Here is a 65,102-nt window from a genome sequence, read left to right as displayed (position 1 = left end):
CTAAACGACCGTAGGTGACACGACGCTTAAATCCTGAGTGTTTTGGGAACTCCTGCTTTTGAGAGTGGTCCTTGATTAGTATGGGTGAGAATGGACCAGATTGCCATCGGACATGCCCTACTTTCTTTTTGGGACTTGTCTGATCTAGGAGCTGGTAACTCAATCCAACAAGATGGAAATTCACTCTTTCCTTGGAGCAGAGATAAATATAGAGATTGCTCCCATTAAGGGTTGATTATGAGGTTTGATACCATATAGGGCAACAACTTCTCTGGAAGAGAAGACTCAATCAAGTTGAAAGAAATCAAATCCGAGATTTTGAGCAACGAATTAAGATCATTCCAAAATCACAATCTGAATTGAACATTACATTTATAGTTTGACTTCAAACAAAACGGTAAACAATATTGTACATAATAAGTACAATTATTACAGCATGAATAACTACATAATTTGACCACAAAGAGAAAAACTCTACGAACATTTTTGAAGATGCGTCTCCCTCACTTCCTTGCGCAACGAACCGAACAAACAGCAACCTCGAACGCGTCGATTCCTACACGACCGCACAACAATAGCAGAAACTCTCATGCTCGTCCTCAACGATCGCTTCGGCCATGAACTCCTCAGCAACAGTACGAACGACCATCCACAACACCTCGATGGGCGTCGAGTTGAGTAATTGTTGGGGTTGATGCCCTAAAGTCTCATGTGCCTGTAGTTTGTAAACAGTATATTACGAACACCTTGATTGTTATATATGATATTAACTTCACATCTTGTTGTTTTGCTCGGTTATTTGTTTTATTTGCTTTACCACAAACCCAATAACATCAAAAATCCATGGTTATCTGTATGTGACTCAAGCATGTATGGGTGACATAATAAGTGGATCATGTCTTGAGTGGATAACCAAAATGGTCTGTAGTAAATGGATAAAGGAGGGAAACCTTATCCTGGTAATGCTACAGACGTGACCAGCTTTGTGGAATGGTCACAAGTGTTGCGGACTTGTCATAGATGGTCTGATCCTAATCATCGTGTTGGGAACATGCGAGCAGGGGCGTCCTATACAAAGAGTTTGTATAAGACCTGACCACGAAGTGTTAATGTCTCGTTATATAGCACCGTTAATGACAGAGACTTCACTTCACTAGGATGACCATAGGTAACATGACCTCAATCCTGAGTGAGTTGGAAACTCCCTGCCATTTGAGGGCGGTCCTTTGATTTGTATATGTGCGAGTGGCCAAATCGCCAGATTCAAACCTACCATTTTTGGGATCCGTCTGATTTGGGATCTGAGAACTCAGCTACACAAGATGGAATTCACTTCTTTCCTCGAAGCAGGGTAAGTAGATGGATGGCTTCTTTTAAGGGCTGATTTTCAGGGCTTGAAACGATTGGCACAACACACCTTCTCTTGGCCCGAGAGGTGTTCACCACTAGTTAGACTATGTTGTATTGTTCATTAGAGGAATCAGTGTACTTAAGGAGTGAGATGTAACTATAGGGGCAAACAGTAAATTGGCTAGTGTACTTACATCTCTCTCGTGAGATGTAATTCTCTAGTATCAACAGTGTTATATACAGAGTCTAGTCATCTCGTGGTCCATTCTTATACAAACTCTTTGTATAGGATACCCTGCTCGCACGTCTTCACATGAATGGTCAAGATCGACCATCTGCAGTAGTTTACAACACTTACAAATCTCTACAAAGTGGGTTGTATCCATAGTGTCACCAGATTAAGTATCCCACCTTAATCCTTATACTACAGACCTATTAAGGTTATCACTTAAGGCACGATCCACTTGTATATCACATATACATGCTTAAGTTCACATAAGATAATCAAGAAGCTTTGTTTATTGGATATGAGTAAATGCTAGAATTAAATAGCACTTATTTTATTCATTAAACAATGTGTATCTTTAAAAAACAACGGGACTCCAGAAGAATTAGGACACCAATCCCAACAATAACCATGGTTAGCGACTAGCTAATGCCGTCTAAAAATGACAGCAGACGCAACATAGAAATCTCACGGTCCAAACTAATGGAAGAGACTGTAGGACACGTTGACACATATCCTTCACCCACTTACTATGAATTACTTCCCCTATTTACCTTGCTATTAACTCATACAAATACTTTCTGAATGGAGGTCACTCCCAGGGTGACACGAAGCCAAGCATGAGTCTTACGGTGTGAAATCTTAGGGACGTGAGAGCTAAGATCAATATATCGTATATATTTAATCATACTATGAATTACTTCCCCTATTCGCCTTACTATTGACTCATACAAACACTTTCCGAATAGAGGTTACTCCTAGGGTGACACGAAGCCAAGCATGAATTTCATGGTGTGAACTTTTAGGGATGTGAGAGTTAAGAGCAACATATTGTATATGTTATTAATCTCCTACTGAAGTGTTCTAACAACATATCATATATGTCATTCATCTCCTGCAAAAGTGTTCTACTTGTATGGGTATACTTTTACTTAGGTTTATTCCGGCTAAACAAACAACTTAAGTCTATATGGTTTATCAAAGTATAACATTTATAATTGGATTTAACCTATGATGTCTAGGTGATAAACCACTTTTAAAACTTCACACCGCTCACACATGCTCATAAAATCGGTTAACCTATAATGTCTAGGTGTTCTATGGATCGTCAATTTAAGTATCCTAAGCCTTAGACGTGATTATACTGGTTGAGTTTGTAACCGTAGTTTTATAAGATAACGACCTATTTTAACTATTAAAACAAGTGGTTAGCCTACATGAGCATGCAACTTATCTTTGTTATGGATTTTAATGTCTAATCCAATTTTATACCAGCTTATAAAATAATAGACATGTTTTGCATCCATTACATTTATCAAAGGCATTCAATCTTCAATATAACACTTATATTAAACATTTAGAAACCCTAGACATGCATACTATATATTATAACTCTTTATAATATATTTTAAATCTACATGGTATACGTTATGCACATACATGTTTCAATTTAAATATAACATACATCATATGCATAAATATTTAAACACCACTAATATGGTTCAACTTTGGCATCCTAAGCAAGCAAGAATAACTAATTATTACAAAATAATTCAAAATCAGCTTCAAAATGAATATGGACCGCTCGACCCGATTTGAACTACCTGAACCCACTCTCCAAGGCTTCATATGAGGCTGAATCGAACCAGAAACCAACAAAAATCGATCGAACCAGCTTCACCCGCGTGAACCGACTCATGGACGCGTGCCTTTCTGGGTTGGGATGAACAACGTCACGATGCTGCATCACAGCGTTACAAGGTCTCAAACTCTAAGACAAATAGCATCATGATGCTCTATGAACAACATCGTGACACTATACGAACAGCGTCGCGACGCTACGAGGGCAGTAGCTCTTTTCAAGTTTACGTAGCTGACTATGCTTGTTACGATCTTCGATTACAACCTAATTTCAATTCTATTAACTCCGATAAAAAATACAAACTCTAGAGCACACATATAACCTCATCAATCAAGAGCCAATTACAAATTAAACTTCATAACCAAAGAGAAATCTAATGCCAAAGTTGAATTTCAACCATATCAGTCAACCAAACATGCATCCATAGAAATTCACCTACCAAACTCAAATTAACGTTAATTGAATGCTTAAATCATGCTCTGATATCATATGTTCCTTCAACTTGTGGTACTAAGAGGATCTAGGGAAAAAAAAAAAAAAAAAAAGAAGGAGAAGACTCCCGCTGCTGGGAAAGGCAAGGGCAAGGCTAAGGTTGAAAAGGGTAAATGCTTCCATTGTAATATGGATGGTTATTGGAAAAGCAATTGCCCCAAATATTTTACTGAGAAGAAGGAAGGTAAATATGATTTACTAGTCCTGGAAACTTGTATAGTGAAAAATGACCATAATGCCTGGATACTTGATTCATAAGCCACTAATCACATTTGTTCTTTTTTTTTTATAGGACATTAGTTCCTTCCAATAGCTAGAAAAGGGTGAAGTGATGCTCAAGATTGGAACGAGAGACGCCATTTAAGCTCGTGCAGTGGGAGTTGCTAAGTTGTTTTTTGGAAATAATTTTTTTCTTTTTAGAAAACTTATACATTGTTCCCAAGATGAAGAGGAACCTTGTTTTTATTTCTTGTTTAATTGAACAATCATACTCAGTTTCTTTTAATTCAAATGAAGCGTTCATTATGAAAAATGGTGTAACCATTTGTTCAGTTAAACTAGAAGATAACTTATATATGTTAAGACCAACTAAATCAAAAGCACTTTTAAATCATGAGATATTTAAAACTACTAATACTCAAACTAAAAGACGAAGAATTTCTCCAAGTAACAATGATATGTACCTTTGGTATTTGAGATTAGGTCATATAAATCTTGATAGGATCGGGAGATTGATAAAGAATGGACTTCTAAGCAAGTTAGAAGATAATTCATTACCTCCATGTGAATCATGTCTCAAAGGAAAAATGACTAAAAAATCTTTTAGTGGAAAATGTTATAGAGCCAAAGAGTCCTTAGAGCTCATACATTCAGATCTTTGTGGTCTGATGAATGTAAAGGCTAGAAGAGGGTACAAATACTTCATCTCTTTCATAGATGTATTCGAGTTATAATTACTTATACCTAATGGAACATAAGAATAAAGCCTTCGAAAAGTTCAAAGAGTATAAGGCTGAAGTTGAAAAATTATTAGGTAAAACAATTAAAACACTTCGATCTGATTGGGGTGAAGAGTACATGGATTTAAAATTCCAGGACTATTTGATAGAATATGAAATTCAATTCCAACTCTCAGCACCTGGTACACCTCAGTAGAATGGTGTATCAGAAAGGAGAAATAAAACCTTATTAGATATGGTTTGTTCTATGATGAGTTATGCTCAATTGCCTAACTGTTTTAAGAGCATGTAGTAGAGTCTGCAGTTCACATCTTGAACAATATTTCCTCAAATAGTGTTTCTGAAACACCTTTCAAGTTATGGAAGGGGCATAAACCAAGTTTACATTACTTCAGAATTTGGGGTTGTCCTGCACTTGTGTTAGTGACAAATCCTAAGAAGTTGGAAACTTGTTTAAGATTGTGCCAATTTGTTGGTTATCCTAAGGAAACGAGAGGTGGTCTATTCTATGATCTTCAAGAAAATAAAATATTTGTAATTACTTTTTAGAGGAAGACCACATGAGAGATCATAAACTACAAAGCAAAGTAGTATTAAGTGAAGCTACTGAAGAATCAACAAGGGTTGTTAATGAAGTTGGTTCTTCATCAAGATTTAATGAAAGAGCTAGCACTTTAAGTCAGTCTCGTCCTTCTCAATCGTTGAGAGTGCTAGAACCTGCCCGTTACTTGGATTTAACTGAAACTCAAGTTGTCATACCAAATGATGGCGTTGAGGATCCATGGTCCTATAAACAGGCAATGAATGAAATAGATAAGGACTAATGGATCAAAGTCATGGACCTTGAAATCGAGTCCATGTACTCCAATTTAGTATGAGAGCTTGTAAACTTACCTGAAGGGGTCAAACCCATAGGGTGTAAATGGATTTACAAAAGAAAGAGAGATGTAGTTGGAAAGGTACAAACCTTCAAAGCTAGACTTGTAGTAAAGGGTCATACCCAAAGGGAAGGCGAACCATGAGGAAACTTTATTCGTTGTTGCTATGCTTAAGTCTATTAGAATTCTCTTGTCCATAGCCACATATTATAACTATGAGATATGACAAGTGGATGTCAAGATTGATTTTCTGAATGGTAATCTTGAGAAGAATATCTTTATGTTTTAGCCTAAGGGGTTCATAACCCAAGGTTAGGAGCAAAAGTTTTGCAAGCTGTATCAATCCATTTATGGGCTGAAACAGGCATCCAGATCTTGAAACATTAGATTGATACAACGATCAATTTTTTTGGTTTTGATCAAAATGTTAATGAATTTTATATCTACAAGAAAATCATCAACGATAAAGTAGCTTTTCTAATACTTTATGTGGACGATATCCTACTAATTGAGAAAGATGTTGGGTACCTTACTGACATTAAGGAATGACTTGCAGCCCAATTCCAAATGCAAGATTTGGGAGAGGCGCAATATGTACTTAGGATCTAAATCATTAGGGATCGCAAGAACAAAACGCTAGCTCTATTTCAAGCAACTTATATCGATAAAATGTTGACTCGATATTTGATGCAGAACTCTAAGAAGGGTTTGTTACCTTTCAAGCACGGGGTTCACTTATCTAAGGAATAGTGTCCTAAGACACCTCAAGAAGTTGAGGATATGAGACGCATTCCCTATGCCTCAGTTGTGGGCAGCTTATGTATGTTATGCCCTACACAAGGCTAGACATTTGTTATATAGTGGGAATTGTCAGTAGGTACCAGTCAAATTCGAGATTAGACCACTTAACAATGGTTAAGAACATCCTCAAGTATCTTAGGAGAATAAGGGACTACAAACTTGTAATGGAGCTAAGGATTTGATCCTGACATGATACACTGGCTCTTATTTTCAAACTAATAAGGATCTAGGAAATCCACGTCAAGATTAATGTTTACCTAGAACAGGGGAGCTGTAGTGTGGTGTAGCATCAAGCAAGGATGCAGAAGCTGAGTATGTAACTGCTTGTGAAGCAGCAAAGGAAGCAGTTTGGCTTAGGAAGTTCCTAAGTGATTTGGAAATGGTTCCAAGTATGGACTTGTCTACCACCTTATATTGTGACAACGATGGGACAATAGTCAACTCTAAAAAATCTTACAGTAAAAAATGAGGAAAGTATATTGAGAGGCAGTGTCACCTGATACGAGAGATTATGTAAAGGGGAGAAGTGATTGTCACAAAGATTTCCTTAGAGCACAACTTTGGGAATCCATTTACAAAGACTAAGTGTTCGCAGGTCATCTAGAGAATCTAGGTCTACGGGACATGTACATTGCATAATCTAGGGAAATTGGGAGATGTGTAATGGGTATATGGATGCCCTAGTTTATTGTATTTAATATTATCTTACCTTTTGGATTGTGTACAACTCACTAACTAAAGTTTTAGTTCAAGTGAGAGTTTGTTGTGTTTTATGCCATAAAACTCGTAGATAATAAATGTTATTAATTGTCTGTCATCAATAAATAGTTATGGATGCTAATTCAATAAATATTATTGTTTGTATTATTATCTATTTTGTCTTAATAACCCTAAATCCAATAAACTAACATCCAAGGTTGTTTTATAAGTCCTAAATTGTATGTGGAGACATATAGAGATCAATGTTTAAGATACAGCCTAAAGGGTCTATAGGGATAAGGCTGGGTACCTTATCCTAGTAACATTATGGATACAACCCACTTTGTATTTAATATAAACGCAATGATCTAATGTGTTTGGTAGGTGACACGTGAGTGAGGGTATCCTATGCAATGAGTTTGCATAAGACTGGACTGCGAAATAGTAACACTGGATGTAACATCGTTGACTAGTTAGGTTTCTATTTCAATAGGATGACCTATGCGACTTAGTCTTAATTCTGAGTATATGATGAACTTCTGTTCATGAGGGATTGTCCTTTGATTTGTATGGGTGATGGTGGCCGGTTCGCCGACCCAATATGCTTACCATTTTGGGGACAAGACCGAATGAGGAGCTGGGAACATAATAATTTAAGATGAAATTCACTCTTTCCAGTATTAAGGGTAAGTAGATGAGTGTTCCCTTAAGTAGTGTCTTCAGGACTTGAAAAAAGGGCCCTATCCTCTCATTGGCCTGAGAAGGGTTTCTGTTTATTGGTTGGTGATAACTTGTAGAAATACAAGTTATTTATGTTGTCTTATTTAGATATTGCGGCCAAAAGAGAGAAAATATGCATCGATTGTATGAAAATTAACTAAGAAATACAATAATTATAAATTATCGCAAATACACCCACTAACATTATTAAAATGGTAGAAGAGGATATTTCTACTTTGTTTTGCAGGAAACCAAGTCACCGCTTGCAATCAAGGCTCAGAGAGAAAACTGAACAATGCATCTCGGTCACATTGTGCCCGTCAATCAACAATGAAGAGACGATTAACACAATGACGGCACAATGCGACAGTCGATCTCGAGCTGAATTTCAACCGCATGCGGTAATAAAAACAACACTGCATTGCGAACACCCGATCGAAAGATGCAGCTGAGCAACGCAAACGCGGAGGATTGTGATACGTGTACAACTAACCGTTGTACAGATTTGACGGTCTGATTGCATAATAGAAGGAATATTTATTCCTCCATCTTCGGAATTTCCATAACAATAAGTGGGATCCACAAGTCAAGAGTCAAAGTTTTTCACCTATAAATACCCTCATAGAATTCAGAGAAGATATACTTGATTCAAGGGCTAATTGATGCTAGATTATTGAGAGAGAGGTTGAGCTAAGTACTGATCGAAAGAAATCCGGGAAGAGAAGAGACAAGGCCGAGAGGTAAGTCTTAGTGCAATTCTGCCAAATCCCCACCGTGAAGCTCTATGCTTAAATCCCTGCTACCAGTTGAGCAAGCCTGAGAGGGAAGCTCATCCTTCTGCACGATCCATCCACACCGGCAAGCAAATCCTGTCTCTTATACACATCTAGATGTGTATAAGAGACAAGCTAAGTACTGATCGGAAGAAATCCGGGAAGAGAAGAGACAAGGCCGAGAGGTGAGTCTCAGTGCAATTCTGCCAAATCCCCACCGTGAAGCTCTATGCTTAAATCCCTGCTACCAGTTGAGCAAGCCTGAGAGGGAAGCTCATCCTTCTGCACGATCCATCCATGCCGGTGAACAAATCTCCATCCAGATCGACGCCAAGACGTTGACGCTTATTTATATTTGTTTCTAACTCTATTTCATTAATTGTATTTCATTCTCTTAATCTCTTCATTCACAAATCATGTATCAGACGTTAAATAGTTTTATTGAATGTCTCGATCATTTCCATTTCTACTTCTCTATCTATTTCTGTTCCTTCATTAATCGTTTTCTCCATGAAGTTTTCTTAATCCCTTGATAATTAATATGAATTAAACGAGTAACTTAATCTGTGATAAAGAGATAAATGTGTTTAGCGAAGGAATGCTAGATGACATCTTCACCTGTGAGAGCAGAAGTGAAAATGCCATTCTGATCCGTCGAGAGAAGGTTAGAAGAATGCGTTAACTAAAGCGAGTAGTACTTTTCAGAGATGGAAGCAACCTTACGTTCATTACGTTCGTCCCTGTTTCACCACAGAGATGTGGGAACGCGACCGATCACTGAGAGGTGTATGCCAAGGGAAAAGCGAAACCGTACTTGTATCTTTAACGCAATTAAAGAACTTGTGCTGTTTGTATTAATTATCTTTTCTATTTCTGCTTCGCACATAAGACTTGCCACCACATAACACGATCTTTGTATAATCTTCACAGTCAGCCTCAACCTTGGTATCTTGTATCATGAAACCTGTATCTTGTATCATCTTAGCTTAAGTTTACTTTATCACAATTCATTTTTATTATCGCATCTTTACCGCTTTACTTTACTTTATCGCATGTTTAAATACTTGTACACAACTCTTTTCTAAATTGAAAAAACCCTTGGTCGCATGTATCACAAACATAACGTAATAACCTTAAATAGTCCCTGTGTTTGACCTCGGATCACGCTGAGAAACTTGCGGTGGAATTACACTTGGTTCCAATCCAAGAAAACTTGTGACAACGCACAACATACTGCAAGAACATTCATTATTAACGCATATCTAGAAGTAGTATCGCATGGACTTGAATCTTGCATTGTAATTTTTATATTAAAAATTATGTCAACAGTTGGACCATAAATAGGTTGTTCAATAGAGAAGCACTGGTACTTAAGAAGTCAGAGGTAACCCAAGGGTAAAATAGTAATTTGACCAAGTTGGAGTTATGAACGCTCATGAAGAACTAACTTGTTGGTATTAGTCTATATTTGGACACAAAAATATGTCTAAGAAGAGTGTAGTTGTGGGTTTTTAGTGAAGTGTACCCACAGTTAATGAATGTTAATTAATTTGGTTAATGAGTTTAGCCAATTAATCTCATATCGTTGGAGATTTTGATTTATAGGTCCACCAGGTCCTCTTGTTAACTCACTAGAGGATACTTAAGAGGGATAATTTAAATTATTCAAATTAATTTGAAGAAACTACATATTAATATGATTAATATATAATTAATTATGGATATGATCTATAATTATATTGAAAAATAATATTTGAATAAGATTCAAATTAATTAATTCAAGTGAATTAGATTCACAAAGAATTAATTGATAAAGATGTTTTGCATATATACATGTGATGTTTATGATAATTAAATATATACATTAAATTGGGTTTAATGTATTAATAATTATTTAATTATTATGCAAATTAAAATTAAATAAGTGTTATTTAATTTGGATAATTAATTAAATAAGTATTATTTAAATAAATTGACTAATTAATTAAATAAGTGTTATTTAATTAATTATGGAAAAGGAAAATATTTGAAAAAGGGTTTGACCCTTCTCTGTATAAAGATCTTCCTATGGTCTTTTGAGAGATACACCAAAGCACTTTGACAATACACAACACCCTTGAGTTATTGTGCAGAATTTTCTCTAAGAGAATATTCTCTACTTTCCAAAAACTATCTTCTCCTTTCCCCCTTCCAATAGTTGGATACCACCTATCCCTCTATTGGAATCTCAGAGAATAACGAGGTTACTCTTGTGGTAGTGTTCGAGATTGTTCAAGAAGTTGTTTGCGATCAAGATCGTTGGAGGATCCGTTCATTAGAACTAGGAGAGGATTGTATTGTTCGTGACACTTGAGAATCTACAAAGGTAAGAATTGTTTTAATCTTTTCCCTAAAGCTGCTAATCTACATGTTTATATTCTGTTTTAGTTTAATGATTATGTTTATGTAAAAATCAAATTGTGGTGCAAGACAATCTCACGAAAGAGACACTTCTGTTGTGGGATTCGATCCCTTCAATAAGGGCGGTAAGCCCAAACACAAATCAAAATCAGATATACACTGGACACCTAGAAAATCCCCCATCGCCAAATGATTGGAGATTGGAGCTCTAACAAAATTTTCATTTTTAGTAATGGGTGATTAAAAAATATATATATGATGCTTGATTTTAAAAAAATCACAATTGAAATGAATATCACATTAGAGCTCCGATTGTTTTACGATGGAAGAGACACCCCTAACGATATTGGTCTAAGTGACTTCAGAGATTGGATTATTCGTCAAAAACCTCCTCCTTTGTGCTCTTAATAATTAATAATTAATTTATACTAAATAAATATGTATAAAATGTTTACTTAACTTTAAGCATAAGTAATCAGAAAACAAATTAACTACCGTAAAATTAAAACTGACACGTTAAATTACCACCATTACAAATTTATCCATATTGATATTATCAATAATTAAGAAAAATCAAGCTTATGTAGATATAGCAATTTGATATAGCAAATTTTGAAGAATCTAAATCTACGAGCATATGAAGTTAAATCATGAGAATTACATTCACTTCTTTATTAGTATATGTTTTTATTACTACATGTTTTTATGGAGGTAATTTATCACGAGAGTATGTTCAAATTAATTAACCTTTTAAGGGATTTTGGTGGTCCTATCCTTGAGTGTTTAACTAAAATAACTCAAAGGCATTCAACCTAACCAAGCATGATTGCTTTTTTGCTTTTTTTTTTTTCTTTTTTTTGAAAAATTGTATTATATGGCAAATACATTTTAAAAAATCAAACTCTTGACTTCAAATTTTTTTAATTGTAGGTGTGACAATCACATAACAATCATATAGAAATCAGATAGCAATCAAATTTTCAGGTAGAAGTTTTTTTACATGTTTGCAAAAGAGCAAGACCTAGGGACACACGCTCAATTTTCAATTTTTTTAAAAATTTAAAGTTGCAATTGCTTCCCTCTCCCTTTTTTTCATAATACAAACATATAGATAAAAATTTGAAGTTAAATGTGACTTTAAATTATGTATTTATGTTTAGAATTTGATAAAATGAACTATTGTAAAAAAAAAAATTGAATCTTCAGTCTCTCAGTTATATTGCTACATTCGAAGAGAAATTGAAACAATATTTAAGGAAATTATATCAAAATTGAATTGATGAGAAATACAATATATAAAACATAAACATTCATCTAAATAAATAAAATAAATGTGGAAAAAATATAAAAACGAATCTTAATACTAATCATACCTTAAATATTTTATCCCAAATGATTTAAAACATATTATTTTAAAAAAAAAAAATATTGATGATAAAATTTCAAGAGTTTGAATTAGAAATTTAAAAATTTTTGTAACTTTTTTCATATTAGTGCTAATAATTTATAAATTCGATATTAGATTTGATTCTTACAAAACTCAATCCATTTTCCCCTACATGATTTTTGATCATTATTCTAGTCAAAATTAGTATAGCTCAATTGACGTATTATTTATACTATCAATCTTGATGTTAGAGGTTCGATTATCTAATATAGAGAAGTTTATTGTTGTTTTAGACAAAATCTTGCAATAAGAGGGGATCAAATTGTTGAATTTTTGGACTATACTCATTCTGTACTAAATTATACTCAGTTTGACTTATATTATATTACTTTTATAATATCTACTTAAATTCGTAATTTAATGATTCATGCATTCCAAAATAAAGTTACCAATTTCCCCTACAAATAAACTATAATGAAACTTATATAATTTAAATTTATGTAATACATCTACCATCCACACATGTATAGATTCAACATACACTTTCATCGTTGTCAAAGGAAAAAAAAACATTTTCACTATTACTTAGTTAGAGATCTAACGTTAGACCTAAGAATATGTATTATTATAAAATAATTTGATTTGAAAATTAATTTTTAATTATTTTTAACTATATACTCCATAATATTTTATCTAAATCGTTAATATATGTAAATTAAAATATATAAACATGCAACCACTAGTATATTAAAAAATGAAGATGTTGGAAAAAAAAATTTGGACACTTTTATCACTACTCTACTTTACTTATTTACACAACATCATCATATAATTAATTATAATTAGTAAATTAATTCATTAATTCTTAATTATCAATAATAAGTTATAGAAACTTAAATGTTGAAATGTAAAGAGTCTTTCCAATGATAAGTTATTTTCCCTTCAATTAATAAATTTTAAAAATTTTAGAATTCAAACAATTTTGTAACTATCACCTTCCACTAGGAACTAAGAAAGGGATGTTAAACTCAAACAAAAAAGAACGAAAAAAAAAGAGCACTTGAATTTCCCACCATCTATCCAATTGACCTATATATTCAATTGATTAAACAAACCATGTTACTAAAGAAATCAACCCAATTAATGCATTTTCACGAGTCTTTTGACTAATTAAATCAAGCCATTTCATTTTCCAGATTCGGAAAGGAATACAAATGATTTATGCTTTTGATTATACTGTTTACTTTGATGCTAGAAGAAGAGAGTGATTTTCTACCTCTACGGAGGTACACATTATCTTGCCTATTATTTCTTGCCTTAAAGTGATGCCTCCAAGAGATTAAAGGACCGAGCTAGAGAAAATCCTGTATTTTACATAGGCTGCAAATACTGAACTCTCTTTTCCCTTTTCAGGCACTACACAGTCTCTACCTTAATGGATATCCGATAATTCAACCTCGACTCCTGAATGGTGGCTTAAGGAAGCAAGGAAGCTTACTCAATAGGAAAGGAAGAATGAAAAGAAGAAAATCCTCTTATCTCGTCTGCCTCATTAGTGGACCGATGTCTTAAGATGAACTATTCCTATATCTGCCGCTGGAACACTTTCTCTTGTCTCAAAGGGACATGATGAGGGGTTGGATTCATAATTAGATGAATCTGTTCAAAGAATAAAAAATCCAAGAGCCCCGAGACAATAAAGACTGAGAATATTGACTTAAAAATAAATTTTATTAAGGGCTCTATTATAGAATTAAGACCTAACCATTAATCGAGAGGCGATGGGAATGAGGGAACCCGTGAATACATAATATTCTATAACAAATCCCAATAATTCATTGGATAGGATGGTGGAAGAAATCCAAGACCAGTCCATTTATTATGAGAGATGGCCTTCACATACTCATGTATATAGCTTGTTTGCTTCAAGCTTATCAACATGTCAGACCTACCTGAAACTCGTTCTCAAAATGGATCTAATTGCACTTCACGCTCCGCGTTTTTTACGTCTTTTGGTCCTACTGACCAACCCATCTTTCTCCGAAGAAGTAACCCACTCGCTCAAAATTTATCCCTTCAATTGTGCAATAAGGCATCCACATGATTAAGAGTTTGCTTTCGTCGAGCCCCTCAATTCGAGCTTGAACAATGAAATGAAAGGCTTGACTTTAAAGTTCGATCTGGTTTTCAACATTTTTGCTTAAATAAATATGTGTTCATACATGGGTTTCTCTTGCACGAAATGAGCCAGTTCGAATAGGTTCATTGCTCCGACCTAGAATAGGATTAATCTTGCATGGGCACATAAGCCCCTAGTAGTTTACCAATTAAATTTAGTTGTCGAACATTCCCGGTCGACCAAGTGAAACATGTGGTTTCTTGGTCATGGCCAGCTACCTTCCTTCTATTCTATTTAGGAGCCATTTTGAGTGCTTAAGGCTCGTTCCCCCTTTCTTTCCTAGCACACAACTTTATTGCATGCATTTGGTGCGCTATTAAATAATATTCCTATAAGTGGTCAAACGAGATCCCCATCTCAAGGAAGTCCTCCACTTTGGTTGGCTAGTCGATCTTCCTCTCTCCAAATTGTAATTTTGATCATCCTCGAAAGATCATCTACTTTCTCTCTCTATCGGTCGAGCAATTACTTGGAGCCTCTGACTTTGCTACTTTCGAAACAAATTCGATTCACTCCCCATTCCCTCTTCAATAAAACTAGCCCTCGAGCTTTTAATAGTCAGAGGCGGGTCAGCTAGGTCTTTTCCTGTTGTTTTGTTCCTCTCACGAGAAAGACGCACAAAAGAGGTAGCCCTACTCAATCCTGAGGAAAAAGACTCCTTGAGTGTTAATTGGAAGCTAAACCAAAGCTAAGCTTATCGGCTCGTAGAGAAAGTAATTTTGCATAGGGTTGACAAAAATCCCCGCGTGGTCAGGTCCTCGCATCGAGGCAAAAAATCCCCGATTTGACTGGGGATGGGGGTCAAACTGGGGATAAAAAATGGGTCCCCGACCGGGGACAACCCCAAATCTAAAATATTTTTAATTATTAATTTAAATAAATAAAATAGTANATAATACTATTTTGTTATATTAAATATCTAAAATTAGAATATAAATAATAAAATTTAATTGATTTTAAATAAATAAATAATTAAAAACAAATATAAATGGTGAATTTTTCCCCGTGGGGACGCAATCCCTAGGGATTCCCCGACCCCGACTCTCCAAAATGGGGAATGGGGTGGGGACGAGGATTATAAATCCCCACGAAGATAGGGATGGGGAGTGCATCCCTGACCCTGTCCCGTCCGTTGCCAATCCTTCATAATATTAAATCCAAATTATTGAAAAATGTACATTATATCAATTTTCTTTAAAAAAATTACATGTGCATTGCACGTGAAAAAAAATAATGCCAATTTGATGTGCTCAACCAATCGACTATAGCCACGAATAACAAACATGGCCCACTGCCACAGCCCACTCTCCCCCGATTTTTCTGGTAGCCCTATTTTTCTGGTAAAAAAAAAAAGAAGAGAAAAAAAAAGGAAAAAAAAAAAAGAAAAAAAAGAAAAAAAGAAAAAAAGAAAAAAACTAGGGCTTTCGTTTCCCCTTCTTCTTCTTCACAAATCTCTCCGTTTCTCACCCGATCTGGTTTCTCGCTCTCTCACTCGGAGATTTTCTGCGTTTCTCTGCCCTTCTTCTGTTCGTGCAGTGGCGCTTCTCTCTTCGTTCCGTTCGATTTGCATTTGGGTAAGCTCCTTTTTCACTCCATTTCTCCCACTGTATCAATTTTCTGCATCTTTGATTTCATCTTTGTGTTATTCTGCGACTATAAGTTTCTCTTCCTATTTGGCTTATGGATTGAACATGGCAATGGCTGCCAATGAAACAGAATAATTTTGATTTCCCCGTTGAAATTCGGTCTGAATTTGGTTGAATGAATCCTTTTGATTTCCCTGTTGAAATTCGGTCTGAATTTGGTTGAGTGGATCCTGATTGAATGTTACCGTCCTCTTCGTACAAGTGCTTGTCACATTTCACCGAACCGATCGGTTCAGCCAGTTTAATGTAATATCGAACCGAACCTCAATTGGGCCAAGCGAAAGCTAGTCTCCATGCGAGCCCATCCAACATTGTTGGGCCAAGCAGCCATCTCTGACTCTAACCCATTGATATCACCCTCTCATTTTTCTTCCCCTTAGCTGCAATTTGCCAAGGACCACTACTTCTCCATCGGATCCCTGAGCTTCGACAGGTTATTTGACCCTTCTTAGCACACTCCTGTTTGCTTTGCGCCGATAATCCCATTGGATCACGTTATTAATCCTTTTCTTATCTTCTTCGTTATCTGATTACTCCACGGATCTATGCTTTCTGTTCCTCTTTGTTTTCACTTCTGGGGCTAGGTTTTGTAGCATCTCATGACGTGTTTTAGATTCAGTTTGTAGCCTTCATTTCTGTGATTGTATACACCTTTGTGATTGGATAATTTTGGCAATTCTTCCGTGTAAAGGTATATGTTCCATGACATGGGGGTTTTTATTTGTTTTGAATTTTGATACATATAAAATGGGGTTCTAAGCGTTAGTAGTTTGTCACAGCATGGTTAAGAAAAGTTTGATTCTTCTATCACTGAAATTGATAATCCTTTATATTTTTACAAACATTTTTGGTGGCAGTGATTCTATGATTAGCAGAAAATTTTCATTTGAAGTACATATGTGTTCGCCTTTTCCCTTTGACTTCTTTTTCCTTAAAGAAGTTATCAGTTATGTGACTAATTTATCTTCATTTTTTGTGAATAATTTGTAGAACTCGTAACTGAAATGGCTGGGGGAGGAATGATCCGGCAGTTGCTGAGGAAATTTCCATCTCAATCTTCAGTAAGCACTTTAGCTTGTCACTTTTTGTCTTCAACTATACCAATAAGCCTTTGGTTAAGTTTTCTATTTTTTCCACCACTAAATATATGTTAGATAATTTATAAAAATAGTTATTATAATGCTTGACCTTGGGAACAGTCTTGGTGTCACAAGAATTTACATTGAGTAGGAGGTGAATTATGCCCGTAGTTATGAGAGAACTTTTTCCATATACTTTATCAGTGACATCATTTTATGTCTAGATTAGTTGATAATTAGTTGTGGTTGCTGTACCTTACTTGTGCAGACCCCTCCATTGACCTCATCCCTTATTTCAAAGAATCAGGAAGCTGGCTTTGCTGGGATGAACTCCTTTAGAAGGCTGGCTCTCCTTGGAGCAGGCATTTCAGGGTTTTTCAGTTTTGCAACTTTGGCATCTGCTGATGAGGCAGAACATGGTTTGGAGTGTCCAAACTACCCCTGGCCTCACCAGGGTATTTTGAGCTCATACGATCATGCTTCGTAAGATATGATGATGACTTTTCATTTTTTCCTTGCTTTATAGAATCGTCTGAATTTTTCAGCCTATATTTACTTCACCATCAGTCTCACAACTATCGCCTTAGTGTTTTAAGCCTGGTATTCAATGTTCTTCACATTTTATTAAGGATTTCACAACTATCACCTTAGTGTTTTAAGCCTGGTATTCAATGTTNCCTTAGTGTTTTAAGCCTGGTATTCAATGTTCTTCACATTTTATTAAGGATTTCACAACTATCACCTTAGTGTTTTAAGCCTGGTATTCAATGTTCTTCACATTTTATTAAGGATTTTCTTTTTTATTTAGTTCATTTAGATGGATTATATTACAAGTACAACAATCTATTATAGAAACCCCTGTTTTGACATGAAGATGACTGCTCATTCATGGTAGTCAATAGTCGTTCATTGATGATTGATCTGTGGCAATAGATATATGGCTCGTCTTAGCGAATTGATGACCTTCTTATGTCTTCTGTCTTGAAGAGATGGTTGCCAGTCCTTGTTCATTTAACTATTTAGAAACTTTACATTAGTGGACAGCCGAACCTTAGAGTGTGCATATTGATCATCATCATCTTCATGTTCTCCTTATTCTTATTGATGTGTTATCATCATCATCATCATCATCATCATCATCATATTGAATCATTGATAGTGAAATGGTTAAAAAATTCTTCCAATTTGAATGTATCAAGAAGGAATTGCAATGAGTCAATGGCATAATTGAAAAAGAAAAAAACCTGGAAGGAAAACTGTAAAGGTAGCCATAATTAAACAAGATCCAAGAATCAAGGACCGGGAAGCGTAAATGCTAAATTTTTTCCTTAAGCAAGAAAGCATTACAAAAGGTTATTCTTACTGGAAACAGAAATTGCAAGAAATTGTCCCAAAGCTTGAGGGATTTTAATTATTTTTCCATTTGGTACGACCTTACTTGAACAGGATTTGTTCTATAGGTTGTCAAATTGTAACCTTAAGTTCTAATTATCTAGAAGAAACTGTAATTTCCGAAAAAGATGGGAAGTAAACTCTGAACTCCATAACTTGATTAGATCCCAGATTTCAAAAGTTGGGACGAGAAGCTATAGAAAAGTCTTCCAATTGGCAATGGCATTTAAATATTTAACCCAGATAATGTTTAAGAAGGTGGATATAAGGAATTGTCTATTGAAAGGAGTACAAAAAAGTTCTTTTGTTTGGTTCATATCCAGTAGAAGTTGTAAATTACAAAACAAATTGGAGGAAAAACTCTTTAGAAAGCCCATATTTTAATGAGATCCCAAAGCTCTTCCTTATTCCTACACAAGTTAGCAAATAATCTACGATTACTTTCCAAGTGAACCTAACAAGGCAAAACTCTATATACAATTAAACCTATGAAGGCCACGCTAGCCAAAAGCAACATTCTCCCATAAGATCTTTGCTTGATCAAGGAGTCCCAAAGGCTAAAACATTCCCTAGAAACACTAGGCGAAACTGGAATTGTTCAAAATTCTCTGCCAATATCAAACTGAAAATTCACATTTTCTCCATCAATTTGTTGATGCTCTAAGGCCGATTTTGCTTTTGCAGGATTCGTCGTGGACATCAGGTTTACCAACAAGTTTGTGCATCATGTCATTCCATGTCTTTAATATCATACCGTGATTTGGTTGGTGTTGCATATACTGAAGAGGAAACAAAAGCAATGGCTGCTGAAATTGAGGTAGTTGATGGACCCAATGATGAGGGTGAGATGTTCACTCGTCCGGGTAAACTCAGTGATCGGTTTCCTCAACCATATGCAAATGAACAAGCTGCTAGATTTGCTAACGGTGGAGCATACCCTCCGGATCTGAGCCTTATCACAAAAGTAATTCTTCTTCATCATTCTTATAGTCATAGAAATTAGAAAGTAAGATCATATATATTCAATCATGGATGTTTTTTAACCAAATTTTGTTCATTTGATATGTATTCTTTTCCCCGTTGGAGATACAAAAGGAAATGATATATATGTATGTATATTAGATTGTAGAGTATTTGAGCATAAACTTTGTCCTAAAGCTATTTACCTCTTTCCCTCTCAGGCTCGTCATAATGGTCAGAATTATGTATTTGCCCTTCTTACTGGTTATCGTGATCCACCTGCTGGTGTTTCGGTAAGTTTTAGGCCACTGTACTTTTAATGAATTCCAAAGGATGTTCTTATGTATATCTTGCCACATACAGTTTTCAGACACGTACAATTGTATTGGACTTCTGTGAGCAGAAGATATATGATTATCTTTATTCTGCATTCTGCTACGTTACGTTATTTAACGTGAGCTTAGTTTAGTTAGCTTAGTTGTAGATGTTTTTTATTTCCAATCAATTGTGATCTAATGTGTGGGCACAGTTCACAGGGGACAGATATCTACATATTGCATATCCTCATATTTGTAGGCTCAAATTAACCTAATAGCATACTTGTTTGTTTTTAGTGTGGGTGATGGATGTTCCTTGTGGCTTCAGAAGCTGCAAGTGGAATGTCAAATGCTTATTCAATTGTAGAAAAATTGTAGTAACTCTCCTCGGTCAAATAGTTGGAATTTAGATTCAGGCAGCACATTTTTTGAAGTTGTGCATCTTCATTGTTATTAAATCGTTGGCTCGTGCATATTGATTTTGGTTTTGTTTTGTTGTTTATTTTGGAGTCTGATGGAGCATCTTTTATCCGAATTTGATCTATTTTGCCTTTTATGCTCATTTATGAGTATTCTAATCTTCATTAAATATGAAACGAGCCTTTTACTCTTGAATCTTTGTAAAACATTAGTTCTTAGTGTTGCTGATTGAAATAGGAATTGAGCAGTCATTCAAAACTTAGGATTGGACACAAATCAAATATTTTCAACCAAAAAGCAAACATGGATTATTTTCCATCTTTTGGTAACTCTTCTCAATTCTGAAGAATACTTTGAATGGTTTTGTAGATCCGAGATGGTCTGCACTATAACCCTTATTTCCCTGGGGGAGCAATTGCGATGCCTAAGATGCTTAATGATGGAGCTGTTGAATATGAAGATGGTACCCCTGCTACAGAAGCACAGGTTAGTCTGCAAAATACATAGAGTTTATAAGTTATATCGATAAAAAATACGTATTATGAATGCCCAAATCTGCCTGGGCTGATTGAGCATCTTCTTGCTCAAATATTGATGGATCTTTTGTATCTTGAGTGATGAGTTCTATGTTTGTGTGTAATACAGATGGGGAAAGATGTTGTATCGTTCTTGTCATGGGCTGCTGAGCCAGAAATGGAAGAAAGGAAGCTGGTAACTTGCATACATACTAAAACAGATATTGGCTTTTGTTGGACACTGTTACTAGTTCTCTTTTCTGATGTTTTGTGCCCTTGAATGGCAGATGGGATTCAAATGGATCTTTGTGCTCTCTCTGGCTCTACTTCAGGCTGCATATTACCGCCGATTGAAGTGGTCAGTTTTCAAGTCCCGCAAGCTGGTTCTTGATGTAATCAATTAGCTAGCTGCCTTTGAGTTGCGTCTATTATTTTGCTTCTGGGAAGAAACGAATTGGCAATAATTATGTGTTAGAATGTATGTTTCTTGCGAAGCAATTTCCTTTTTGAATCATAGTTGTGATTTGCAGTGAAATGACCTGCAAGTGTCTGAGTTCCTCCTTTTTGATGGAAATAAACTGCATACGCCGATATTCATTATTTTTGTGGTTAATTGTCACAACTGATCTAACATTTCTATCATGTTGGATATATTTGTTTGAAGCTTTGTCGGTAAGATTCGTAGGATAAGGGTGTGTTTGGTTTAACTTTTAAAGTGTTTAATTTTGAAAATAATTTATTTTAAAAAAATAAAATATTTGACAATCACTTAAAATAATTTTTAAAACATTTTTAAACTTTATTTTAAACTGTTTTTATGAGAAGAGTTTAAATATAAATTACTTTTTTGAAAAATATTTTGTTCTCTAATCAATCTAAACAGAATCTTAAGCAATGAATTCAAAGGAGTGGCAGTCCGTCTTCCTATTTGGAGTTGAGAGTTAATTATCAATTAATTTTTCGTTTATTTAAAATATATTGTGTTTTTTCTAAATTATTCAAAAAACTATTTATGTTAGGAAAATTTGTTAAAAGACACTATTTTAATGGCCATTTTTAATTATTTTCTTTCCTTTATTGTTCAACATTACCATTGAAAACTTGAATGCGTGGACAAAATTAATGAGTATCTTGTCCGCGAGTATGTCTTTTCAACAACCACATTTTTAGTTATGATTAATTATTTTTCTTGTCAGCGTAACCTATTGTCCTATACCAACGAGTTTTCAGTTAAAGGCAGCTTTATTTTTTTGTTGCCGGATAATAAAATTCTATAGACAACTTGCTATTTAGACAACACAAAACAAACAAAAGGTTTGCTAATAAATACTTTTGATTTGAGTTAATGTTGATTTGGTAGAGATTTCAAAATATAAACGCCAGTTTTATAGTTTTCAAAATGATTCTGGATAGTCATTAAATTAATTTTCAACTAACGAAATGTTGACTGGATTACTAATTGTTGACGTTGAGTTGGCAAAATTATTTGACTAGTTGACTAATAATTTGTATTGACGCTTGGATTTTGTTTACATTGGGCTTCATTGTGGATCTCTAGTGGGCTTGAACTTTGACTCTCTCCTTTTTAATCTGGTCTCGAGATACTCCAAGCTGACTTGCATGAGAGATCCTCGCATCGGTGTTGTGTCGAGCCTATTATACTTTGATGTTGAAGTTAGTATAAAGAGTGTTTTATTCAACTACGCACAAAAGAAGTAAGGTCGGATTTCTCCTGGTCTCTCCTTTGAAAATTACTTACTCTCCCCATTGGGGTGGTCAAATAGAGTGTTAATTTATAGGCCCTTCTTTTGACACATGCCTCTGGTTGCATGTAACGCCAACGAGTTAGGGATGTTTCTGGTGTTTGAGGTTACAGGGTGCTAGTCCTTGTCCGGTTTGATTATTTCCTAATTGGTGTATATTCACTAGTTTAGCTGGTCAACCCAAATCTTGTGACGTTGACATTTCTCTTTTGGGACACAGTTTTCCCTATGTCTTCTTCTGGTATCCATGGGCTTGGCCCCGTGGGCTTTGGCCGCCTAAGTCAACCCTCAACCATTTGAGATTTTAATTCTTTAAAAAATAAATTATTAAGGTCACATTTGACAACCATTTTGTTTTTAGTTTTTAGTTTTTGAAAATTAAGTCTATTTTCTCCCTATTTCTTACAATGATTTGCATATTTCTCAAGTACAATGGTTGAATTCAAAACAAGTTTTTAAAAGTTACTTTTTTTTAGTTTTTCAATTTTGACTTGGTTTTTTAAACTATTGGTAAAAAGTCGATAACAAAGAAAAAAATTTAGAGGTAAAAGTAGTATCTATATGCTTAATTTTAAAAAACAAAAATAAAAAATCAAATAATTATCAAAAGGACCTAAGATTGTTTTGTTTGTTTTTTTAAAGAGTTGGCTTCACTAATTGTTTTGCTACCTCATCTTCTTTTAATGATTTTAGAATAGAGGAATGTTACAAAGAGAATACAATCATTCGTCATTGTTTCCTTTCTTCAAAATATTCCCTAAAGAAAGAACCATCTTTTTCTCTATCAGTCCCATTCTCTTTAGCTTTCACCAAATTAATGAATACCAAAATTAGGAGTTACAATGTGAATACAGACATAATTTAAGCCCCGTTTAGTAATCATTTTGGTCCCGTTTGATAATCATTTTGGTCCCATTTGATAACCATTTTGTTTTTGAAATTTAAGCCTATGTGCACTACTTCCATCTCAAAAATTTTTTTTCTTTATTATCTACTTTTCACCAATTTTTTTAAAAACTAAGCCAAATTTTGAGAACGAAAAAATTAGTTTTTGTTTTTGGAATTTGGCTAAAAGTTCAATCATTGTACTTAATAAAGATTCAAAAAACAAAAACAAAAAACAAAAAACAAAATAGTTATCAAACGGGACATTTGTTTTTTGTTTTTATTTTTGAAAATTAAGTTTATGGACACTATGTCTACCTCCAAATTTCTTCGTTTGTCATCTACTTTTCAACAATATATTAAAAAACCAAGCCAAAATTTGAGAACTAAAAAAATGGCTCTTTTTAAATATAGAAAAAATTAACCAAAATATTTACAAAATATAGCAAAATTTTAAAACTATCAAAATTTTAGAAAAATGAAAGACATTGATAGTTCTAAAATTTTGCTACACATCTTGTAAATATTTTTTAACAGTTTTACTATTTCAAATAATTTCCCCTACAAAAAGTAGCTTTTAAAAATGTTATTTTTATTTTTAGAATTTGGCTAATAATTCAACCATTGCACTTAAAGGTTATAAATTATTGAATGAAACGTGGATGAAATAAACCTAACTTTCAAAAATAAAAATAAAAAACCAAATAATTACCAAACGAGGTCTTATTAAATAATATGTATTATAATGATCTAAATTAGATTCGCGATAATTGTTGAACAAACATAATTATAAAAAAATAAAAAATAAAAAATTAAAACAAGAGTAACCCTACTTGGCAATTTTATTTATTAATTAAAAATTTTTATTGAGGCAAATAATCAACTCTTCACGTTATAAAGCAAAGCTCTCTCTGTTTTTAAACCTGAGAATAAAAACGGACCAAAAAAAGAACAGTTGCGAAGAAATCGATGTAACGGCCATTCATTTCCACATAACGACACCGTCTTTGGTTACTCATTTAACGCAAAACACTGTATAATTTATATGGGTGCCAATCAAGGTGATTTTTTAAAATTTTAAAAAGTGGTTTATTTATTTATTTATATTTTTTGTCCACAACAATTACTCTCCGTTTGGAGCGAAAGTTCCGAAAATTATTTTAAATTTTGTGCTTTTGAAAAGAAAAATATTATAAATAAATACTTCTAAAATTTTGTGTTTGAAAATGAAAAAAAAAAAAAAACTAAAAACTTAGGTCATGTTTCGTAATCAATTCGTTGTTGGTTTTTGAAACTTAAGCTAATTTCCTCCAAATTTCTTATATTTGCATCTATTTAAATATAATGGTTGAATTCTTAGCCAAATTTCAAAAAAAAATTTTTTTGTAAAAATTAGATATTAAAGAAAGAAATTCGGAGATGAAAGTATTATTTATAGGCTTAATTCTAAAAAAAAAAAAGTTACCGAATGGATCTTATTAATGTAGTATTTTCTATAGTTTATTAAATATAGGTTTTTGATTATGAATTATTAATAGAAATTTAAATTTGGAGAATTTTCAAAAATAGAAAAATAAGGAAAATTACACAAAATAACAAAATTGAATCATTTTTAGACTTCTATCCGTTTATGTCACTGACAACTTCTATCAACCTCTATTAATGATAGACTTTTATCAGTTTCTATCATTGATAAATATCGATGGAAGTCTATCAATATTTTTTTGCTATTTCTGTAATAAAAAATTTTCTTTTAAAGTTAAATTATAATAAATCTATAAAAACTTATAAAATCCTACCAAATCCAACCGGGAAAACAACATTCTATTTCTTTAATTAACAAAATTCATTTAAAATTCATTATATTTGAAATCTTTGAAGCATAAAAAAAAAACACACCTCTAATAATAATTAGTATTGGAAATGATTAAAAAATCAATAGTGAGGGAGAGAGAAAGAAAAGTGTGACGACAAATTTTCTTCCTTGTATAATCAATGTCTATTATTCAACAAAGAAATGAAAAGAATAAACGTTTTATTTATTTATTTAATATTCTTAAAAAGTATAAATTTAATTTAGGGTTTCTTTTTTTGAAGTTTCAGGTAAAATTATATATGAAAAGTCATGAGGTGCTTGCATGACCTCTAAAATGACAGTTTGCAAATTCTAACAAAAGAAAGGTTTGGTTATCCCACGCTGTCCCTCACTTCTATCACGTTTACTCACTTGCCCCTTTTCATACGTTTCTTATGCAATCCATGCACAACCATATATATATATATATATATATATATAAAATCTCATTGTAAGAAGGTATTATAATTAGGGTAAACTTTCGAGAAAAAGTTAAAAATATTCTTACGGTTAATTTTGGATGAAAACTACTCATGAACTTTTAGAAGTTTCAATAATACCATCCTAGACTCTTATAAAATGTTCAATATAACCTTACTGCTCGTATGTGGATAGAAACCGTATGGTACTCCATTTCAAAAATACCTTTGAATTTTTAAAAGTTGCATTTATGTTCTTAGCTTAAAAAAAGTTAAAAAATGCTCTTATCATTAGTATATAGATAAAAATCGTTTATGACTATGTACACCCAATCACCCTTCAATTTATGACCTAACACTTTAATGTTTTTTTTCCCTCTCTTCTTCAATATCCTCTTGTTTCCCTTCTTCCATTCCCTAATCTCAAAAACTACCATGTTCAGTTAAGGTATATAGGCTATTAAGAAGAAAAACAATAATGAAACTACTTGGTAGACCTTATAGTATTTAAATGTTTTAAAACAAGGTTGTACATTAATAGTTGAAACGTATTTTAATATGTTGTTTGAGTTTTATACACAAAAAGAGAGACACGTTAAGAATTTAGTTCATAAATTTGATGACAACCAGTAGAAGGAAAAAGAAAGAAAACATATGCATTATTCAAATTTTTAGCAATGGAGATTTTGATGATTCTTTTTGCAGTTCAAATTAGTCTATCTGTTGTAATCAATTACGAATATAATGTTTTCCAAGTTCGAAGATGTTATTCCTTTGTCAATTTTTATGTTTTTGTTTTTGTTTTGCATTTTTTGTATTTGGCGATGCATCATTATGTTGAGTTTTGAGGCTAGATGTTGGATTTGGGACTTTGTAGGATTTTTTCACTTGAAGTTTTAGGTTATGTTTAGCTGTTGAGTAAATTGGTCTAAAAAAATTGATAGGGGATGAGAGTATCTATATACGAAAAAAATGAGGGTATCTATACGAGTTGTTTTTAAATTTGTTTTTTTTAAACTCAAAATAACTTCAAAGAAATTGATTGTACTAACATAGGTTAAGGACACTAATTCAATTTTTGAAAGTTTAGAGTTTTTTATTTTTTTTAATTTTTACGAGGCACTAAAGATTTTTGCATATATACTAATAGTAATTATATTTTTAAATATATATATATATATTTTTAAGTTTAAGGATAGTATTGAAATTTTTTAAAAGATAGAGTATCTTTTAAACATAGTACTAATGGTCTTCGCCGAAAACAAATGGTAATAGTATTATTTATTATTTATTATTTTTTTACATTATAGGTTAAAATATTATTATTTAAAAACATAACCTTGTGGAGATTAAAGTGTAGCCCAAAACCCCTTTGAGGCTTTCACCAAATGGTAAAAACAAGCAAATGAGTGGCAGATAAAGCAACGATTCAATGGAAGGAAAAAAGGAAAAAGAAAATAAAAATAAAAAAGGGCAAAGCATCTTGCTCTCTCTTAGACAACCAGAGAGAGGCAGTAGTAGTACACAAGAAGAGATGCTAAGTTAACAAGTAGCTCTTAAAAGGGTGGCTCAATCTCCAACACCCTATAAAAAAAAAAGGTTAAATTATAACCATTTATTTAAAAAATACCCCTATAACTTTAAAAATATCAATCGTATTCCTCAAATTTCACAAATGTTTGAAAAATACTCTTAGAGTAGAAATTCTTTAAAATTTTAGATGAAAACCGAGATATGAATGATATGATAGTGATTACGATGCTTTGGAGAACAAGGTTTTCTCTACTTTATAATTTTATGATGCTTCCTCTATTGTCTTAAACTGGAAGGTATTTTTGTAGCCTATACCTCTGCTTCATTTTCATTTTACTCTTATTTGGAGTTTTCCTCTAGCTTTTTGTATATAACTCTCTTTATGAAATGTAACGCTACTGGTTTCGGAGTATGACGAAGGTGTTAATGAGGTATTAACTTAGTTGAGATGTTCCGATACTCTCTCTGATCCATTTCTCCTTTAGTATTTTGTTCTAAAGAAGAAATGGTATGAGAGTGACCTAAAAAGAAAATTTAGATCACTGTCACAGTTTGAAGTCTCAATTTTTATTTAAAATTCTAAAGAATTTCTATTGCAATGGACGTTTTGAAATGTATGAAAATTCAAGGGTATTTTTGAAAAAAAAAGACAAAATTTAAGGGTATTTATTATAATTTAACTAAAAAAGAAGGTATTAAAAGCTTTAGTGCATCTTAAGACATCACACACATAAAAAATGAATTAAAACATTTAAAAAAAGTAACAAATTATAATTGTACAATCTAATGAAATGCATAAATATAAGTGCGGCTTAAAATGCACTCAAGTTTTTTTTTCGTTCTTATTTTCTCCTTACATTAAGCCAACCCTTAACATTTAAGCCCTTTCTCTAAAATTGACAGTTCATTCTTGATTGAATGCAATCCCAAAGGCAGAAAGTACAGTATGTGTGTAATTATCAAAGAGGGTTCAGAAAAAGGTTTTCAGGCTAAAGAAAGGCTATTTACTGAAGGCCCTGAAGGAGCTTATAGGCTGCAAAAATCATACTGCCACTGTGTGATATGTTTCATTTATATTTGTATATATTGACATAATAATGTTTCAGTGAGGCTCAGATTAAGTCTCCTCTGATAAAGATTGATATCTAAAGACTCTGACACACTGAGTTTGTAGACATAAATGTACTACTCTTCTACTCATTCTCTCTACATAAAACAAATCAAAGATATGCTATTAAGTTGTAGTTTTTAATAACTGTCCAAAGGTTTTTTCACTCTCATCACATCCCAATCAACCAAACAAAGAAATACATAAACCATATGTATATATTCCTACATGCTTAAATCACCCATCAACTTAAAAAAGCTTAAGTCCATTAATCATTTGATTTTTAATTTTTCTTTTGTTTTATTATCTACTTTTCACAAAATTTGGTTTAAAAAAAAATTGTCTTCTTGTCTTTAAAATTTCACTTAGAACTCAGAAACGTTGGTGAAAACAACTTATAGTATAGAATTTAGGAGAAAGAAAACATCGACACACTATAAGAAAGGTAGTTTAACTAGAAAAAGATAATTAAAAATAAAATTGTTATGCTATCATATAGATCCTTATTAATATAAAAGGAAAAATGACATTGAATGAATAGGAATGCAACCAAACTCCCATATAGGTGATAACAACTACATCCATTAGGTTTGAGACCTTCGGACGAAACCAAAAAGTAAAGTCATGCACACTTTATGCCAAAAGTACTAGACAATATCATACAATTTTCTAGACATATTTGGAGGGCTATAGTACCTAACGATTGTAGGAGTTTGAACACATGATCTTTTGCTTTGATACCGTGTTAAATCACTTCAAAAGTGTAAGCTAATAAATTATAGTAAATTTAATTATAATGTGGATCAAAGTTCAAATTTTGTATATGCAAATGACCAAATTACTTTATAAACCCAGGCAGAAAAACATAGATATGTATAAGGAAAAGACATGAGGGGTTGATTTAAAAGAATCTTCCGTCCACATAATTGGGTTTGAGAGTATATATATAAAAAAAGGGTTATATATATATTTGAATGAAATAACCTAAATACAACATGGGATTTAATCAGCATAAAAAGCAAAAACAAATGAAGTTATGGAAAATGCTATCTCACACTAATTTCTTCTTATAATCATACTTTTTGGAATGAAACACAGAATAAAAAGTAGTAAATTAGAAACACAAGTAAATTGGATTAAAAATATATAAGAACACTGCATATATAATATGCAAATTTATTATTCCCCCGTGGTTTGATCTACTTTTAGGGGAAGGCAGTAGTGAAATGAGGCAAATCTTCCCAAGCTTGAACTACTCCACCATGATTATGATTATTATTATGATGATTATTATTATCATTATTCCACACACTCCCATCATCACCTGATCTTGAAGCTATGTTGTTTGTAGCAATCACTTGATTTGGAAACAACCATTGGTCATCACTAGTAGTAGTAGTAGTAGTTGTTGTTGTTGTAAATGGAGCAGCTGATTTTTGATGATGTAGATTGTGAAACAAAATGGGTTGAAAAAATTTGTGATTTTGATGATTATCCTTGTTTTGTTGTTGTTGTTGTTGTTCATGATCTCCAAAAATCATAGCGAAGCGTTGTTGTTGTAATTTCCAATGAAGGTCTTGATTTAGAGAGCTCAAAGATTCAATTGAAGATGCGAGATGCAAGGAAGAACCTCCTCCAATGGCACCAAAATCAACGGATGGCGGCGGCAGCGACGAGATTCCAGTGAAGAATTTGGCGGAGGAAGAAGAAGAAGAAGAGGAAGAAGATTTGAGCTTTTTGGTTTTCCGGCAGCCACCACCAACTGGAACATTTCTCAAGGCTCCACCCTCAGTCCAATATCTCCGGCAAGTCTTGCAGAAGTGGCGAGGCTGTGTAAGACTGTAGTTGTTGTAATAGCAAAATTTGGTGTTGGTGGAATCACATCTAGGGCATCTCAAAGCTGCTGATTCTTTCTTATCATAATCTTGATTATTGTTACTGTTGTTTCCTTTTCTTCTTGCACTTGATGATTTTTGCCTTATTTCCTCTTCAAATGAGGTCTTCATGATTATTGTTATATTGGCTGCAAAAAACAATACACTGTTAGGAGATAATAGAATAGAGAAAGAGAGAGATTTTAAAAAGAAGAAGAGTTTCTTTTCTTCTGGGTTGTTTGTTTGATATATGATTTCAGTTCCCTTTTCTAGAGGTAAATATAATATACTAAATTCAATGTCTTCATGCAGTGAGAAGGCATCATGATGGATGTTGATGGGTGCTTGTGATTATCATCAAATAGAGGTATATATATATATATATGCAAATATGTAAACACATACATACACATTTTTATTTATTTATATATATTATTGGGTAATTTCATACTATATATATACAAAAATATGTGGAGCAATTGCAACTTTAATAAAAAATACATTGAAAATTTGGAGCATATCTCTTGTTTTTGCTTTTTTGCAAGCATGGCAAATCCCACCCATACGATCATAATTCACTGACTTCCGCTTGTAATTTGATTGCCATCTGATTTTATATGTGATTGCTATCTGATTAGTAGTTTTTTAAATTTTCGTTTGATTGACATTTGATTCCTTTTTATTCTTAGACACTTAGTTATTTTTTATATTTTCGGTCGATTACCTTCTAATTGCCTTCTGATTATCTATTGATTACCTTTTATTCTTTTGTCAATTAATTAGTAGTTTCTGGTATTACCCTCTTGATTGAATTCTGATTACTTTTTATTCTTTGACATATAGTAGTTTTTGATATTGCCTACTGATCAAGTATTATGATAGATGTAACAAATATCAGTTAGATAGCAGTCATATGTCATCAAATAGAAATTACAAAGTATTTAATATCTAATGAACAATCACATAACAATCACATGGTAATAAGATAGAAATCACGAAGTCACATGGTAATAAGATAGAAATCACGAAGTACTTAATTTCTAATGAAAGTCACATGATAAGCAGAGATAACAATAAGGTAACAATCATATACTAATCACATGATAATCACAAAATACTTAATATCTCATGCAAATCAAAACTCACGTCTAAGACAATTGATTTGAAAATGGAAAATGGAAAAAAGGAAAATTTAGGAAAGAATATGAAACCGCATAAGAAGAAAAAGACAAATAAATATATTTTAAAAAATCAATATGATATGTTTTGATTCTCACCACCAAAAATGGAAAAGGTGAAAATTACCGCAGAAAATTAGATTTCAGTCTCAATTATTTAAAAACAAAATCCGAAGACCAGAAAGAAAATAAAGAAAGTTTTTTTTAATATATATATAATATATATAAAAGATTTGAAAATGGCAAATGGAAAATACCACATTTGTTTTCTTTATTTGATAAAAATATAATTTCATAATCTAAAGAAAAAATAATAGAGTTTAAAATAGATAAAGAAAGATAAAAAAAACAATGAGTTGATTTTGACAAATTGCATTTACAAAGTCATTCTTTATGTTTAGTAAGGACAGTACACTAGTTTTGTCTGTTTATATATTATTTTTCATTTTTCTTCCATAAAATTATGTATTCAAATTAAAAGCCAAAAGTTCTTGCATTAAAAAAAAAAGGCCAGAATTTCATGTATTCCAATGGGATATATTACAGGACAAAATTTCATAGACTTGCATCATTATTAATAGGCAGCCTTATGATTTCAAATTTAGATATTGAAGCATTCTTATTTAAATTTTTTGCCATGTATGCCCATTTCTAAAAATTGAAGGTGAGCTTACAATTATAGATTTTAGATTTGCTACCTATTATAATTTTCCAAAATATTTTCCTCTAATATAGACCAAAAAAAAGAAGGAATGTGGTAATTTTGTCTCTCTTCCTCACTGAGAGAGAGAAATTAATAAATGTCTTATCTAACACTATTCACCCCAATTATGATCATCCTATCTTAGAAAATAAACTCATTACACAATTCTTTTCGGATATTTGTTTCGAGGATTAGGTTTGGATGGGTTAGGCACCCTAAACCTAACCCTTATTTAGGACAAATAGTATGCTTTTTTTTTTTCTTTTAATTTAATTTAAAAAGTTTGTTAGCTAACTTTTGGACACTACCTTCGATAATTGCCTCTGTCCAACTCCAACCATCATTTCTGATGACCGTCGTCGTCCAACCTCTGGCTGCCACTTCTGACGACTCCGCCGGCGAACTTCTGGCCATCAATTCTAGCGGTTACCGCCAGCCAACCTTTGGTCTCCACCGACTAACCTTGAAAAACATCAATAAAAACACTTTTAGTATATAACAAATCAAATAAGCTTGTATATAAAAATACTTTTCAAAAAGAATTTTCAAACATATTTGTGTTTTTATTTTAAATAGTTTTTATTAAAATGTTTTAAAAAAAATAATTTTTGAAAATCTTTTTTTCTAAATCATTCCAAACACGCCTTTGTTCAATTACAATATTGTTTTTTAAAATACACTTTTTCTTTTGAAGTTTTTTTTTTAATTATTATTATTATTAGTAGATTATATATATATATTTTTTAATTTAGTCTCTTCCCTTCTTTGTTTAAATTAATATTTCCTTCATTTTATGAGATTTTGTTTATTTTCTTCTATTTTTCCTAGTTGAAAATCGATTACTTATCTACTGCGATCTCAAATATAAGTCAAATATATTGGTAATATAGTGAAAATTGAAATAATTGATGTAAATATATATCACATATATCATGGTTTATTTTTTGATGTATTTATATATATATTGAAAAATGTAAATATACATCGAAATAATAGTTCTAAGACGATATATTGTATAAATTGTATTGTTCATGCACTTTTCAAATATACACCGATTTAAATCTAGAAAATTCGAATATATAGTGCTATATATATCAAATAAACTTCCCTTACATGCTTCTTTTGGTATTATTATTATTATTATTATTATATTTATCAAAATTGAATAGTAAGGAGAACTGAAAAAGATTTGTGTGAAAATAATAGCCCATTAGATCGCAATTGTGTAATTAGGTATATTTATTTAGACTATATGTATAGAAAGCCCAAATTTAAGTTAATGTATTTTTATTTTTTTTCATTGGTCAATTTAACTAGCTCGAAGACCTAGAATCATTGTTTAAATTCAAGGATTAAAATGTTGGAAACAACTTTGCAACCAAATAAAAGTTAAAATTCAAAATTTATGATTTTCTTCTTCAAAAGTAATTTGATAAAAAAAACTATAATTTTTTCAATAATTAAATTTAAGATTAAAATACTAGTAATTTCAATTTGAAGTTAGCATATTATGGTAAAAAATCTCGATATTCCATAGTTAAAATGAACAAAAGTCTATGAAATTTTATTTCAAAACATAGTAAAATCAAAATATCAAATTATTAAAATAATAAATTAAATAAATTATAATTTTAATCAAATATCTATTAATTTTTTTTTTTAAAAATATTATTCTAAATTTTTTAGTTTATTTTAAATTTAACTATATTAAAATAATTAAGATGACAAATTTAAACTAATTTAAATCTAAATACTGATTAAATAAAAAAAATCACATAACTCAAGATTTAAAAATTTCCAATGCTTCCTAAGCCTGCAGTCCAACACACACTCTAAACATAGTTTTCTTAAATCTAGCTACCTAAACTCTAATCTCCAGGCTTAATATTCCTAGGTTCACCCAAATGCCTCTTTAGGTTTAACAGTTTTTTGATCTCTATTTTTTTAATTTCCTAATAAAAATTTAAAACTATTTATATTGGTTGAAAATTACGAGTTAAATGAATTTTCAAAACTATCTATAAGCTTCCAAACTTAAAAATATATCTAATAGGTACTTAAATTTTTGATTTTGTATCTAATGGATCACATTTACCTAATGAATAATGAACTTTTAAATTTATGGATCTATCAAACACAAAATTGAAAGTTTATGATTCAATTAGAAATACTATTCAACTTTATTTCTAATGGATTATAGTTGTTTTAAAAACTTTTGAATATGTCAGGGACATTAGATATAAAATTGAAAGTTCAAGAATTTTATTATACCCAAAATTGAAAGTTTGAGAACCTATTAGACACTTTAAAAGCGAAGATATATGTTACAAGTCTAAGGTATACAAATTTTCTCTCTCTCTCACATACATAGTTAAGACATTTAATTCTTTCTGTAAAGTGATAAATACTAAAATCTCAACACCCATATGTTGTACTAAAAAGAAAACATTTTGTGTATATAAAAATTTAGGTTAAACTGTAAATTTGGTCCCTATATTTTGGAAAAAGTTAAAATTTGGTCTTTATGATTTATAATTAGAATTTATCAACGGTTAGATAAAAGCTCCATAAATATAATAGTAGTCTCTATGGTAGTAGCGATTATTCACAAAGATTTTATCCAATGGATTATTTATGAAAATTCTATTAAAATATAGGAATTATTTATGAGGATTTTCTTAGATTCATAAGACTGAATTCTAACTTCTATAAATTTAACGTTACATAGGAATCGTATTTGCAATTTAACCGAGAATTTATAATTGGTCCAGCCGTTGATAAAGTATAATGGCTCCATTATTGAGTAGCTCCCATTTGCAGAGTTTTTGTTTTTGTTTGATCACACAGCCATCTCTCTCTTTTATGTAGACAGACACACACACAGACAGTGTATGAAAACACCGTACATATAGTAATACATTGGGTATGTGTATAAAGCATTGATGGCAGTCTGAAGAACACAGTCCCCATGCATGGCAATTTGGCATATTATCAAAGCCTAGCTATAATCCTATTGATTGGCATTATTTGGTATATCGTAACCACGTTTGAAGCTGATTATATGTATGTTGTGTTAGAGAGAGCAGCCGCGTGAGACCTCATCAGACACTCAAATATTGTAAGATTAGATAGATTATATATGAGATTAGTTGGGATGCATGTAAGTTGGTCTAAATATTCACGGATATCCATGAAAAAACTATGATGATATATCCAATTTTACATCATTGGATCGATGTGTGAGTACTCTTGGAAAGCCACCTTGAATTTGTCATGTGGAGCTTTTATATGACCAAACACGTGTAGGGTCTTGTTTGTCCGGTTAGCAAGTTGGTGTCTAGGGGCTATTCACCCTAGTAGAAATTCAAGAGTTCTGAAAACTAAATTATATTGGTATTTATGATTTTGGTCCTAAGATTTAGAGGAGTGCACTATATGTATACTATCTAATCCTGGAGGTGTCTCAATCTAAAAATACGATATTTCTCTCTAATAATAAAATTTCTTTCTCCCTCTACCTATGGATGTGACTAATACATTGTTATTGAACCATGTAAATATCTGTTTTCTCTATTGTTTATGTTTTTTTTGTTTTATTTATTTGTCAATTTCATAACAAATTGGTATCAAGAAGGCCCTGATGTAGCCATGTTGGTAGAATCCTCGAGTGTTGAATAAAAAAGTGGAGAGTCGCAAAAGATGTGGTCATGATGGTACCCATTCGTGGTTGGGCTTCCATATGAGCAGTGTGCTCAAGTGCAATTTGATGAGATGACTTTTTGATAGGAGGCTCGATGGTCTTTTGTTGGAGGGGAGGATTGTTGAGAATGCAATCAAAGTCCCACATTCGCTAGATAAGGGAATGATCACGTGTATATAAAGGAGGACAATTATCTTCAATGGTACGAGCCTTTTGGGTGAAACCAAAAGTAAAGCTATAATGGTGTATGCTCAAAGTAGATACCATTGTAGACATATTTGGAGATTTGTTGTCCCAACAAATATGTAGTTCAACCAATTTTGTATTTGGTGATTATGAGAGGTCACATATTGACAAACCTTCCTATTATATGTTACGTAATGATGAGGGAGGTTTGTTAGGCTTTGCTGCATGTTTATTCAAACCTGAGTGATGCTACCCACTTTAATAGTGGGTTTTTGTTTTAAAGAGCTAAACAGCATAAATAACATACTAATCAATCATTAATAGTGCAAGAGTTGTGTTTTAAGGCTTGTTTATTTATTTTGAATTGGGGTTGTAATTAGTTGTAAGAAAGTGGAATATTATTAGTTTTGTGGGAAGGATTATATGTATTACTTAGAAAGAGAAGATGAGAAAGTACGTTTCGCCCAAAAACTGGAAAGATGCCTTTCATGCCAGTTTTGAATAACTCTATAAACTTTACCTTTAACGGTTGCTGCCCCTTTTGTCTTGTAGCCCTTTACAAGGGGGTTTTCTCTCTCTTTCTATTTCCCAGGTTTCTTATTCACTATTATGCCTTCTTCTCTTCTTCACCTCTCTCTCTCTTCTTCACCTCCCTCTTCATTCATTCCTCGAATTTTAGTAAAATATTAAAAGAGTAGTTATCCCATATCGAAAATGTTCAAAGAAGTGAGGAACTTCAAGCACTATAAAAGGAGCCTATAACTTTTGTTGGAGTTTTGAAGTTAGGGAATATTTGTTTAAGGTTGGCCTTTGTAATTTGCTCTAAGTTGTGTTGACTTTCTTTAGTGGATGTCCTCCGGAATGTCTCAAAATGTGTGTGTTTGGGTTGATGCACTAAATCTCGTGGTTTTGTAGTTTGTAATTGTATTTGTATAAACTTATTATTTATCTAATAAAATAAGTTGTATTTTATTTGACATTTAATTGTATTAACCCAAAATCCAATAAATTAAGATCCAAGATTATTAGATGTAACTTAAATATGTATGTGGAAACATATAGGCGAATTATGTTTAAGTGATAACCTGAGCGGTCTGTAGTAGATGGATAAGGTTGGGTACCTTATCTTGGTGACACTATGGATATGACCTGCTTTGTAGTTATTACAATTGTTGTAAAGTGCTATAGATGATTTGATCCTAATCATTCATGTGGAGAATTGTGAGCGGGGGTATCCTATACAAAGAGTTTGTATAAGATCGGACCATGAAATGAATAGTCCCTCTTTATAACATCGTTGCTAGAAGAGACTTACATTTCACCAAGATGACCATAGGTGACTTGACCTTAATCCTGAGTGAATTATGAACTCTTTCCTATGAGGGTGGTTCTTTGATTTGTATGGATGGGAGTGGCCAGATTCGCCAACTCAATAAGTCTACTATTTTGGGGATTCGTCTGATAGGGGAGCCGGGAACACAACTACATAAGAAGGAATTCTCTCCTTCCCTATTGTTAGGTTAAGTAGATAAATTGCTCCCTTAAGAGTCGATTCCAGGGCTTGAACTATGTGGTGCCACACCTTCTTTTGGCCTAAGAGGAGTTCGGTTATAGTTGGACTATAATTAATAGTTCATTAGAGGGATCAGTGGTACGAAGTTAAATGTAACTATAGAGGTAAAATGGTAATTTTGATCCAACTATACTTACGAGCAATTTGTGAAGAGTCAACGTTGTCACATCTCCTCTCAGATCACATTTTTAACCTAAGAGAAGGTGTAAATACAACATATGCCAACCCTCTTGTGACATCTACTACCAACTGAACCTGTTAACCTCACATCTTATGAGCCTGTATTACTGTGGGCTTAACTCTGCGAACCCGCTTATCAGTAATTCTATCACCGAACACAATTTAACTCATAATCACAATACCCTAATTACAACATCATCATTTACGAGATAGCTTATTACAGGCCAAACCTTGACTCTAATTATGTAGAGACTGACTAATTATCGACCACTTCCAGATTAACACCTGACTAACAAGCTCTTTTACAATGGTGGCAGACTGAACCTTCTTTGTCAAGCAATCCACAATCCTTGAATCCTGGAACTCTCCGGCTACCTAGGGGGAGGGGGGGGACAAAAACTTTGGAAAGCATGAGCTGAGAAGCTTAGTGAATGACACGTTTAAGAATATAGGCTTTTCTATGGAAAATCATTCTACAAGCAACTTTCTAAATCATTAGTATGCTCTTCTAGCTTTAATTTAGAAAAATCTTTTGTGCACATATGGCAAAACATCGGACTCCCAGATAATCTAGTGAAGACCAGAGTCCACTTAAATCATAGACTTCTAGACTTAGAACTTAATATGCTAAACTGGAAGATTCATAAAACAAATATCATTGAAAACATCCTCATAGTTTTAGGGTTAAAACAAGCTTTTTACTAAGTGCATAAAATAATAAAATATCATCATGTGATAATAATAATTCTGAAAACCCTGAAAACATCTTATGCATCAATCAATAAAATCCTCGTACCCTTCTAAACCTTAGTTGGGTGGAGTTCCTTTTTCTTACATTCCCATAGTCGAAAACCTTAGCTGAGATAGAATCTACTTCACCAACAACTTCAATAATACTCTTACATGCATGTAGAGATTTTTCCTTTGTTACCTTTGTCTCCTTCAGAATAAACCTCATATGCCTTTGTCTCCTTCGATAATATGGACCCTGATACCTTTACAACCTTCAGTATCGGGTTTCATAGCTAGGGTACTAAAACATAATTTATAACCAAACTTTGCATAGAAAAATTAGCATTCCTCATAAAACATAGCATTTCAAATAGCTATCATCTGAAAGTTTATTATCATTGGGAATGCTTATGCATTTCAAATCGTATTAAACATTGCATAACTCATGGTTCATAAACTTTCCTTTGAAATCATTCATGCCTTTAAATATATTTGAAAATATTGGAGCTTCTAGCTCAACTAAAAAAATTGTACATAAACATACTTTAAAGACATTGAAACATAAAACTCATGAAAGACTAATTCATTGTTTAGTACGCTTTGAGAACATCAACCTCATATAACCTTAAACCTTTCATTGAAATGATATTTGACACTAGGTCATGCATTTAGGTAGAACATCATCTAGCTTATTAAGAAATTCATGCTTTAGCTTCCGTAAAAAAAAAAAAAAAAAAAAAAAAACCTTGATGTCTAAAGTAAAATATGAGTTTGATACTTAGTCTCCATAAAACTCTTATATGTTCAACTTTAGCCTTTAGGAAAACTTAAATATGTTTTGAGTACTAACTCATCTAAAGTATGCTTTTGAGTTTATCTATCAAACATACTATACTTAGTAATTTCAAACATGCTAAAACTTGAAAACTAGTAAAAGCATACATTTTGAATTACTTTAAGAGTTAGAAGCCAATGACACTTAGTTAGCTCCCTTTCTAGTTTTTTAGGCCTTGAGCATCCCTTAGGCCAACACACACTCCTTTATTCTATGAATAGTTGGCTGCATGGACCGTCCTTGGATGCATGGTCTCTCCTTGAATGCATGGTCTATTCTTGGACGCATGGTCTCTCCTTGGGCGCATGGTCTTTCCTATTTTTCTTCATTTCCCAACACTTATAGCATTAGTTTCATCTCAAATTAGAAAAAACATCCTTCATGCAACTTGTTAGGTATTTTCTCAGGAAGTTTACCTCCAAATTTGAGTCTCTAATTCATTCTCTAGAGCTCAAAATGCTCTAAATACCTCAGCCTTCTCCGGATGCTTTGAATTCTGACCTTCATCGAGTTCCCTTCACTTTTGGGCATCCTTCTGGCCAAATATTCTCATGAAAGTCCAGGGTTATATTCTATACTCAAAAAACTTTAAATTATTAAAAACTTCTTCTTAGCACAAGCCAAATGCTCACACCGCTTGCTTCTTTCAACCCTTATTCAACTTCTCACTTCCTCATCACCTAAATCTCAAGTTCAAATTTCAGAATATATAACTCGAAATATATTCATTAAAATCTAAAACTTACTTCTATGAAATTCTTACATATCCTTTGAACTAGTGTATCTCAAAATTGGAGCTCTTAATTCTTCTTGAAACACCTACAATTCATAAAAAATCACGAACTGCTCGATTGAACTTAGATTCTGCGCTATCTCGATTCTTCTTTGGGTTTCAGCATTAATTTGGGGAAGTTTTCTTTCCGCAGTCCTATATTTTCTTCATCACTAATCCAAATTTTAGATGGCTTTAAGATCTCCTTTTTTGGTTGAGTGAAAAAGGTCAAACCAATCTTCTTTTAACTGCCCCTATTCATAGATAATTCAACATGAATTTCCAGCCTTCATAATTTGGCAAGTAACCTCCCTAGCTGTCAATTTCTTCTTATTTGGCTAACTTTCATGAAACCACCTCATGCTTTAGCCATGTTATGTCTCTTAAACCACCCAACACTTCACTTTCAATGCATGGAAGCTTGCTTCAACGCATGGATGTTCCTTTGGTCCCAACGTGTGACATGTCTTCAAGCCAACCTAACTTCCATGGTAAGCCCACCAACGCATAGCTTGCCTCTTCTTCAAGATAAATCCTTCAAAATGAGCTTCCTTCACCTCATGACATAGCTTATTACATTGGCTATTCCTTTCCTTTAAATATTCAATGCATGGTGGTTTTCAACGCACAGTTGTTGCATAATTCCCAACGCATGAGGCTTTTTTGAGTTGTTTTGCATGTTTTACTAGGACGCATGGTAGCCCTTGATATGCATTCAACTTTCCTTCTTTTCCTTCTCCCTTAGTTTTTGAACTCTTCCTCAAAGCATGATTTCTCTACTTGAATTCAAAGCATAATTCTTGTGTTTCTCATTGTGTTATGCGTTCAAGTAGGCTAGTTTTCGTAGGGTATGCGTCCACTTGGCCTTTCTTCGGGTTTCTTGGTATAACTCCTTCCCAAGGGGTTGTCCCACGCATTGCCTATGCTCAAAGGATAGCTTTCTTCACGCTCAAACTCCTTGATTCTTACCTATGTGTTGAGCATTCTTTTGGCTATACCTTCAACACATGGTTGGCTTTTCCGTACATTTACTTAGCTTGGGCAACCATCTCTTGCATTTTCCTTGTTCATTACCACACATAGCCCACTAAACTAGTTCAAGGTGTGATGCACTCTCCTCCTATTGGACTACCTCCAATGCATGGTTTCCCCCTCTTGGCAACATTTAGCAATTTATTTCCATGCTTAGTATGTTTGTGTGCATCCACCTTCTAGAGCATACCTATCCTTGACTTAGCCAACTCAAGCCTTCCTCCTTAAACTCTCTCAAGGCCAACACAAGCCTTTATTCCAAGCACCTCAGCCAACCTTCACAAGTCACTCCACCTTGGAGAATCCTTACGGAGAAGTTTTGGGGGTTACAATTTACGTATCCCTTAAAAAGAATTTCGTCCTTAAAATTCAGTAATTTCCCTTATGGGAACTTTCTTTCAACCTCATTATACTTTTAACTTCCACTTCTTGCATGCACCATGCATCCAGGAGGTTCTTTGGCTTTGACATGCATTTAACTCAAGGAAGAATGGTTGAACTTGTCCTTCATGCTTCAATGGTTGTGTTGTACCTTCCTTTACTAACACTTTGTCCAAATTTTCCTTTTTATTGGACTCATGCGTTCAACTCTTATTCTCAACACTTAAGTCAATCTTACTCATACTTTACCTACAGGCCAACTCATACCTCTTAGGCTTCTCCATGTTCACAGCATAGTTCGAGAACTTAGACAAATTCTAGCTTCAACCTACTATGCTTCTAACTTTTGTGTCTCATCCTTTTTCTTTAAATTCTTGCCCAGATTCATTCTCTTCTTTTATTTCAAAGCATATTCTATTACTAGCTGTTGGGTTTTATGTCCTAAAACTTGTAGTTTGGAAACAATAAACTTATTATGTAAATCGATAAAGTTGTTATTGAATATATGAATTGCTTATTTCGTTTTAGAAATAAATCCAATAAACTAAAAGATCTATGACTATTACATGAGAACTTGATCTTTATGTGGAGACATAAGAGTGGATCAGGTTCGAGTAAATAGTCAAAATGATCTATAGTATACGAATAAGGTTGGGTGCTATATTCTGGTAACACTATTAGATGCGGCCCACTCTGTAGTTGTTACAATTTATTGTAAAGTGCTATAAATGAAGTGATCCTGATTCGTTCATGCATTGACATGAGAAGCGAGGGTGTCCTATCAATGAAAGCATAAGATCGGACCAAGAATTAAGTCACTCTTACTTTATAACGTTGTTTATTGTTTAAGACTAGTTATTTAAAAGCGATGACCTAGGTAACTTGACCTTAATCCTGAGTTAATTATGAACTCCTGTTTATTCGGGATTATCCTTAGATTTGCATGGGTGAGGGTTGGCTCAATTGTGCCGGCTCAATAAGTCTCCCATTTCAGGGGTAAGACCAGGTACATATCTGGGGACATAGAGTGATTCACTCTTATCTGCTTTTAGAGATACTAGAGAGGTTATTCCCTTAAGTGCTGACTCTAGATCTTAAACAAGGGGCCACACCCTCTCATTGGCCCGAGAGGGACTCAGTTTAATGATTAGATCACAAACTAATTGTTCATTAGAAGATCAGTGAAACTTAAGGAGCAAGTTGTAATTTTGGGGGTAAAACAAATTTTGACCTAACTGTTATTATGAACAACCTTGAAGGGTTAACTTACTAATTATGGTTATATCGAGTGGACATAATACTTCTACAGTGAAGGGAGTGCAACTACTGGGTTTTAGTGGAGTAACCTGGTAATTAACAAATGATGGTTAATTAGGTTAAAGAGTTTAGTCGATTAATTGCGGATTATTGAAGCCCATGATTTGTAGGTCCATGTGGTCCCCCTACGAGCTCATATCAGACTAAACCTTAGAACAGTGTAACGAACGAATTTGAAGTGTTCAAATTCGATTTTTGGAGAAAAGCGTTAAATATATACAATATATTTATCCTAATATTTAATTGTGAATTCAACATAAAGAGAGAGAGAATATGAGATATTTAAATAATATTTAAATATCAAGATTATGAATAGGGATTCATATAAATTGAGATTAGTGTTGGATTTAATATTAAATTAAATCAATTAAATTGTTTAATTAATTATTAGTATTAATTTAATTTTAAAATTCATTATTAAAATTAATTTTGAAATTAAATGAAATTGGTCAAAATTGCATTAAAAATTAAATTGTTGACTAGGTAAAAAACGCAATGGAAGTCAAATTGTTGACTTTTGATTTTTGAAAGTGAAAAAGTCAAATTTGTTGACTTTGGACTTTGAGAGTCAAAATTTGACCAAGTTAGTGGAAAGATTCAATATTTGTGAGTGGGAAATTTCAACTATTGAATTACTAAGTGTTATCTTCATTTGAAGACAACTTGTCCCACTAAATCCCACTTTTAGTTAGTGGATTTTTGAGTGTCAAATTCTCGTCAAACTCAAAGTTGCATGCTTTGCATGTAATGATCTTTAAAAGGGAGTGTTTAATGAATTTTAAAACTTCTTGGCCATAGTGGAATTAGATGAGATTATGTGATAATCTCATTATAATTTTCTCTCAAAGTCTTTAACCTTTTCCTCTCCAAATTAGTCACTTACTGGATCCCATCATCCCGTTCTAAGGGCAAAGAATAGTCGGAAAGACTCTCATGGTGGTCTACGAATTGTTCATGAGGAGATTAGAGCTAATTTGGAGAAGATTTAAAGTCTACAAAGGTTGTATTCTTTTTCCTCTTTTATTTGTTTCTAATGCATGTTTATCTTTGTAATTAACCTAATTAGAGTACTTTAGATCCGTTTTTCTTCCGCTGCGCATGTGTTCGTCCCATCATAAGCTCACCACATGGTTTTGATACTTTGAAATTTTCTAAGTGCTACTGCCTCCCTCAAAGCATAATTCCACATTTAGTCAAAATTTTTACCTTCAATGTTTCTAATATGTATTCTTTCAGAGCTACCCTTAGCTCCTTGCCTTAGGCAGTCGACAACATGCTTATCTGTCTATTGTAACTTCAAAATAACCTTATTCGGCCAATATGCCTTCCACGCCAATGCATACAACATCCCATACTTAACCATTAACCTTTGAGCCTTACGACCAGCTTCTATCCAATTCCTTAATTCTTCTAAAATTCTACTAAGTGTTGAAATTCCTCAAAACTACCTGAGAGCTTCTAATCTCATTTATTAGAAAAATTTTCTACTTCAAGCTTACTCCTTCACTCTTGGTATTTAGAGAATTCCCTTTTGTTAGTTTACTCTATGCCTAACTCTCCTTTAGAAATATCTCCCCAACATTTCAATAAATGTTAGATTCTCTCGAAACTACCCGAGAGTCCTCATTCAATACTTAGAAAATTTTCTTCTTACTTCTCTTGTTTTTAAACTTACTTTTGGAGAACTCCTTTTCTTCTCTTCTGTGTATCACTTAACCCTTCTTTTATCAAGTTAGCTAACCTTAGGCATTAGCACTTCGAGAATTTTTCTTCCTCTTTATTAGAATACTTAGAGAGTTTCTTTCTCTTCACACTCATACCTACTACCTTAGTACACAACAAGTGATGCTTACTATGTTAGCAACATAACAATTTGAATCATCATAATACCTTGCAAATATAGGTACTTAGGAAAGAAAGAGTTTGCACCTTTATCATCTAAATTCCTTTCATTACTTAAGAAGTAGACTCAATTCAAACTCATAAACCTGAACACCCTGATAGAAGTGGTAGACACAAAAAGCAACCCAAGATCGAAACTTGAGATGCTACCAAAGGGTAAAGCAAGGAAGTAGAGGATGAATCAAGTCATCCTGGGGCTAGTATTGAGATGAATAAACAGGTACTTAATTTGTATATTTAGAGATTATTAGAAGGAATATGACATGCAGGGTCAGATCCAAAGGAAAGTATGGCATAAAAGGATTGAAGTTTTAGAGGTACCCATTTCCGAGGAAATAATAGACCCAGCCGATACTGAGGTATGAATAAGTTTAATAGTGAAATGGTTTAGGGTCATGAGGTGCCCAGAGGATAGAAAAGTAACACTTGCTGTGTTCCTATTATGAAGAGGGTAGAGAACTGATGGCAAGTATTGGAAGGTAGAAGAGATAGTGTAGAAGAACCTACTTTGTTTGAGTTCGAGTGAGCCTTCTATGGGAAATTCTATCCATGATCATTCCATGAATCGAAGCATAATACATTTCTCAGACTTATACAAGATTCCACGTCAGTAGCGGGGTACGAAAAAAAATACATCAAGTTGTTTGGTTATGATTTTAGCATAACAGAAGATGGAATCAAAAGATATAGACTGATTATGAATGGTCTGAAAAAGATATGTGTACCCCCGTAACAGCTGGTGTGGAATGGAATGAGTTCTCTAAACTAGAAAATGATGCTACGAGAGTAAGAACGAGTCTGGATAGAGGAGTCTAGAAGAAGGAATAGGGAAGGATCGAAATAGATCCAAGCATATAAGTCAATAGGGAACACTGGAGGTAGAGGAAAAGAGAATGGCATCAGGAGATCTTAGACAAGGAATTCCTAGGCCCAAGCATAGTAAAGCATCGGGGTTAAAGAAAAAGTCTAGATGAAGGGAATCTGAAGATGGAAGAAACTGAGCAAGCAGAAGAGCCTGTTGCCAATCTCAAAAGTAGATTTCTATGGCATAACTATAACAGGTGTCATTGGGGGTAGTGTCCTAGAAGGACATGCACTTAAATATGTACAGATTGTCCACTTCAGGGAAGAATGTCCTAGTTTATTAGGAAACGGGAATGTGTAAGCAGAGTCTAAAGGCATGAGAAAAGAGAAGTAACCAGGCTATGAATGTTGACTTGCAAGTGTTGAGTACATAGATAAAATTTTAGAATGTTCAAAGCATTTAAATTAATGTAGTGTTTAAGGTGATAAGTAAAATTATCTATAAGGTTGTGTAATGATGAGTAATTGACGCTAAATATATTGAGAGTATTCTATATCAACTAAGGATAATGAGATTGAGAGTATGAACAAAAGGGCTGTACCTCAACAAAGGCATAAAGAGGACAAGTTAAAATATGATGTTTAAGGAAAGTTGCAGGAAAAGTTGAATGATATATGAATTCAATAGGGATGGTTTAGTTTAAGAAGCCTTCCAATGTTTATAAGCTTAAAACTAGGTGTGTTTACTAAAGTAAAGAATGCAAGCATAAATATTGAGTTGTTTATAAGCCCTAGTACTTATGTGATGAGTTAATGGTTAGGAAATGATAGTAGTGTATGATCAAAGTTGAGGTTCAATAGGAAGTTTCTCCCTAAAGATTCTCCGAGGTAGAGTGACTTGTGAAAGTTGACCGAGGTGCTTGAAGCAAACCTTGCGTTGAAATGATATTTGACACTAGGCCATGCGTTTAGGTAAAACATCATCTAGCTTGTTAAGAAATTCATGCTTTAGCTTCCTTTTTTTTTTAAAAAAACCTTGATGTCTTAAGTAAAACATGAGTTCAATACTTAGTCTCCAAAAAACCCATATGTGTTCAACTTTAGCCTTTAGGAAAACTTGAATATGTTTTAAGTACTAACTCATTTAAAGCATGCTTTTGAGTCCATCTATCAAATGTACTATACTTAGTCATTTCAAACATGCTAAAACTTGAAAACTAGTAAACGCATCCACTTTGAAATACTTTAAGAGTTAGAAACCACTAACACTTAGTTAGCTCCCTTCCTAGCCTTTTAGGCCTTGAGCATCTCTTAGGCCAATGCACTCTCCTTCATTTTGTAGCATATTGACCGTATGGTCCCTTCTTGGACGCATGGTCTCTCCTTGAACGCATGGTCCATTCTTGGACACTTGGTCTCTCCTTGGGTGCATGGTCTTTTTTTTTTTTTTTCTTCATTTCCCAACAATTATAGCATCACTTCCAGCTCGAGTTAGACAAAACGTCCTTCCTAAAACTTGTTATAAATTGTCTCAGGAAGATTACCTCCAAATTTGAGCCTCTAATTTCTTCTCTAGAGCTCAAAATGCTCCAAATACCTCATCCTGCTCCAGATGCTTTGAATTCTGACCTTCATTGAGTTCTCTTTACTCTTGGGCATCTTTCTTGCCAAATATTCTCATGGCAGCCCAGGGTTATATTCTACACTCAAAGATATTCAACTTAGATGAAAATATTCTTCTTAGCCTAACCCAAATGTGCACACCGCTTTCTTTTTTCAACCCTTATTCAGCTGATCGCTTCCTCCTCACCTCAATCCTAGATTCAAATTTCGGAACATATAATTTAAAATATATTCATCAAAATCCAAAACTTTCTTTAGCTTACCTAAAAATTGGAGCTCTTAATTCTTCTTGAAACGCCTGGAATGCATCAAACATCATGGACTTCTCGATTGAACTTAGATTCTGCATTACCTCAGTTCTTCTTTGATTTTTAGCATAAATTCGAGGGAATTTTCTTTCAGCAGCCCCATATTTTCTTCCTCACTCCTTCATCTTTCAGATGAATTTGAGATCACCTCTTTTGGCCGAGAGAAAAAGGCCAAACCAATCTCCTTTTAACTACCTCTATTAATAGAGAATTCTACATGAATTTCCAGCCTTCATAATTTGCCAACTAACCTCCCTAGCTGCCAATTTCTTCTTATTTGGCTATCTTTCATGAAGCCACCTCATGCTTCAGTCATGTTATGTGTCTTGCACCGCCCCACTTCACTTTCAACGCATGGAAGCTTGCTTCAACACATGGATGTTTCTTTGCTCACAACGCATCACTAGGTTTCAAGCTTCCCAATGCGTGACATGTCTCCAAGCCAACCTAACCTCTATGGTAAGCCAACCAATGCATAACATGCCTCTTCCTCAATCTAAATCCTTCAAAATGAGCTTCCTTCACCTTATGACATAGCTTATTTCCTTGGCCATTCCTTTCCTTTAAATCTTCAACAAATGGTGGTCTTTAACGCATAGTTGTTGTATAATTCCCAACACATGAGGTTTGTTTGAGTTGTCTTGCACATTCTACTTGACCTTGCTCCTTAGGTAACATCTCCTCAACTCATGATGCCTCAATCTGTAGGATTGTATCAGCAACAACGGAAGCACAAGAATCATCTAAGCACACTAATTCACTAATTTTGGCAAAATATAAAGCATGCTCTTGCAGAAAACAAGTGAGTTTCAAGACATACCTCTTGTAGAACTTCTTCAAAGCTCCTTCTCCAGCTGTATCTTCTCTAAATCTTGTTGCAGACCACCTCAAAATCTTCCCCACTATTCTCTTGATGCTCTAGATTGACTTGTGGGACTCAAAACAATCTTGAATCAAGGGATGAAGAAGAAATGCTCACTGCAGTAATCTTGTTGAAGAACTCTATCTTCAAACTGAATTTTCTCTCAAATTCTCTATAGATTGCATCACCGATTTCCACTCCAATCTCTTCATTATATTGCAAATCAACATGAAAAGGAGAGAGTTGCATGAGTTGCATCTCATGCTAGGAGAAGACAAGGCAAAGTGAATGCCATTTGAGTGAGCAACTAAGAAGATGGATAATGGAAAATCTTATTTTTCCATTTTGTGTGATTTGCTTTTTCCTTTTTAATTTTATCATAAATCAAAAATGATTTTATAAAATCTATTTTGATTTTAAAACTGAAAAAATTAATTAATTTCATAAATTAATTATTAAATAAAATTTAATTAATTTAATATCAAATATTAAATTAATTTTAACACATATCCATATTTATATATTTAAATCAACTTTAAATACATAAATTCTCCTATTCCATTTAATTCTCAAATTAAACATGTAATTGTATCTCATATAACTATTAATTCCCTTAATTCTAATTTGAACGATTCAAATTAACTTATCACATAGAGCTAGTCCTTTACGAGCTAATAGGGGGACCTCGCGAACCTACAGACATGGGCTCCAACGATCCGAGATTAATTGTCTAAACTTGTTAGATCAGATTAATCCCCATTTGTTAACTAATGAGTCACTCCACTAAAGCCCATAGTTACACTCCACTCATTGTAGATATATTATGTCCACATGATTTAACCATAATCAACAAGTCGACCCTTCACAGGTTGTTTGTAATAACGACTGGGTCAAATATCAGTTTTACCCCCAAGATTACGTCTTATTCCTTAAGTCCCTACTGATGCTCTAATGAACAACTGGTTTGTGATCCAAACACTAAACCAAACTCTCCCAGCCTCAGTGAGAGGGTGGGGCCCCTTGTTCAAGACATGGATTTAGTACTTGAGAGAACAACCTTTCTCCTATCCCTAAATCGAGTAGGCGTGAACTCTGTCTTGTACCTTATGTCCCCAGCTATCTATTCGGTCTTACCCCTGAAATGGGAGTCTTATTGAGCCGGCGCTGTTGAGCCAACCCTCACCTATGCAAATCTAAGGGCAATCCTGAATAAACAGGAGTTCATAGTTAGCTCAGGATTAAGATCGAGTTACCTAGACCATCTAGGTGAAATGGTCAATCTTATACAGTAAACAACGTTATAAAGTAAGAGTGATTTATTTCTTGGTCCTGATCTTATGCAAACTCATTGCATAGGACGCCCCCACTCCTCATGTCATAACATGTACGAATTAGGATCACATCGTATGTAGTACTTTACAACTCTTTATAACAACTACAGAGTAGGCCGCATTCAATGGTGTTACCAGAAAAAGGTACCCAACCTTATTCATGTACCATAGATCATTTTGACTATTTACTCGAACCTGATCCACTCTTATGTCTCCACATAAAGTTCTAGTACTCATACAACAGTCATGAGTCTTAGTTTATTGGATTTAGACTTTCATACAGTTTATGAAATCAATAATAAGTTTATTGATTATAGAAAATGTTTACCATTTTACAAACTGCGAGTTTTAAGACATAAAATCCCATACAATCCTACCCTTCCTAAGACTTCTTTGGACGCATGGTAGTCCTTGCCATGCGTTCAACTTCCCCTTTTTCCTCATTCCTTACTTTTTAAACTGTTCCTCGAAGCATGGCTTCTCTACTTGAGTTCAAAGCATAGTTCTTGTGTTTCTCATTGTGCTATGCGTCCATTTAGGCTATTTTTCTTAGAGTATGCATCCACTTGGCCTACCTTAGGGTTTCTTGGTGTAACTTCTTCCCAAGGGGTTGTCCCATGCTTTGCCTATGCTCAAAGGATAGCCTTCTCCACGTCCGAACTCCTTGATTCCTACCTATGTGTTAAGCATCCTCTTGACCATGCCTTCAATGCATGGTTGCCTTTTCCTTACCTTTACTTAGCTTGGCCAACCATCTCTTGTCTTTCCCTTGTTCATGACCACATATGACCTACTAAACTAGCTCAAGGTGTGATGCACTCTCCTCACTTTGGACTACTTCCAATGCATGGTTGCCCCCTCATGGCAATAGTTAGCAATTTATTTTCATGCTAAGTATGTTTGTGTGCATCTACCTCCTAGAGCATATCTATTCTTGACTTAGCCAACTCAAGCCTTCCTCCTAAAACTCTCACAAGGCCAATGCAAGCCTTGCTTCCAAGCACCTCGGCTAGCCTTCACAAGTCACTCCACCTTGGAGAATTCTTACAGAGAAGTTTCGAGGGTTACAAATGCACTGTTGATTGGTTATATTCAATAGACACAAAAATATATTTATAGTGCGAAGAATGCAGCTGCCGATCTTTATTGGAGTGATCGACAGCTAATGAAAGTTGATTAATTTAATTAAAGATAATTAAGTATCATTGGAGCTTCAATCTATAGGTTCATAAGTTCCATTTGTTAGCTCAATAAGGATTAATGAGAATCAAATTAACTTTGGATTAATATAAATTGTTTAAATTAATTAAAGAGAATTAATTATATAAGATATAATTAATATAATGTATATGATATATTATAATATAAAGTCTTAATGAGAGAAATAAATATTTTAATATGATTCAAATATTATTTATATGAGTGTGATTCATATAAAAACTATAGGTTAAAATTAATAAGAATATGATTCATATTAATACTATAGGTTATATGAGAGGTTATAAACCATAGATTATATTATATGTACAATTATATAAATTATAAATTGGATATTATATGTGGTATAACATAAATTTTAATATGTATATTAATGTAATTAATATATATATATTAAATTCAAATTTTGAAATTGAATTCAAATTAATAATTCCCAAGGGAGTTCTTGAGGGAGTTATGGAGAAGAGTGGTCGGTTTTAGAAACCAACGTGATACCTTATTTTTTTTTTAAAAAACAAAGAAGTGTTATGTGAAAAATGGTTCTTCATCTTCATCCTTGCAAACTCTTTATGTAATATCAGTGGAAATTCTTCTCTTAAGAACAAATCCTCCCTTTACCAAAATTGATACATGTGGAAGCCCATACAATCTCTATTGATTCTCATCCTTGAGAATAACGAGGAAGATTTGTGGTGGTGTTCTTATTGGGCAAGTGATGTTGTTCGTGTTGTGGAGCTCCTTTCGAGTCCAGAAGATCAAAAGAACTAGTGCATTGTTCGTGCTATTGGAGAGGAAAGGTGAAATTTTTTATTCTTCAAGGATAAGTCTCTCGATCCCTTTCTCCTCTTTATAAATCTCATATAGAAATGCATGCTTAATTAATTTTAGTTTATCAAATTTTCGTCATTTTGTATTTCATGTTCTGTAAAATGAAATCAGGACACAACGACACTCAATTACTTCCACTTCGAGGGTATTCCAAATCCTTTATTGTGGCCTCAGACAGTTTTTTGTTCTCTTTAAGATGCTCTTTCTGCAGATTGGTTGTTTCCTTGTCAGGAAGATTTTATAACAATTTATTTCTATGGTTGTGTTTCCTTGTCTGATGGGTTTAGGATATTTTGTTAGGATTGGCTTTTGCGTTCCGTTGTACATATTCAAAGGTTGTCTTTACATCTATTAGGGTCTATCGGTTTTCATAAATAAAGATATTGAAACCGCTGTCATGTGGGTTCAACTAGAATCACATATGTGTGACCTTTAAGGTGAAGGTGTTGTGCATTCTATATCTTGACAATTCTCATCTACATAATACTGATCGAGTCTCCATCAACATTGAGAGAGATTCTAAAACTTAGAGGAATCCTAAGTTCATAGAGTGGAGCTATCTTCACGTGAAGGAAGAAAGATAAAAATCTTGGAGACTAGAAGTCTCACACTTAAGGGGAACCTAAGACACAATTGAGAGAGAGTCTCTCTGTTAGAGAGAGTCTAAGTATTCATCTATTGATGTACTCATACGCAGGGGGATCCTAAGTTATTTTGAGAAGGAGTCTCACATTTAGGAGGGAGCCTAAGTATCAATTTAAGAAGTCAAGCTTTTTGTGTGTCACTGTTATTGTCGTATCTTTGCAGATAAGTACAACGTTGTAGAATTGCTTAACTTTACTTTAGTGAATTCACCTTTCTTAGGCACACTGTCCCTTAGACATACGTGGTACTTCACCGAATTGGGTTACCAATCTTTGTGTTTAATTTGTGATTTAGTTTTCTACTTTTATCTGTGTTGCTTTATAAAGTTTTTTAGCATTGTTCTTAACAAGTGTGACTTTGTGCTAGATAATTTTCATTTTTCAGCTTTGTTTTCAAAGCGTCCTAGTTAAAAATTAACGCATTAAGCTTAGTTGTGCTAACTCTAATTAACTTCCCTCTTGTCTTCTCTAGTTTGAGAGTTAGAATAAAGAGTGTGTATAGTATAATAAAGCTTCGAGAGAGTGTTCTTTGTAATTGGGATCGAAGAGAGAATCATGGTATGATTGTAACACTTTTTCACATAATATTTCTTTTTTTGGATCGGGGTTTTTCTTTGATTTGGAGTTTTTTTCATGTTAATTCTTATGTTCCCACTTTGTTACTTTATTTTAATTTCTTTGTTATTTTTCTTCTTATTCTCGCAATAGTAGTGAGAGATTTCCCCGAGCAACTTAACACCATGATATATCGAAGTTTCTACATTTATATAGGTTTGAATCATTGTAAGAGATTAATGGATATTTTCATTATATTGTAAAAGGAATATATGAAACAAGAAAAAGGCAACAAATGTCATTGATATGATGTGTGAATAATAATGTAAATAATAAACATTTTAACTTGTTTAAAAACTCAAAATTTTTCTTTCCTATTTTAAATAATTTATTTGATTTTTTTTTGTTTTTATAATTTTTCTAAAAATATTCTATCGACAATAATATTTTATCAATATTTTCATAAAATTTAAACATTTGAAATTTCCATTGACATCAATATTTTAAAGCTTGTTTAACACACATCATTTTAAATACCATTTGCCCCTTTAGATGTTAAACTATATATATATGTTTTGAACAAGAAACTAATGAAGAAGATGACTTAAATAGATATTAAGTTATATACATTCAAAATTTTTTAGATATTTCTTAAAATCACAAATTTGGATAGAATTTTAAGTCATTTATTATCAATATTGAATCCTCAATTATTCTCTCCCATGATTTGCAGGCAAGAACGACCGTAATCTCTACGTATTCAACCTCCATAGCCAGTAGGAGAGAAATCATTAAAAACAGCCCAATCCAAACAAGAATAAATTCAATTGTAAATCAAAAGTTATGAAATCATTAGCAAATTCCATTTTCATATATACATAAATATAGAGAAATGGCATATATATGAAAAAAGTAGAACACATGCTTATGTAATTACTATGAGTTACCTTAATATCCAACATCCGTTTGGTAATCATTTTGTATTTAGTTTTTGGTTTTTTGAAAATTATGTTTATTTTCTAACCATTTCTTATTCATGATTTTCACATTTCATACGTAAGCATTTGATTTTTTAACCAATTTCTAAAAATTTAGTTTTTGAAAACTCTCTATTTAGTTTTCAAAACTTTTTCATATATACATATATATATAGAGTAATGGCATATATATTAAAAAATGTACAACACATGCTTAGGTAATTACTATGAGTTACCTTAATAAATATCTAATACCTGTTTGGTAATCATTTTGTATTTATTTTTTTGTTTTTGAAAATTATACTTATTGTCTAACAATTTCTTACTCATGATTTTCACATTTCATATGTAAGCATTTGATTTCTTAGCCAATTTTTAAGAACAAAAACAAATTTCTGAAAACTACTTTTTTAGTTTTGAATTCTTTTCGTATATACATACATATATAGAGTAATGGCATATATATGAAAAAAGTAGAACACATGCTTATGTAATTACTATGAGTTACTTTAATAAATATCTAACACTCGTGTGGTAATTATTTTGTATTTAATTATTGATTTTTGAAAATTATGCTTATTTTCTAACAATTTCTTACTCATGATTTTCACATTTCATATGTAAGCATTTGATTTCTTAACCAATTTCTAAAAACAAAAACAAGTTTTTTGAAAACTATTTTTTTAGTTTTCAAAATTAGGCTTTGATTTTGAAAATACTATTAAAGTGTTGATAAAATACCATAGAAATCATTAGATGAAAGTGATGTCTATAAATTTAATTTTGAAAAATAAAAAACAAAATGATTATCAAATGATGTACAAGTGATCAATAATTGACCCCTAGGCCTAGCGCTCATTGACCTTTTCATTTATTAGTAGAAATACTTTAAAGTATTTTCTTTTAATTGAAATATCGATGTACTCGAACTTTCTTTATCATAATTTCTTCTTATCATATATATAACATTATCAAAGTATAAAAAGTTCATTCCCATTAGTTTAAAATATTACCATTTGTTTTCCAAAAATCTTAATATACAGATGGCCATAGTGATCATGTTTGAATTTAATGTCCAATAAATAATGGGAACTCTCAATTAAAAGGGAAAAATTACAACTTATAGAGGTTTAATTGTCGTGGAAGGCAAACCATGCATGCCCCATGATTGTATACATATTGTGCCAGTTAGTGGGCATATAGAATAGATGGGCAAAATTTTATGCACTCTTTAACTCTAGGATGTTTGGCCCAAGAATTTGAGGAGTAGGGAATAGAGGGGAGTAGATTTGTGAACTCCACTCCTTGTTTAACCCAAACAATTTGTGGGTTCCACTACTTAAAAATCCATCCATTTTCTATCTTATGAACTCCTTACACTGTGAGCCTCAAGGCTCGTACAAAGCTTGGTGTTAATATTAGTTATCAAAAAGCTTGAGGGCAAAAGAACACATAGTAAGATCATTAAAAGGTGATGCAACTGAGTCATATAACTTGACTCCAAAGTTCTTTGAAAAGTTGAAGGAAATGAATCTAGGTATTACTACAAATGAGGTATTCTTCTTATGAAATTTCTATCACTACCTATCTCAGATAGACTCTCATAGACATCTTGAAGGATCTCATACCGAGAGTTCCATGAGCGCGTTCGGATCGCTCCGATCTCACCATGACCGAAATATAACAATATACATTCTTCACAAACAGTTATGCAAATAAATCTAATTATTGGCATGCTAAGAACAAACAAAATTATAAGGGATAGAGTTCTATACCAGTTGAAGACTATCTTCACACCCCGGAACTCCAACGCAGCGTAAACCCTCCAAGAGATCTACCAACCCAACGGGAATGTTGACTGCAACAACACGATCAACGCGAACACAAACGCCGCAACGAGGATGACACCACCACTAATGAGCCTCGGGTATTCTCAGAGTGAAAACCCAAAGGGTGGGCTTTGGTGAATTTGGTAGAGAACGGAGGAAAAACGAGTTGTGTAGGCAATAAGCAAGTGGGAAAGAAAACAACGCTATTGTATAGCAGAAGTGCTTATCGCATAGAGGAGCTACACGATCGTGTAGAATTTTCTGAACGATCGTTTAGGAAAAGGTATACGATTGTTTAGCTAAATCGGCACATTATACGATCATTTAGAGAAGCTATCCGATCATCTAGGCGACAGTGTGCGTTCGTTTAGGCATGAGGTATACGATCGTTTAGGTGGCGAATGCTACCGTATAGGCTCTTAAGCGATCGTGTTCTTTCACCAACGCGCGCTTCACTTTTTTTCTTTGGGCGATTGAACGACTACGCAAAAATGAAAACATTTTTCATTTTAACCCATTGATTACCATAACCAACGCTGCCCACTAACCAACGTCTGACCGTGGAAAAAGGATTAATTATCATATAATTAATAAATTAATCAATTAATAAATATAATCATATTATATTTATATCCTATAGTTTGATATTACATATCTACTATAGTATTTTCTCCTCTACTTGATATAAACTATATTTATATCTAATTTCCTCCATAGTGATGTATCTTATACATTTAGCCAATTATATCATATATAATTAACCAGTCCAATTATATCATATATAATTAACCAGTCCAATTATATCATATATAATTGAACTTTCTCTTGTCAATTTGAACATTTCAAATTAACCCAAATACTAGTTCTCGACTTTATCCAAGCTACCCAGGTGACCTAATGGGCCTGTGGCTCGAAGCTCCAACGGTACGTGAATAGCTGACTAAACTCTTTAGCCACGAGATCCACCATCCGTTAATTGTCAGGTATTCCACTAAAGACTAACAACTGAACTCTTCTTACCACATATATATTTCTGTATCCATCGGATATAACCAATCATGAGTACGATGACCATTTACAGATGCTCGTAAGTACAGCTGGGCCAATTTACCATTTTTCCCCTGTAGTTACATCTTAGTCTTTAAGTACCACTGATTCCTCTAATGAACAATACAACATAGTCCAACTATATGTGAACACCTCTCGGGCTAGGAAAAGGTGTGTGGCGCCACTCGTCAAGCCCCAGAATCAACCCTTAAAGGAGCCATCTATTTACTTACCCCTGCCTCGGGGAAAGAGTGAATTCCATCTTGTGTAGCTGAGTTCCTAGCTCCCAAATCAAACGAATCCCCAAAATGGTTTGGTTTGATCGGTGATTTTGCCACTCGCACTCATACAAATCAAAGGACCGCCCTCAATGGCAGGAGTTCCCAACTCACTCAGGATTGAGGTCATGTTACCTATGGTCATCCTAGTGAAGTGAAGTCTCTGTCATGAACGGTGTATATAACGAGACGTTAACACTTCGTGGTCAGGTCTTATACAAACTCTTTATATAGGATGCCCCCGCTCGCATGTCCCCAACATGAATGATCAGGATCAAACCATCTATGACAAATCACAACACTTGTAACCATTCACAAAGTGGGCCGCGTCCATAGCGTTCAAGATAAGGTTTCCCTTCTTTATTCATATACTACAGACCATTTTGGTTATCACTCAAGACATGATCCACTTGTATGTCACCATATACATGCTTGAGTCACATACAAATAACTAGGGATTTTATGTTTATTGGTTTGTGGTAAAGCAAATACAACAAGTAATTGAGCAAAATACAAGAAGTGAAGTAATATTCAATATTTAACATCACAAGCATTCATACATACTATTTACAAACTACAGGACACGAGACTTTAGGGCATCAACCCAAAATCTTCCATATGTCCTAAAGCAAAGTGGGGTGTACAAAAACTTTGTACAAAACAATAAACTAGAGCATAAAAGCCCAATACAAGAAAATCTCCCACTTGCCCTAGTCCAACCGCGGGCTATCCTGTAGACCTATGCTCCGTAGGTGACCCTCAAACACTGTAGCCGTGAGAGTCTTCGTAAACGGGTCAACAACATTAAAATGGCCTGGGTTAGACTGATCCGTCTCAACTCCTCAACCTCTTAAGGTGTCATAGGACACATTTCCTTAGACAAAGTGACTTCATGCCTGAACAACAGTAGGCCCCTTCTAGAGTCCTGCATCGAGTACTTGAACAACATCTTGTCAATGTACGATGCCTAAGACAGTGCTAGCACTTTGTTCTTACGATCCCGAAAGATCTGTATACCTAGAACAAACTGAGCCTCTCCTAAATCTTTCGATAAGAATTGGGTCAATAGCCAATTCTTAACTGCAATCAGTAGACCTACATCATTCCCAATGAGTAGGATATTGTCTACATACAACACCAAGAAGACTAATGAAGCATTGATGATATTCTTGTAGACACAAGGTTCATCAACGTTTTGGTCAAAGCCATACGACTTGATCGCAGTATTAAACCGTATGTTCCAAGATCGAGACGCCTGTTTCAGTCCATAAATGGACTGATTGAGTTTGCAAACCTTTTGCTCTTGACCTTGGGTTATGAATCCCTCGAGCTGCACCATATAAATGGTCTCCTCAAGATTACCATTCAGAAAGGCCGTCTTGACGTCCATTTGCCAGATATCATAATTATAATAAGCTGCAATGGACAGGAGGATGCGGATCGACTTTAACATGGCAACAGGTGAGAAAGTCTCCTCATAGTCGACTCCCTCTACCTGGGTATAACCCTTTGCCACAAGTTAAGCCTTGAAGGTCTGTACCTTCCTATTAGCACCCCGTTTTTGCTTGTAGATCCATTTACAACCTCACTCAATTAACCGAATTTTCTCCAAATCTAGTAATTAGTGTGTCCTAGGATAGTCAACCATTCAACACACAATTAAATATTGCCTCTTGGAGATCTTGGCTAGACATTCTATCGAACACATTGAAAGGAACGTATTCAATCATGAGTGAATGTGACAAAACCAAGCATCTAGGCTAAACATGCTCAAGATATAGATTATTCAACATGCTTCAAGAATTAAAATCAGATTCAAGAATGCTCAAATTCAGATTGCTAATGATAAAAAAAATTAGAAAACTCAAAAGAATTTGCAAGAACTCTTGAAGTAGAAACAAGATTGAATTACTTCACAAATCCATATACAAATTCATGAAGAATTACATGTTATTGGTTTAAATTAAAAAAGAAATAAAAAATCTAACCTAGGTAGGAAAAAAAAATTACCATAGACTAATTGATATAGAGAGAAATTCCAGCCTCCATCGAAATCATGCTTCCTCTCTTCAACAAAAATGAAAGAAAACTATTTATACTTGTAGGCAAAGGGTCACAACGCCAAGGCCAGTGTGCAACTCTGAATTGTAGAAAAACGAAGAAGTGTTGGGCTAACGTTGCAACGCTGCGCTAATACTTGGTTCCGCAAGGCATTGCAATGCATGTGGTCTTGACGCATCAAGTTTTGTAGCAAAAGTGAGCGTTCTGTCTTCAAGTGTTGCTCAACACTTCTCTTAAGGCCGTGACACTGAAACTTGATGGTGAAACTCGATACTTGATGCATGATGGCTTTTACTCGATACTCGATGCTTGATTACTCGATAATATTTACTCGATGGCCTTTTTGGTAATTACTCGATGGCACTCGATTACTCGATGCTTGATGGTATTCTGGTATTCTTGTAATTACTCAATGCTCGATACCATTACTTGATGGTACTCGATGGAAATTAGGTAATTTTCTGTTTCTCTTCAATTTAGTTGATTTTCTTGGTCATTTTTTATCTTTTAGTTGGAATACAGAAATATGCAGCAAAAGAAAACATGATCATTAAGCATTCTAATTCCTTTATTTTGACATTAAAATATGCATGTTCATATGGTATTAAAAGGGTTCATTACATACCTTAGAAGATCCTCTTCAAACTCGAAATTCACCTATAATATTCTTCAATTTTTGTTGTAGACCACCACTAGAGCTTCTCTACTATTCTCTAGGAGCCTTAGATTGAGTTGTGGGACTCAAAACAAGCTTGAACTTAGGGAATTGGAGGAGAGGTTTTATGAGTTTTCAGCTTGTTGAAGAACAACTTCTTCAACCTTAAAAAACTAAGCAATTGAGCAATTGCATCAGCTTTTCCACTCAATTAAGAGTGGTTTTATTACGTGTCACTCATGCAAACTGATCACTTCAAGTGATTCCAGCTATCCGTTGAATTTGAGGGTGGAATTGTGTGTAAGAAAGTGGCTAATCTGTTTGTGAGCTAGTAGAGGACCTAATGGACCTACAGATCATGGGCTCGAACGATCTGAGATTAATTGGCTAAACTCATTAGACCAAATTAACCCTCATTTGTTAACTATCAGGTCATTTCACTAAAGCCTAGTAGTTGCCCTCCCCTAGCTCTAGATATATTGTGCCTAGTCGATATAACCATAATTAGTAAGTTAACCCTTCACAGATTGTTTGTAATACTGACATGTCAAAAGGTTGTTTTACCCCCGAGATTACCTCTTGTTTCTTAAGTCTCATTGATCCTCTAATGAACAATTAGTTTGTGATCGGATCATCAAACAAAGTCCCTTTTAGGCCAATGAGATGGTTGGGCCTCTTGTTCAAGACCTGTAGTCAGCACTTAAGGGAATAACCTCTCTACTATCCCTAAAAGCGGGAAGGAATGAATTCTGTCTTGCGCCCTATGTCTTCAGCTATCTACCCAGTCTTACCCCTGAAATGGGAGTCTTATTGAGCCGGCGCTGTTGAGCCAATTCTCACCCATGCAAATCTAAGGATAGTCTCGAATAAACAGGAGTTTATAGTTAGCTCAGGATTAAGGTCAAGTTACCTAGGTCATCATTTTGAAATAGTCAGTCTTAAATAGTAAACAACGTTATAAAGTAAGAGTGACTTATTTCTTAGTCCGATCTTATGCAAACTCATTGCACAGGACATCCCAACTCTGAATCAGGATCACTTTGTTTGTAGCACTTTATAACTCCTTGTAACAACTACAGAGTGGGCCACATCCGATAGCGTTACCAGAATAAGACACTCTACCTTATTCGTATACTATAGATCATTTTGACTATACTCGAACCTGATCCATTCTTATGTCTCCACATAAATTTCAAATACTCGTGTAATAGTCATGGATCTTTTGGTTTATTGGATTTATTTTTAAAACAAATTAAGCAATTCATATATTCAATAACATCTTTATTGATTTATAGAATGAGTTTATTGTTTACAAACCATGAGTTTTAGGACATAAAACCCAACACTTTTTGGCCCGATTTTCACTTAATGACTCCTAAACGCCTCGGGGACCATTTTACCTACAAAATTTGAAACTAAAGCAAATAATCAACACTATTTTGTGGGAATTAACATAGAAAATATACATCCTTTAAATACCTAACACTATCTACCAATGATAGACAATGATAGATTTGTAACCATTGGCATTGATATAATTATTTTCATATATTTTTTCAAGAATGTACACTACTTCAGAGATGGATAAAAATGGATATTTTAGATTTTGTTTCATGGCTATTGGTGCATCCATTGAGGGATGGAGGTATTGTAGACCTACCATATATGTTGATGGCATATTTTTTCAGTGTAAATTTGGTGGTATTCTACTAATAGCTTCAGCAGTAGATGATAACAATAATATCTTTCCACTTTTGTTTGCTATTGTAGATTCAGAAAATGATGCGTCATGGAAATGGTTTTTCCAAAATATACATATTATTGGGATTGGTGTCCTAATTCTCCTGGAAGTCTCATAGTTTGTAAACACTTTGTGGACATATTGTTATTAATAACATTTTATAAGCATTTACTCAATCCAATAAAGTAAGATCCGTGGTTATTTCATGTAACTTAAGCATGTATGTGGAGACATACAAGTGGACCATGCCTTAAGTAATAACCTAAATAGTCTGTAGTATAAGGATAAAAAGGGGATACCTTATCCCGGTGACACTACTGATACGGCCCGCTTTGTCGATGTTACAAGTGTTGTAAAGTGCTGCAAATGATTTGATCCTGACCGTTAATGTGGAGACATGTGAGCGGGGGTATCCTATACAAAGAGTTTGTTTAAGACCGGACCACGAAATAATTAGTCTCTTTATATAACGCTGTTGATAATTGAGACTTACATTTTACTAGGATGACCATAGGTGACATGACCTTAATCTTGAGTGAGTTGGGAACTTTTGCTCATGAGGGCAGTCCTTTGATTTGTATGGGTGAGAGTGGCCAGATTGCCAATTCAACAAGCCTACCATTTTGGGGATTCGTCTGACTGGGGAGTTGGGAACTCTGCTACCCAAGATAAAATTCGCTCATTCCTCGAAGTAGGGGTAAGTAGATAAATTGCTCCCTTAAGAGCTGATTCTGGGTCTTGAACATAGTGGCCACACCCTCTCTTTGGAAGAGTGGACTCAGTCATAGTAGGACTATGACTTATTGTTCATTAGAGAAATCAGTGGTACTTAAGGAGTTAGATGTAACTACAGGGGAAAACGATAAATTGGCCTAGTTGTACTTACGAGCGATTTGTGAAGGGTCATCGCACTGTTGACTAGTTATATCCAATGGACACAAAAATATATCTTTAGTGCAAAGAGTGCAACTATCGGTCTTTAGTGGAGTGACCAAGAGTTAACAAATGGTGGATCTCGTGGTTGAAGAGTTTAGTCAGTTATTTACGTACCGTTGGAGCTTCAAGCTACAGGTCCAAAAGGTCCCCTTAGTAGCTCTAGGGGTTCAAGTTGAGAATCAGATTTTGGGTTAGTTTGAAGTGTTCAAATTAACAAGAGAAAATTTAATTATATGTGATATAATTGATTTGATGTATTAGATACATTAATTGGAGGAAGTAAAATAAATATGATTTACATTAAATACCATAACATAGAAAAAGAACTATGGTTTATATGTTTCATATGATGAAATATTAAAAATATAGGTTATAAATATAATATGATAAGTTGGTTATCATATTTATTTATAATATATTAGTTTTAGGATATTTATCCTTTTTCTTTAAAAATCAAATTGAATGAGAGGTTTTTAAAACGGTTATGGTAACTTTGAGATAAAAGGAATTTGGTTTTCCAAAAATCAGGTTGATTATTTCATTTTGGATTGATCTCACAGAAGGGCTATCGAGTAAAAGCGTTTTACTAAACGATAACATAGAGAGACTACACGATCGAGTTTCGAGTTTACTAAACGATGGTTACTCGTTTACTCGTTGCTACACGATCGAGTAGGACGTCTATACGATGGCCTTCTTCTTACTATACGATCAAGTATCTAGTTTATACGATAGAGTTAATCCATCTCCCCCTTACTCGATCGTCTACTGGATCGTCTACCTCATCATTTCCTTTATCCAAAGTCATACAGGCCCAAAACTCCTGGATTCTTACACCAAGAATACCAAGGTAACTCTTGTGATGGTGTTCTAGTTCCTTTCGAGGTTCAAGGATCGAGTTGGACTTGATAGTGATCGAGGATTCTTCAATTCGTGCTATTGGCTATTTTGATCATTGCGTTCGAGTACTTCTTTGGACATGTTGGAGATCGACGGATACTTGAAGAAAGAGTCCTTTAAAGGTTTGCATACTCTATCCCTTATTCATTCTTTTAAAAAGCATGCTTGTTTTTACTTATTATGCATAATCGTTTCCGTGTAGACTGTAATTATTGTGTTCTTTCTCAATGGGATTTAGAATGATCCGCTTCTGCTCAATGGATCTCTATGTTTAGATTTCCTTCACATACTAGTTTAAGGGATCAGGAATATTTAGTCATTATCTCTGATAGGCATTTGAGCATTCTAAAGGGTGTCTAAGTGTGTTTAGGAATGTTGAGTACTGTGTGTGCATTCAGCTTGTTCTGAGAAATTTGAACAAGTCATTCAAGGATCCTTTGATTGACCAATTTTACTTTAGTTGTGCTAAATCTTACACTTTTAATGACTTTGAGTTTAATATGGGATCTATGGTGTCAATTTCTCCATATATTGGAAGTTATCTTAGTAATGTAGGATTTGAGAGGTGATCTTGTGCATATTTGGGAAGAAGATATGAAATGATGACAACCAACCTTATAGAAAGTGTAAATTCCGTTTTAAAAGAGAATAAAAACTACGCACACAACATGAAGAATAAACTACGCACACAACCTGAAGAATTAAAAAGTTTACTCAATGGAATTAGAGATTCATTGCAAAAGTGGTTTTACAATCGAAGGAAAGTTTCTTTGTCAATGAAAATAATTGACTTATTAGGCTGTGAATATACTATGCACACAACTTGAAGAATAAAAAAGTTTCTTGGTAAGATATTTTTTTATTCTTTTTTGTTTTTTTTAGATATATAAAATTGATAGAAGAATGATAGACAATGGTAGACTTCTATCATTGTCTATCTGTGATAGACACTGATAGAAATCTATAAGTATCTATCATTGATAGGCAACGATAAAAATCTATCACTGATAGGCAATAGTAAAAATTTATCACTGATAGGCAATGATAAAAATCTACTAGTGTCTATCTATGATAGACATTGATAGTTTATTATTGTCTATCAGAGATAGACACTGCTTGACTTGTATCACTATCTATCTTTGATAGACAGTGATAGACTACTATTAGTGTCTATCTTTGGTATTGTAAATACTAATCTATTTTTCGTTTTTTATTTATTAGGTTGATCCCATTAGCAACATTGAATACAACGTAATGGACGGTGATAAAAAATTCATAGTGAAGCTCAACTTGGGATCTTGCTGTCGACGAGTATGAGATTTCCATGATATTCCATGTACTCATGGCTTAATGTTCTTCGGATGCTTAACTTGGATATTTATTCTTATGTATCTGATTATTAATATTAAAAAATGTTATCATCAACATGTAAGGGTTGTTTCCGACCTGTTGGAGTTCATTCAGATTGAAGGGTTGTAGATGATGACACTATAACATTACGTCCTATTTTTAAACATCGAACAGGAAGACTTAAAAAGAAAAAGAATCTCATCTATAGGTGAAGCTAAAAGTAGCTCATCAAGATGTAGTCGTTGTCATCACAAAGGTCACAATTCTAGGACTTGAAAACTTTGCCAAATTAATCAATGATGTGATCATTATAGTAGCATTTTTTACTTGTATTGTCAGATGGATTTATATTAAAATTTATGAAAGTTATTTTCCCCTTGATTGGTTCTGTT

At 33.6% G+C, this 65,102-nt stretch overlaps 2 protein-coding genes across 4 annotated transcripts; one reads left to right on the top strand and one right to left on the bottom strand.

The window, feature by feature from the left end:
- The first annotated feature begins 15,860 nt into the window (after window positions 1–15,860).
- On the top strand, window positions 15,861–21,439 carry LOC120091551 (cytochrome c1-2, heme protein, mitochondrial). Of its 3 annotated transcripts, none has more exons than XM_039049640.1 (8): window positions 15,861–16,080; window positions 17,143–17,213; window positions 17,500–17,714; window positions 19,308–19,587; window positions 19,805–19,876; window positions 20,690–20,806; window positions 20,966–21,031; window positions 21,123–21,439. In XM_039049640.1, exons 2-8 carry the CDS (start codon window positions 17,157–17,159, stop codon window positions 21,237–21,239), a joined length of 924 nt encoding a protein of 307 aa, XP_038905568.1. In that variant the 5' UTR covers window positions 15,861–16,080; window positions 17,143–17,156; the 3' UTR covers window positions 21,240–21,439. The 3 variants fall into 3 exon arrangements, with proteins under 3 accessions (XP_038905568.1, XP_038905567.1, XP_038905569.1); XM_039049639.1 differs by lacking the exon at window positions 15,861–16,080 and adding an exon at window positions 16,498–16,585; XM_039049641.1 differs by lacking the exon at window positions 15,861–16,080 and adding an exon at window positions 16,615–16,843.
- Window positions 21,440–29,356: 7,917 nt separating this feature from the next.
- Window positions 29,357–30,606, bottom strand: LOC120091384 (dof zinc finger protein DOF4.7-like). The gene is made up of 2 exons (XM_039049388.1): window positions 30,563–30,606; window positions 29,357–30,421 (listed from the first exon to the last, which is right to left on the bottom strand). Exon 2 carries the CDS (start codon window positions 30,402–30,404, stop codon window positions 29,604–29,606), a length of 801 nt encoding a protein of 266 aa, XP_038905316.1. The 5' UTR covers window positions 30,405–30,421; window positions 30,563–30,606; the 3' UTR covers window positions 29,357–29,603.
- Between the last annotated feature and the right edge of the window lie 34,496 nt (window positions 30,607–65,102).

The sequence above is a fragment of the Benincasa hispida genome, chromosome 11 (genome assembly GCF_009727055.1).
Source record: "Benincasa hispida cultivar B227 chromosome 11, ASM972705v1, whole genome shotgun sequence".
Lineage (NCBI taxonomy): Eukaryota > Viridiplantae > Streptophyta > Magnoliopsida > Cucurbitales > Cucurbitaceae > Benincasa > Benincasa hispida.
Note: the sequence above shows the minus strand (reverse complement) of the source record. Positions and strands in the feature narration are given on the sequence as shown.

Excerpts from the sequence above, each read along its gene's own strand:
- LOC120091551 (XM_039049640.1), top strand. The coding sequence starts at position 17,157 with ATGGCTGGGGGAGGAATGATCCGGCAGTTGCTGAGGAAATTTCCATCT. Across the intron at positions 17,715-19,307 it reads AGCTCATACGATCATGCTTC|GATTCGTCGTGGACATCAGG; the intron begins GTAAGATATGAT and ends TTGCTTTTGCAG. Across the intron at positions 20,807-20,965 it reads CCCCTGCTACAGAAGCACAG|ATGGGGAAAGATGTTGTATC; the intron begins GTTAGTCTGCAA and ends TGTGTAATACAG.
- LOC120091384 (XM_039049388.1), bottom strand. The coding sequence starts at position 30,404 with ATGAAGACCTCATTTGAAGAGGAAATAAGGCAAAAATCATCAAGTGCA.